Here is a 71,445-nt window from a genome sequence, read left to right on the forward strand (position 1 = left end):
TCCAATGGCCAGAAAGAAGAGTAATCAATCTGCATTTATTAAGCACCTACTGTGTGCAAGGCAGCTTGCTAGGGATGCAAATACAGAAAGGAAACAATCCCTCTGCCCTCAAGAAGTACCTGTTCTGTCTGAGGAGACAGCTTGTATTTTTAAGCTTCACCATCCAGGTGTGTTGGGGAGGGAGGGCGCCTCCAGGACTGGCAGGGGTGAGCAAAGGCTGCTTGTGGAAGATTCTGTGCGTCCTCGTTCTCAGAGATCTGCGACCACAGCAGGGCGACGCTGCGTGTGGAGCTGAATTAAACGGGACACTGTAAGGAGCGCGGGTAGGGATGGTGTGCCCTCCAGGGAACGGCCAGAGCAAAGGCCCAGAGGTGGGAGATGGAGTGGCGGGTGTGAGAAACAGCAAGAAAACCAGTCTGGCTGGGCTGGAGAGAGCAGCAAGAGGAATAATGCAGAGCCGAGCAGAAAGGTTGGTTGGAGGCAATTCCCAATCAATGGGGCTCGAATTGGGGCCAGACCTGTACCTGAGAAGGTGGCTCTGGCAGCAGGGATGGAGGATGGACTAGAGAAGGGAGAAGTCAGGAACTGGAACGGGGTGCCCATGGGAGCAGAGAGGTGGGGCCCTCCTTTTTCAGAAGGGGAAACTGAGTCAGTAGGAGGGAAGTGACTCGGGAATGGTACATTTAGCCCTATTGGTGCTTAATACAGTGTGTGGCCCATAGAAGCATTAACCAAGTACCTGCAGACCATTGACAGGTAGGGGCAGGGGCTTCTCCCTCTGTGCCCCCCCTTTCCTTTCCCCGTCTCTCTCCCCACCTTCTCCTCCGGGCCTCCGCCTCTCGGGGAGCTCGAGTCACCTGGGGTTGTGGGGCAGCTGCGCATGCTGGCGGGGGTTCCCGTACATCACCGACCCAGCTTCCTGGAGACCAAAACCACACGTCAGAGAGTGAGCGGCACGAGAAAGAGACTGAGGCAGGAGGGGAGAGCCCAGAGAGAAAAAGAGGAAGAGAGGGGCCGGGAGCGGGAGGCAGAGGAAGGAGGGAGCCCGGGGAGGGGAAGGAAAGAGCTCGTTCTTCTTCAGAATGGTTCTTCGCCTTTCCGGCGGCGGGGATGACTGAACGGGGACCAGACATGCCGCTTCTCGTCGCCGTCCTCGGGTGCCTGCTGGCCTCCGTCTCAGGTACCGACTCTCGGGGCTTTCCCTTCCCTTTGCGCCCGGCGCCTCTGGGTCCTCTCCCTCTCCAGAGCTGGGCGGGCCCTTGCTCTCAGGGCACAAGAGCAGGGGGGGGTCTGTTTGCCCACTCGCCAACGTGTCCGGCGTCCACCTTAGCGAGCCACCGTGCTCTGTCTGCTTGTCTGGGGGACCAGGCCGGAGGGAGGCTTCCAGGCTCCTCTGTGGCCCCTTCTGTACTTTTCCTGGAAGGGACACATTCTGCGCCAGGGGAAGGAAGGGGGGCGAAATTTCCTTAGCAGAGTCCTAACGGGAGCTGAGCTGATGGGGGGGGGGGTCCAAGCTCAGTCGTGGGCGGCAGATTCCTTGTCCCACTGCTGCACCAGGGTCCGGCCTGCTCACGGACCCCTCCCGTGTAAGTCTGAGGCCCAAGAGGGCCTTGCTCAGGAGAGGAGACAGAAAAAAGCGACTTTCTCTGACCCTGGCCTTCAGGACGGATTCTAGCAACCCAGAAGGGACCGATAATCCATTCTGATGGTCTGGGGAAAAAAAAATATCCCTTTGCCTTCTCCGGGACGGCGGCCATCGCTTGCTCTGTTTTCTTGGGGGTCAGATCAGTCGTCCTAATAAAGAATCCAGACAAGATGAGGTTTCCAGGATGGGATCCGACCCATCCCGAGCAGGGAGACAGGGCACCTGCCCTGTTGTCCCTGAGACCTTTTAATCCCTTCCCCTGACCTGCCCATTCTCCACTGGAGGGTATTGAGAAGGAGGCAATGAAAAACGCCTGAAAGACGGGAGAGAGAAAGGAAATTACAGGGGGCCAAGAGCATCCATCGCCCGGCCCGTGCGGGGAGGGCTGCAGGAGCGGTGTGGCTCAGAACGGGGAGGGCGCCTAAAAGAGCAGTAACAAGAACAGCCATCGTAAAAATGAAGGTTTACAAAATTCTTTGCGCCTCATTTGAGAATATTTATATTATCTTTTTTAAACATTTGATCTTTTTATCTTTATTCTCCATATATATAGTGATATAGGTGCTGTTGTTTTCTATGTTAAATAAAAGCTTCTCGAGGGCGGGGACTTTTACTTTTGTCTTTGCATCCCTGGCCCACAGTAGGTGATTAATAAATACTTGGTGATTGATTGACTGATGGATTGAACTTAGTGGTCATCTCTAGGATAAAAGACTCCACCTTTTTTCATGTGGGAGGATCCCTTTTTAATTTCACAAACCATCACGAGCCCCCATTACTAGGCGTACTTTTAGTGTCTGCCGATAGAGAAAATAGGAAAGGGGAAGCGTCCATCTGATTATGGATAGGCTGCAGACTATGGCTAGCCATGGGTGGACCACTGAAAGGGGCCCTGATCCACGCTAAATCTAATTTTCAGGGACTGTTAATGAGGTTCGGGAGAGCTTGAGCTCACAGGGCCTAAATCGAAAGGATGGGAGCTAAATTCTCTGCCTGTACGAGCCCGGGTTCTCTTTGCTGCTTCTTGCCAGAGGGATGATGGAGGGCCTAAGGGAGAGACAGCATGGCACCGGGGACTCAGGCTTGAGTCGGGCTCCCAGTGCCGCCACTTTTTGGGGTGTGACCTTAGGCGAACTCATCCATTTCTGAGCCCCAATTTCTTCCTCTATAAAATGGAGTCTGACTTGTTTTTCAGAAGGTGAGGGGACTTGCCCTGCCTGAGCCCCGGGATCCCAGGCCACCACGGGGCACATTTTCTCAGAGCCAGGAGCCAGCAGGAAAAGCTCGGGCTCTCGCTCCGCTGCCTGGCCCCTCTGTTAGCTGCTTTCCCCACAATACAGCACAAATGTCTCGGAGACGCCCGGAGACGGTCCCATGGGCCCCTGCTTTCCGCCGTAGTCTGACCCTGCTAATGGATGTGGTGACCCCTGAGGGCAGCGGGAAGGTTTTTCCCTTTGCAGGGACGGGCCTTCGCAGCAGGATGTTGCCATTCGAGGCAGAGGGGTTGGTTTTTGCCGAATATGTGCCTTCCCTTTGGCTGAGTAGGGATGGAGGACTCTGGGAGAGGAGCCAGTTGTGTGTGAGTGTGTGCATCCTGGGCTTAGAGCACTCTCCCGCTTCCCCCAAGTGTCCTGGGATCTCCCCCTCCATTCAAGCTTCTGCCCTTGTCCCAGGAAACCTTTTGATCCTTCCCCTCCTCCTGTTGCTCCGTCCCCTCTGGACTGAAATGACTTTCTATTTCCACGATATTTAGTTTGTATTTATTTATTATCTGTTTATATGCTGCTTCCCCATCCCCTACCTGTCCAGTGGACTAGAAACCCTGATTCTTCTGCGTCTGTTTTTGTGCTCCCAGAGCCTAGCACATAGTAGGTATTCAGTAAAAGCTTACCAAACGGAGTTGGGAAGTACCAGTTTCAACCCTCTCCTCGGCTCCCCAACCTCGGTCTTAGCTATCCTTCGAGAGCCAATTCCTCCCCAGCTTTTCAGTCAGCAAGCCTTGGCCCCCAGGAGACATTTCTCTTTCCCACCTGACCTTATATAGTCTTCATTTTGAATGTGGATTTTCTTACCCCTGAGGATGGAGCTTTTTTATGCGCCTCAGGATCTCGGGTACCACCCATCTCCTATCCTTGTTTAATAGACACTCAAAATGAGCCGATTGAATTGTAATTTTCACATGGGGGTGAGGGGAGAGGGGACCACAATTGAGTGATGAGGAAACTGAGGCACCCTTTGGGGGAAAGGGGGGATCCCTTAGAGTGGGCTCTAGGACCCCCTAGCACTAACTTGGCTGCTTAGCTATTGACATGCCATGAGCTAAATCAGTGAGGTTTCCCCCAGATTTTCTAAGTCCCCTGATTGAATGCTGAGCCCAGAAAGCTGGGAGGCCTTAGCCTGGTGGACTAAGGGGTCATTCCCCCTACCGAGCCTGTCTCCTTACTGGCAAAATCAGAGAGGAGGTGAGAATATTTGTCCTCGCTGCCTTATAAGGAAGTCATAAGGAGAGTGTTTTGTAAGCCTCAAACTAACACAGAAAGGGATGCTGTTACCATTGTGGTACCTCAGTTTCCCTGACAACTGGGGAGAAAATGTAGCTTCTTCCAGGCCAGAGCCGAGCTAGGGCTAATGCTGGCAGGCGTTGGACCAAAGGAGGACGACGGAGGACTCCCCAGATGTTACTATAATATATACATATATAACATATATAATTATAGCTATATATCACTATAATACTAAAAATACCATCATAGCAAAGAAACCTTAAGTGACGAATGGCAAAAATAATCACTAATGGGGCAGCTAGATGGATAGAGTACGGTCTCTGAAGTCAGAGGACTTGAGTTCAAACCTTAAGTACTTACTATTTCCTAGACTGGAAAGTCACCCCGGCAAGCCACTTAACCCAATTAATTATCTCGGCAAAAATAATCATCATCATCATTAATGAGGACGGTGATTGGGGAATTTTTTATGTCGTTCGTCTGATTTTATTAATTGAATGTGAGTTACACAACACAGATTTTTATGTTTAATTTCTATTCTGTTTAGCGACGGGTAATTGTTGGCTTAGGAAGGTGTTGATTTTGTGACACAGTGTTTCCTTTAGAGTCCTTCCAAGCTGCTCCTGTGGAGGATTACCATCCTTTCCCCAATCTTACACGTGAAGACACTGAGACTCAGAATGTTTAGAGGTGAGCCTGAGCTCACCTGGCTAGTTTAGGGTGGAGGCTTTGGCCCATTGTGTGCCGCCGGCCCCAGTGAGGTTTCCCCCAGATTTGCTGAGTCCCCTGATTGAAAGCTGAACCCAAGAAAGCTGGGAGGCCTTAGCCTGGTGGTCTAAAGGGTCTTCCTGCATCTAGTGGGTATGTGAGGTGATGGGGAGAGAGCAGCAGGGACTTCATCACCTCTGAAACCAGAGGACCAGACACCCCCAGATCTTGAGGGGCCCCAGGACCTTATGTGAACTTATACTTAGAGCTAGATTTAATTGTGGAGAGGGAGGGAAGGAAAGAGAATCCATCTCCATATTTGACACAAGGACAGACATCAAGAAATATCCAATTAACGGAATTAAAGTCATTTTATTCCCATTCCATGGGATTCTGGGCTTTCCATGACGATACAAATATTACAAGGCAAATGGACAATGTCAGAAATTACATTTTCTAGCAAGAGCTCCCTAAGTAAGAGTCCATGAAGTGGCTGGCTAGAGAGGGCGGATTCTCAATTCTGAGAATCTTATCCCTCCTTCCCCAGAGCAAGATGAGAGAATTGCAGGAAATGGGTCCTTTTAGCCTAACTTTGGAGTGGTGTTTCTTTTCCTCCCGTACTTTTCACTGACTGGAGTAAGGATGGGCAGCTAGATGTGGCATCTAGGCTGAGGTTCTGGAGTATAGAACGTCCAAGACGGAGCAGACCTCAGTGTAGAGAATACCGAATATTGATTTCATTTGTTCAATGGCAGGTGCAAGTTCATTTTCTTTCTCTCCTACTTCTCTGCATTGAAAGAAAAAGGAAAGAAAAACCCTTGTAAATTTAAACCGTTTCCTACATTAGTCACGGCCAGAAACGTATGTCTCATTCGGCATCCTGAGTGCATCCACCCTTCTGTTTCGTAATTGATCCAATACAGAATGTTAGAACTGGAGGGGACCTTGGAACGTGGAATGTCAAATCTTAGAACAGGGAGAGACCCTAGAATTAGACCAGAGAAAGACTAGAACAGAGAATGTCGGAGCTGGAGAACCTGGAGAGTGTCGGGGCTGGGAAGGACCTTAGAAAATGGCGGCCAGTGCCTTCATTTTGCTTTGGGAAACAGAAGCCTGAGATGAGGGTGCCTCCCTCAGAATCAGCCCAGCACGTTCATCGTGGCCGGAGGAAGCCTGGGCTCTTTCCCCCATCAGTCAGGCTGTACGGGGCTGGCTCTGGGATGGGACAGGTTTGTCTGGACCTTTTCTTCCCAAGAGAGCAATCCTCTGAGAAACGAGCGGCCATTCCATCCCACTCATCCCACGGGCAGTGACTGTCCCGCCCCTCCACTATGTCTCATCGCCTCCTTTGGAGCTGGCTCCCATGAGCCATCACCAGTCAGGCTGGTACCCACGACAACTGGCTGGCTGTCCCCCAGACCTGGATGCATTTTAACTTGAGGCCCCAAGAAAGCCCCCAAAGAGAGGCCAGGGCCGAGGACTGAGGGGGTGGAGAGACCACCCTCAGGGCTGATGAAGAGGGCAGAATTAGCTGAAGGAGAAAAAAGAGGAGGAGAAATTTTATCTCTCTATATATATTTTTAAGTAGCCAAATTTCCCAACCTCCATTTTGGAGGCTCCTATTACCTCCTCTTCCTTTGTTTGAAAATGGAAGGCACCAACGCTGTTGTCTGCACATTTTGTAGAAAGGTTTGGGTTTATGGAGAGAAAGCTCTGGGAATATCAATAAGGAAAATCTGGAATAAATCAGAATAATATTTAATCATCACTTAGAAATGGATCTTTACTTTTGTAAATGGGCGTTTTGGAGATGGGCGTTCTCTAAGGTCCTCCTCCAGTTCTAAATCCACAATCCTACAAAGCTTGTTCTTCCCATTACACAGATAAGGAAACTGAGGCACAAACATGCTTAGCAAGATGTTGGGTGTTAGCACAAGGAGCAAAGGACAGAGGAGAACTCCTGGACTGTGAGTTTCCAGTTGCCCCACTTGGCTTGGCCGCGAAGCTAAGCTGAGCCCTCTCCGAGGACAGCCATTGGGGTAGACTGCCAGAGGAAGGGGAGACAAACTGGGTCACTCTTGATTTGAGTGGGTGGCTCGGCTCACAGGATAGTGTGGGAGTTGGGGAAAATGCCCAGGATAATACTCAGGCAATGTGGGCAATTTAGTCGGGACTGTGGTGAGAGGCCCTGTGAGCAATTATTCTTTTTTTAAAAAAAGTGTTAATTTTTTTTCAATTGTCAAGTCTTCATTTTTTTAGGTAATAGACTTTTCACAGGTATTTAAGGATTTCTTTGAAGTTCTCAAAGGAAAGAAATTGTAAATCCTTCTATCTTGGGGGAAGAGAGTTAAATAATTGAATTAAATCCAGTTCAGCAAAAAATGAATTAAGCTCTGCTAGCAAAGGCAGAATTTGGAGCTGAAAAGATTTGGATTCGAGTCATATTCTGGCTGGTTACAGAACAGACTTCACTTCCCAGGGCCCTAGGGATCTCTCCAAAACTAGATTAGAGAAGAAGTGTCCACATGCATCAGTGGAGAGAGCTTCCAGCCTCCTAGGATATTTAAAGGAGGTATCATCCTTGACAGAGGGAAGCAGAAGCTGGGGATTGCTTAAGATCAGGAGTTCTGAGCGGGGGGGTGGATGGTGCTCACTGCATTTCCTTACTACCCAGCACCAAGATGGTGAGGCTCCAGGAGCAGACGGCCACCAGGCTGCCAGAGGGGACATGAGGAAGAAGGGGAGCTGGTTAAACTCTGTAGCAATCAGCATTGAGGTCAGGCCCATGAATGACCACTAGACTTTCAATCCAAGTAAGATGGGGAAAGAGAAGGGAGGAAGGAAGAGAGTGAAAAGAAAAAGGAAGAGAGAGAAAGAGAAAGAGGAAGGAAAAAGAAGGATGGAGGGAGAAAGGAAGGAAGAGAAAAGGAAAGAAAGAAAAAAGAAAGAAACAAAGAAACAAACAAACAAACAAACAATCAAAGAAGAAAGGAAGGAAGGAAGGAAGGAAGGAAGGAAGGAAGGAAGGAAGGAAGGAAGGAAGGAAGAAAGAAAGAAAGAAAGAAAGAAAGAAAGAAAGAAAGAAACAAACAAACAAACAAACAAACAAACAATCAAAGAAGAAAGGAAGGAAGGAAGGAAGGAAGGAAGGAAGGAAGGAAGGAAGGAAGGAAGGAAGGAAGGAAGGAAGGAAGGAAGGAAGGAAGGAAGGAAGGAAGGAAGGAAGGAAGGAAGAAAAGAATTTCCATAGTGAATGTCCTCTACCCTTGGTCTGAGCCCTAGATTTTACAGCACCTTATCCTCAGTACTGGGCGTCAGATACATAAGATACTGTTGCATTATGGATCTTATCATCAAGTCTGTAAAATAACCACAAATAATTCGTACAGGCTAAAATTCTACTTCCCTACTGAACTCCCCTTCAAAAAGATCGTTTCTGGATGGAGGTTTCAAGGAAGCCTTGGGCTTGGAAGCAGTAAGTAGAGATGGGTCTGGGTGGGGAGCAGAGAGCAGCCCATCCCAGACCTCAAGAATGGGGCACAAAAGGGCTGGATGATGAGAGAAGGCCTAGGACATCCCCGAGGATCAGTGAGTTGGCTGGGATCGTGACCATTGGACTTCTCAGGAAGATCTCAGTGTCAATCGTTTTTAGACATTTAACTAGCTATGTGACTCTGGACTTAGTCTCTCTCTGCCTCAGTTTCCTCAATTGTAAAATGAATAATAACAGCACCCACCTCACAGGGTTGTTTTGAGGATCCAAAGATATTTGTGAAGTGTTTGTCACAGTACCTGACGTATAGTAGGTACTTGAAAAATGCTTGTTCCTTTCAGCTTCCCTTACAAGGAAAGAAATTGAGACCCAGAGAGAGGTGAGGCTACATGAGAGAGAAAAGAGACAAAAGAGAGAGAGACAGACAGAGATGGGGGGGGAAGGAGGGAGGAAGAAGAGAGAATGAGAGAGACAGAAACAGAGGGGGGAAGGGAGAGAGAAGGATGTAGGGAAGGAGGAAGAGAGCAGAGAGACAGAGAGAGAAGAAGGGAGGGAGGAAAAAGAGAGAGTGGGAGAGACAGAAACAGAGGGGGGAAGGGAGAGAGAAGGATGTAGGGAAGGAGGAAGAGAGCAGAGAGACAGAGAGACAGAGAGACAGAGACAGAGAGAGAGAAGAGAGCTATTTGGCAGAGCCAGGCTCCTGACTTTTACCCAGTGCCTCTGCTCCCCAAAGTCAGACTCATTGGTCCATTGCTCATGGGAACAGCCCATGATCTGCAGCCAGGCTCCTCATAACCATTCAATGTTCCTTTACATGTGTGCGAGACACTGCTTCTGACTCAGTCCCCGGCGTGCTCACGCCCGCCTCCCTGGGATCTTCGAGGAGGGGGCGTGCAGCCCGTCAGCTGCTTCAGCGCCCTGTCTCTCCATCTGCTTCGGGAGCCCTGCCAGTTGCTTCCTTGTCTGAGCAGCTTTCTAATCTTCTCTCTTATTTTAGCCTTCTGGACTACAAGGTGGGGCTAGGCTGGGCCCAGGAGATCTTGCTTTGAATCCATCTGGGCAGATCTGCACAGGTCACTTAAGTTCTCATGGCCTCAGTTTCCCCATTTTAAACATACTCGCCCTACCCATCTCACGGGGTGGCTGTGTGAAAAGTGCTCTGTAAAAGGGGTTTAAGATGAGTTATTATTATTATTATTATTATTAGATTGTCAGCTCGTCAGGATAGAGGCTACAAAAATAAGACATTTAAACTTCACATCTCTCTTAGTGCCCAGGAGAGTTCTCCGCACACAGGAAACACTTCATAAAGTTATTTCAATGGAAATTAATTGATTTCTCTGCGAGTTTCAGTTTTCTCATCTATAAAATCAAGAAGTTCAACTAAATTGGGATCTATGTTTGTTTAACACTTTGCTCATTGTCCAACTTGCGTGTTTTTGGAGTATATGTAGAAGTACGTGTATAAAAACGTAGTTGTGTAGTACATGTAGTATTACATATATAAACACATCGTTTTGTCACACGTGTGGCACTACATGTATAAGACACACATAGTTTGTAGTATGTGTAGAACATACACAAAACATAGTTTGTAGTACATGTAGTATCACATATATAAACATGCGGTCTTGTCATACATGTAGTACATGTATAAGACATGTTGTTTTGTAATATGTGTAGAAATACATGTATAAAACAGTTTTGTGGTATGTGTAGAAGTACGTGTATAAAACACGTAGTTTTGTCATGCATGTAGTATATGTTTTGTAGTACAGGTCTACGTATTTAAAAACATAATTCTGAGAAGGGCTTTCAGAATGCTGAAGGGCTCCAGGGCTCAAAAAAGGTGAAGAATCTTAGACTGGAGTATTCCATGGCTTCCTTCATGCTTCAGTTAAAATCCCACCATCCTGTACAAGAAGCCATTCCCAGTGTCCTAGACATCAGTGCCTTTTCTGTGAGTCTGCCTGCAATGTACTGAACAGGGCGTTTGGGGCCTTCCTTTGTAAGCTCGCACTTAGTACAAAGCCTGATGCTAATAAATCAGGTCTCTTCCAGTTCCAAGACACTTTTACTGGTTGGAACCCAAGAGTCCAGCGTTGGGGAGAAACATGCTGATAGATTTGCCTCCTGGCTCTCCTGTAGTTCTCAGTAGATATGAGAGGTGTGGACTGCGAATTCTGAATCCCAAGTACTTGTGTTTCAGACACAGGCTGGGGCATTGGGGACACTAATTCGAAAATGAACCGGACTCTGCTTTAAGGAGCTTTTTAGGGGAAGACATGTTGGAGTAGGAGCTTCCAGATGATCTTGTCCACGCCTCTCATTTCCCAGGTAGGAGATGGAAGGCCTAAAATGGCCTGGTCACATTGGAAGAAAAGCAGGAAGAAGGGAACACTTAGAATTGGCTTGTTCTGCCAAAAGAAGGTGGGAAATAATGGCCCTACGGGCATGTTTTTAAAATATCAGTGGGATACACGCTGTCCATGAGTCAAGATTTAAGTTCAAATTCTCCCCATGACTTACTCGCTTTGTGACCGTGCACAGGAATGTGGGAGCAAGAATTCTTGTATCATCCAGCTTGCAGAGCTCTTGGTGCAGGAAACTTTACAGACGCGAAGCTCAAAATTCCCATGTTTTCTTAGCAAGGTCTGCTAAGGTACAATGTAGAATAGGGAAGAGAACGCTGACTCTGGAGTCAGAGGAACTAGATTCAAATGGTAGGACCAGCCTGAGACCTTCAATCACTTAATTACTGCACACTCTCAGCTTCCTTAGTAAAATGGCGGACTGGACATCACCCACTCCAAGCATGCTGCCAGCTTCAATCTACAGCTCTGATTCTTTTGATTTTTCTTTTTCTTTTATTATTTCATTCATTCATTCATTCATTCATTCATTCATTCATTTATTCATTTATTCATTCATTAATCTATTTATTCATTTATTTATTTATTTATCTATTTATTTATTTAATTTATTTATTTGTTGTTTTGGGGATTTCTTTGTGTTTTCACTACACAAGAAGAAATAAAACTTTTCCAGTAAGAAAAGAGAGATCACAAAGGACTTTGTAATTAGGGTTCAAAAGACTTGAGAATTTTGCGTTTGAATTTAAATTTCACAGACGTACAATATTAATGATTTATTGTAGAAAAAGAAGACATCAGAATTCAAAAACACCCATTCCATAGAAAGTAATCCGTGAATTTTTTAAAAATGTTGCTAATTGCAAGGCTTTTAAAAGTTTTTCCACTCATGAGCCCCCCCCTTTTTTTTGTTTGAGAAATTTTTACATGGCCCCGACTATATAGGTACATAAAACAGGTATACAAATCAAACATTTACTGATGATAAATCATAACTTGGCCATCTCCACCTTCAGAGACAAGACCCCAAATGGGGTCATGACCTAGAATTTAAGAAGCATCGGTTTAAGGAACAAGAAAACGTTGTTTAATTCTATCCAATAAACAAAGTAGAAGAAACGGTCCCTGCCCTCAGAGAGGTGATATTCTACTGGGGAACACAACAGAGACCAGTAATTCAATGTAGTCTTCTCTAGAAAGAGCATGCTGATACTTGGAGGAATTGGGAAGGCTTCAGGTAGGAGATGGTACCTGAGCTGGCCTTGAAGGAAAAGTAATAGGGGATGCACAAGGCAGAGAGGAGGAAGGAACGTATTCTGGGTTCCTCTTAGGCAAAGACAGCGTGAGGTGGTACGGAGCGAGTGAGTCTCTGCCGGACTGAACCGAGTGGGTGAGGGGAGTGCTGCAGACCCAAGCGAGAAAGGGCATTTTCTGTCGGACAGAGGAGTTTGCAGGTCAGCTTCAGATTCTCTTCTTCTCGCAGAAAGGCAGGAGGCAGGATGTGTGGACTGGTCTATACTGGCCTTTGTGAAGGTTCTTGGAAACTCTTCTACTTTCCGGCGTTCTCAGATGTGTTCCTCGGCTGGCTTATGGCTGGAATTCTAGATTATCTCTGGGGGAAGGGGAAGCAGGATCGTGACCCCTGGGGGCTGTTGAGAGGATCTGCTGGTTTTCATGGGCCCGCCCTGCACTGCCGCCACGTCCTGTGTGAAAGGGGTGCGACAGTTTGAACAGAATCATGAAATGATACGGCCGTGTCTCCTTCACACGTACGGCATAGAACTTTGCTTCCTCTCAGTTCCTCCTCTCTCTGGGTCTCAGTTTCCTCCGCTGTAAAACTGAATGGCCTCAGAGCCCTCCCAGCTCTACTGGTCCTATAACCTGGAATTGGATTCCACCAGAGCTTATTTGGTCTCTTTCTTCCTCTGCACTTAGTTTCCTCCTCTACAAAGTAAAATGATGGGACGAGAAGTCCCTTCAGCTCTGTAGCCGTGACTGATTGGACATAGCATAGATAACACAATCCATGGACGATGGGCTCTTTGACTCAGGGACTGTTATTCCCTTTATTCAGAGCTTAACACAGTGCCAGGTACACAGTAAGCCCTCAGTAAATGCACGTTGGCTTAACTTTGCTTGACTCACAGGAGAAATGTAAGAAATATTGTTGGCTTGCTTTGGAGTATAATAGATGCTTAATAAATGGCTAGAGATGAGAGTATAGCTGAGCACTTACTGTTTGACAAAATGGAGGAAATGTGTCTTTCCTGTACCTCGCTAAGTCCTGGCTCTTCCCAGGGGATTAACAGAGATGCCCCATGGTGTTTTTTTCCTCTTCTGCCTCCATGACATCTGGGATGTCACAATTTCTATTCTTGAACTATTTACCATAGTAGAAGGACGAGTCCCCGGCCTGGGGGCAGAGGATTCAATAGCTATGTGATGTTGGGCAAGTTCTGAGCCCCACTTTCCTCATGCATATAATGAGGATAACTAAAATTGCCCAGCTCTCTCCCACCGTCACCACCCTCTCCCATTGCAGCGAGCCTCAGATCTGGTTGACTCAGTGAATCTGAAAGCACTAAGTATAGACTTCATCGCCCAACTGGCTGTGACGCTAGCCTTGGAGCATCCTGTGGGACATATTGAGATGGGGGAAGAGGCTGGGGTCTTGGAAGTGAAGGGTCTAGTGGCAGGAAAGGGTCTCTGCTAGAGTAACAAAATGGAAACCCAAGAATTGGAGGCGGGGAGGAAGCGCAGGCCAGGCAAGGGAAGTTTCCTGGAGATGGCACCCAGGAAATTACAAGCATACTTGTTTACCCAAAGGAGGGGAAATGAAACTTCTGTTATTAGACTTGTAGAGTGGGAGAACTATGAAGTCAAGGACCCTGTTTTACTGAAACTTTCACCCTCCCCCAGGACCCGGGACAGGATCTGCTCCGTGTAGTGTACTCAGTGGCTAAGGTGTAGTTATTGAAGGATGATGATTGAATCAGTGAAGCAATGTATGAATGAATGGATGGATGGACAAATGGCTGGCTGGATGAATGGATAGATGAATAAATGGTTGGATGGACAAATGGTCGGATGGATGAATGGATAGATGAATGATGAATGGATAAATAAATGGATGGATGGACAAATGGCTGGATGGATGAATGGATAGAGGAATGGATGAATGGATAAGTGAATGGATGGATAAATGAGTGAATGGATGGATGGACAAATGGTCGGATGGATGAATGGATAGATGAATAAATGGTTGGATGGACAAATGGATGGATGGATGAATGGATAGATGAATGATGAATGGATAAATAAATGGATGGATAGACAAATGGCTGGATGGATGAATGGATAGAGGAATGGATGAATGGATAAGTGAATGGATGGATAAATGAGTGAATGGATGGATGGACAAATGGATGGATGGATGGTTAGTTGGAGAAAACATATATTTTGTGAACTTTGTCATTCTGAAAGTCACTCTAACACTGTTCATCATTCCTTAGATCACAGGTGGTTACAGAGTAGTTAAGAAGAAAAAATATGTATCCCATACCAGCTTGGGCTGTGGGATGTGCTCTAGATTTGGAGTCAGATGTTCTGGTTTGGAGGCTAGACCACTATATTCTTTTGCTTTTGTTGCCCTTGGGCAAACCAATTGAATTTGAGTTCTTTGATGGCAGACACTGAATTTTTGCCTTTCTCTGGATTTATGGCACTTGGCACAGTCCCTAAAACAATTAGCTGACAATACTTAGTACATGGTAGGTGCTAAATTAATACTTTTTGATCGAATTCTTTTCATATCCTTGTATAAATGAGATTATACATATACAATATGTAAATAACATACTATAATGTGTACCTGTGAAAAATGAATGGATACCAAAATCCTATGGGTTTTTCTATGACTCTATGTGTCTCAGAGGTTTTATTTTTCAAAACCAGGGTAGGAAGCCTGAGATGGGGATGACTGCTTCAGTAAGGGGTCAAGAAAATGACATCCCTCCTTTCGAGGGAGATTCTTGCTGTCCAATTTTTCCATCCCTGTTCAGCTCCCTAGAAGTGCCTGTCCTTCTCTGGAATTCACAAAACACCTCGAGTTGTGTGGCACAGTGAAAAGAAATAGGCTTCTGAGTACCTAAGTTCAAGACCTATTCCTTTTACTTTGCAAGCTATTTACTTTCTTTGGGCCTCAGTTTCCCCATCTGTAAAGTGACTAGTTGATCTCTGAGGTCTCTGCTGTGAGTGACATGTCAGTGGAGAGAGGAGGAGGAACTTCAAACCAAGATACTGGGACCTAGAGTGCAAGAGAGCTGGTAAAAGTCTTCCCCAAAGGAGGATAGGGCATCCTTCACAAGAGCAATAGGACAAATCTCCATGACCTTGAGCCTCCAACGCAACTTCTCTTTATAGATTTAGAGCTGGAAGAGACTCAGTAGTTATTTAGTTCTCTAACTCCTTATCTTGAGGAATAAAGAGGCCAGGAAGGATGTACCTTGTCCTCCTGACCATGAGTGGAAGAGCTGGGTTTTTGACCTCCGGTCCTCAGCCTCCACATCCTGCTCTTTTTCCACGGGCCCACGCCAGCCAAGATCTCTGGACACACTAAATCTTCCTTTGTTTTTCTCCTGGAGAAAAATAAAATAAGACTTGGCTTGATCAGATATCCAGTGGAGAGATGCCTGCCTGACTTTCTGGATGCAGCTTCTCTCTCTCTCTCTCTCTCTCTCTCTCTCTCTCTCTCTCTCTCTCTCTCTCTCTCTCTCTCTCTCTGTCTCTCTCTCTGTCTCTCTCTGTCTCTGTCTCTCTCTCTCTGTCTCTCTCTCAATCTCTCTTTCTCTCTCTCTCTCTCTGTCTCTCTCTCTCTCTCTCTCTCTGTCTCTCTCTCTCTGTCTCTCTCTCTCTCTCTCTCTCTCTCTCTGTCTCTCTCTCTGTCTCTCTCTCTCTCTGTCTCTCTCTCTCTCTGTCTCTGTCTCTCTCTCTCTCTGTCTCTCTCTGTCTCTGTCTCTCTCTCTCTCTGTCTCTCTCTCTGTCTCTCTCTCTCTCTCTCTCTCTCTGTCTCTCTCTCAATCTCTCTTTCTCTCTCTCTCTCTGTCTCTCTGTCTCTCTCTCTCTCTCTCTGTCTCTCTCTCTCTCTCTGTCTCTCTCTCTGTCTCTCTCTCTCTCTCTCTGTCTCTCTCTGTCTCTCTCTCTCTGTCTCTGTCTCTCTCTGTCTCTGTCTCTCTCTCTCTGTCTCTCTCTGTCTCTGTCTCTCTCTCTCTCTGTCTCTCTCTCTCTCTGTCTCTCTCTGTCTCTCTCTGTCTCTCTCTCAATCTCTCTCTCTCTCTCTCTGTCTCTCTCTCTCTCTGTCTCTCTCTCTCTCTCTCTCTCTCTCTCTCTCTCTCTCTCTCTCTCTCTCTCTCTCTCTCTCTCTCTCTCTCTCTCTCTCTCTCTCTATCAATGGTCCACAAGCTGAGGGAGCAAGGGTTGACCTCATGGCTTGTGTCTGGGACATAGGTAACAGGAGAGAACAAGATATGATGAGGGACACGAGGAACTCCAAAATGGCGCAATTAGACCAGAGACTGGGTGTTCTTCAGAGAAAGCTACTGAAGAACACGTCGAGAGCGGGACATATGTCAGAGCGGGCAAAGACCTTCAGGACGCAGAACATCAAAACCAGAAGGGACTTTAAAATCCAAAGCCTTCATTTTATAGAAAAGGAAACTGAGTCTCCAAAGGGAGCATTGGTCAAGCTGACTCCCCTGCCTATTACTAAGGCTGATCCCCTCTCTCTTACTGTCTCACCTGCACCTCAGTTTACTCATCTATAAAATAAACAGGTTGGATGGACTAGCTTAGATATTATGATCTTAAAACCCAAGTATTCTTCTCAAATATTTAACTGGGCTGCCCTTGGGCCCCAAGAAACTCCCTGTCATGATCCTATGAATACAAAGAATAATCATCCTATGAATTAGTCCCCATTCCCACCGGAAAAGATGACTAGAAGTGATGAATCATGGGGAGAAGCAAGGAGCAGCAAATGATCAGAAAAAGCTGACTCTTCCCAGAGCATATGGAGAGAACCCTGAGCTTGGAGTCAGGAAGATCCCAGTTCAACCAGTCTCAGACTCTCCCTAGTTGTATAACCTAGACAAGTCGCTCCGTCTCTGTCTGCCTCAGTTTCTTCATCATTACAGCCCCTGGCACCCAGAATTGTTGTGAGGATCATTGAGGTAACATATAAAGTGCTTAGAGCTCTGTGTCAGTGTTGGAACATATATGTGTGTGTGTGTATAAATATGGATATGTATACATATACAATATAGAAATAACACTATAATGTGTACATAATATAATATGCAGTATATAGAACACAATAATATAATATCTAAATGGCCAGTCTTCAAGTGTTCCTCCTCCAGGTAAAGCATCACTTATTCCTGCCAGACTATCACAGGACTTTGCCAAGTGTGGAGGGCATCTCAACCCTGAGGGAAGGCAATGGATGAACATGACGCTGGGGAGGGGGAGGGGGAGCTTGGCCCGCACAGGGGGCTGCTCAAATTGACTCAGAGGGTGTGGGTGGGGAGCAAGTTGTTAGAGCGTGGAGAGGAGATGTGCCCCAGTGAGCACTGAGCACAGGGCAGGAGTCACGCTCCCAGGTAGGGGCACCTTGTGGGTATGGGTGTGGCCAGGCTAGGGAGATCATGGAGGGAGCTCAGGGAATTCAGCTGGTGCCTTTCTTTCTTCTTCACCTGAACTACCTGAAACCTTGGATCCAGGGAGGAGGGAGTCGGTGCTTATAGGGAACTTGCAGAGCATCTTATTTCTGGTATCAGGCCACCTCCACCAGAAGTGTTGGCACCCCAGGGGGATTTCCGATTTAGGACTTATGGGAACCACTGCCTAAGGGCAACTGGAGGGCCTGGGCCCCATCTCAGCCTGTCACCCCCACCCACCACCCAGGCACGAGCCAGGATGTTTTTGTGTGTGGGTGGACCTAGGAGGGGCAGAATTACAAAATGGTGCCTGGCCATGCGGGTCAGCTTCCTGCCCGGCGTTGGGGCGATTTCCAGTACGCTCCTCTCGGGAATTTTATCCTGGAGTTTCACAAGATCCAGCCTCAGTTCCTAGAAGATGGAGATGTCTTTGAAAGGGTGAGGGGGGAATGGGGTTAGGAAGTCAAGAAGTAGAGGAGAAGGGAGAGAGAAAAAGAGGGAAGGAGAGATGGAGAGACGGACAGATAGACAAGGAAACAGACCCAGAGAGGGAGAAAAGGAAAGAAGACAGAGACAAAGTTAGAGACAGAGATGGAGAGACAGACAGAAGGAACGACAAAGAGACAGAGCCCACATATGGATGCCCCATAGTCTCAGCCAGTTTGAGCTGGAAGGGACCTTAGAAGACTTACCTCAGGGCTCAGTTGCTCTCACTTGACAGATGAAAAAAGGCACACAGAATTTATGCCAGAAGAGCAGCTGAGACCAGTGTCCATTTTACAGATGGAGAAATAGAGGCTCAACAAGGCTGGAGTAGCCCCTGGCAGTGAGTGACGGAGCAGGAATCAAAGGCGGCTCCGACTCTGAACCTTGTCATCTTCCCAAGGCCCCACTACCCCTTAAATGACCATTGCCATTGTTCACATTTATTGTCAAGTTTTATTTTTGTTATGAAATAGAGCTACAAATTAAGAGATACAAACATTTCATTACACAAAAGGCAGAACACGATTGTGTATGCACTTGTTACATACTGCATGAATTTTAACTTTAACAAAAATAGTAACAAAATTGCTCTGTTTCTATACATCCCTTTCTGACATGATTTTTGTTTTCTTCTTCATATTGTTTTTTATTTTCTTTGTCTTCCTTCCCTGCCTCTTTTCCTTCCTTCTTTTCTTTTCTTTTCTTCCTTCCTTCTTTCTTTTTTTCTTTCACTTCCTTCCTTCTTCCCTCCCTCCTCCTTCCTTTCTTCCTTCCTTTTCTTTTCTTTCTTCCTTTCTTCCTCCCTGTCTCCCTCCCTCCCTCCTTCCTTTCTTCCTTCCTTTTCTTTTCTTTCTTCCTTTCTTCCTCCCTGTCTCCCTCCCTTCCTCCTTTCTTTCTTTCTTTCTTTCTTTCTTTCTTTCTTTCTTTCTTTCTTTCTTTCTTTCTTTCTTTCTTTCTTTCTTTCTTTCTTTCTTTCTTTCTTTCTTTCTTTCTTTCTTTCTTTCTTTCTTTCTTTCTTTCTTTCTTTCTTTCCTTTCTTCCTTTTATCTTTTTTCTTTCTTTCTCCCTCCCTCCTTTCCTTCCTTCCTTCCCTTTTTCTTCTCTCTTAACATTCATTAATTTGATCCCTTCTTATGAAAAAATAATTATAAGCAAGTAAAACAAATCAACACATTGGTCATGCCCAGAAATAGAATATCTCATGCTTTACCTGCCAAGAAGCAGGAGATATGATTCAGCATTGGTCCTCTCGCTCTCCTTCTCTCTCGTCAGATTTTTCTTTTTCTTTTTCTTTTTTTTTTTTAATTCTGAACTTAAAAAAACACAAAATAACATATTTAAAATAACATTTAAATATACATAGCAGAACACAGAGGGTTGTATGGGGGCCTCGGATCTCCATTTTGTAACGCTTGCTTTTTCAAGAAGGTCTATTTTAAATTTAATGTGTGGATTTCATAAATGTCCTGCGTGTTTATTCTTTTTTTTTTTTTCTTCTGAATTTCCTTCTGTTCTCTTCTCTGCCTTAAAAAATATTTCAGGAACCTCCATTGTCCCCTTAGTCATCTGAGAGTATAATAATATTTCATTTCATTTGCTAACTTTTCTTCGATTTTCCTTTAAAAAGCCACGTTACTTTTGTGGAGGGGGGGGTGAGTTGGAGGGTGGGGGAGAAGCTCACTGTGCACACTTTCCCCCTGAATATATGCCCTTGGCTCCAAGGGGGCCCATGACCACACTGTCTGGCTGCCAGAAATACCATCTGGGAATTAAAGGCAGTCCCCCACCCCCACCCCAGTCCAGTCCCTCACCCCAGTCCAGTCCGGCTCCCTCCTGGGCCTCCGGCTGAGACTCATCACCTCTCTGGAATGGGAGCCTGCTGTTCTCATCAGCAACATTCCTGGAACTTCTCGGAATAACATCTTGGGCCATATCATGTTCAAGCCAGCCGAGTCGGGGCCCTCAGCTCAGCTCCTTAAGCATTTAAATCAAAGCTTATTTTTTAAAATTATTTTATTTTTATTATTTATTTTAAAATATTTTATTATTATATTTAAATCATAGCTTGCTTTTCTAGCCATTGAATTCTCTTTTGTCTCCCTCCCGTCCTCTTCCCACAGTTAATCCTCACAATAAAGGGATTTTTAACTAAAATATAATGAGCAAATGATCAACTGACTCATCAGGAAAAAAATCTAACTATATTCAGTTAAGAAGCGTCTCTCATATCTTGTTTGGGGGCCAAGCTTTCAACAAGCAATTATTAAGTGCCTACTGTGTTCCAGGCTCTGGGGGTTGGAAAGGCAAAAGTGAAAACAGTCACTGGGCTCCCTTAGGGAGATAAAAAACTATGAGTGTGTGCACACAGTAACAGCTCCGGAGTCAGGAGCCCCAGCAGGCAGAAAGCTCAAGAAAGGCCCCCGACCTAGGGGTTCTAGGAGGCCCTGGTGAGGAGATGGAGCATCCAGGAGTAGAGACAGCAAAGGGGGGACCCAGAATGTTTTATCCAGAGGCCAGGTAGCACAGTGGGCAGAGCAGTAGGCCTGCAATCAAGAAGACTCGGATTCAAATTTAATCTCAGAAACTTACAGGTGTGTGACCTCTGCCTCAGTTTCCCCAAGTGTACAATAGGGATAATGGCACATATCCTTGTGAGAATCAAATGAGGTAGTATTTTTAAAGTGCTTAGCACAGTACCTAGCATGGAGACGTGCTTATTTTCTTCTTTTTCCTTTGGGAAACTGAAGGGAGAATTGTGAAAGGGAGTTCTATGAAATAAGACTGGAAAAGTAGATGGGAGCCAGTGGGGTAGGGAGGAAATTTTAGATACCAAGCCAATGATCTGTTGTTTACCATGTTCGTATGACCTTGAGACTCTACGAGTTTGTTTTCCTGTCCATCTCATCAGCTCTAAATCTGATAGTAACATAGTCTATTTAGAAGGACACAACACATAGACCTATAACTATGATGAACAATTTCTGTATGGGAAGGAGCCAGACAAAGAGCTGGGAAGAATCCAGGAAAGGAAGAGCTCATTGTCTCTCTCTTTTTCTTTTCTTTTCTTTTTTTTTTTTTTTTGCTGAAGCAATTGGGGCTAAGTGACTTGCCCAAGACCACACAGCTAGGAAGTGTTAAGTGTCTGAGACCAGATTTGAACTCAGGTCCTCCTGACTTTAGGGCTGGTGCTCCATCCTGCTCCAAACTCATTGTCTTTTGTGGAAGATGGAGACTCAGGAAGGGCTACATTGAGGAAGTCAGGTAGACCTTGAAGAGAACTATGGGATCATGAGCTTTGGAGGCCACCAGCTCCAAGTCCTTCATTTTATAGAGGAGGAAACAGAGAGAAAGTGGGTGGCTCACCCAACTCACCTGGCTGCTGCGTCTCTGAGGCAGAATTGGAACTCAGGTTTAACCTGCTCCAAGACCAATCTCTACCCCTTGGGCAGGTAATGGGCCAGGGAGCAGGGACATGGAAGACCACATGAGAAAATTCACTCTGGAAGAAGGGAGATTCTCAGAGAAAGGCTGGGTGCTGTCATTCTGAGACGTAAGCACGGTCCTTTCTAGGGTCTGGGAACAGGCAAGACAACTGGCAAGGTCCTACCTTCTTCCTACTAGATTTTGCTCCAGTTATAGAGTTGAAATAAGGGGGAGACAATCTGGGGAATAATGCCAACAATAATAATAACAGAGGCTGTTTCAGTACTTTTCTGATTGCTTTCCGACCCTCTTTCTTCCTCTTGGTTATGAGGTCCCCTGTGATCGCTTGGGAAATGAAGGTGAGATGAAAACAAATCACAAAAATAAGAAATCATCCAAAGGTAGCATAAACTCCTGATCCTGACATTCGAAGCCTTGCTGATTGGAGCGCCAGCGTCTTTTATAGCCTCCGTGTGCACTCCCCGTCCTTCCTGTGCCCTTCATGCCGGACCACTTCGCTCCCCATCCTGTTCCCTTCCCATCCTGCCCTCTCCCATCACTACATCTTTGTTCCATTGTCCCTAGTGAAGGGAAATGACTTCCCCATCATCATGAGTTAACACTTCCCAAGTGCTATGTATTCCAAGATGAAGTTGAGGAAGCACAGGGCCATCATAGAATACTGGAGACTTTGGCTCAAACCCACAGCTCACACTTACTAGACTTTGAACTTGACCTTTTACTTCTCTCAGAACTAATTTCTCCATCTACAAAATGGAGCTAGTCATGTCCAGAATTCCCATCCTCCGGAGGTCTGGGAGCATTTCAAATGAGATGTAAAATTAGTTGCACATCTTAAAGCCCTCTAGAAATGTTAGCTCTTATTATCATAGCATTTTTCAACACAATCTTTTAAAATGTCAATGAATTCCATGTCTACCTGACTGGTTTATGCAATCGGAAGAAATGGTGGAGATTGTTCTGCTTTATCAAAAATCAGTGGCCCTGGAAGAAATGGTGGAGATTGTTCTGGTTTGTCAGAAATCAGTGGCCCTGGAAGAAATGGTGGAGATTGTTCTGGTTTGTCAGAAATCAGTGGCCCTGGAAGAAATGGTGGAGATTGTTCTGGTTTGTCAGAAATCAGTGGCCCTGGAAGAAACGGTGGAGATTGTTCTGGTTTGTCAGAAATCAGTGGCCCTGGAAGAAACGGTGGAGATTGTTCTGGTTTGTCAGAAATCAGTGGCCCTGGAAGAAACGGTGGAGATTGTTCTGGTTTGTCAGAAATCAGTGGCCCTGGAAGAAACGGTGGAGATTGTTCTGGTTTGTCAGAAATCAGTGGCCCTGGAAGAAATGGTGGAGATTGTTCTGGTTTGTCAGTAATCAGTGGCCCTGGTTTATCTCTGGATTAGCAAACTGAGCATCAGAACCCAGCGGTCTCCTTTGGGTTCCCCATGTGTCAGAGGTGGGAGAAATAAGCAACTTATTAGCAACTTTTCTTACCCCCACCCCCACTTTGAGAGTCTAATTATTTTTCTTCCTTTCTGCTTCTAAAAATATTTTGAGCTTGAGAAGCATGGGGATTTTCTGACACTAAGGGATTAAAATTGGAATCAGAGGGAGTTATTTGGCCACTTGTGGTACAGGCACCTGCTTGGAGGAGCCTTGAGCTGTCTGCTGGACCATATTCTGGAGCCATCTGGCTCTTTGGGTCCAGACTGGGGAAATCAGGCATGTGACTGCCCCTCGGGGCTCCACCCAAACCTCAGGAAGCATGGGTATTGTTAGGAACTGCCCTCATCCCCATCAATGCAGGCAGCAGGGAGGACGGAGACAGCCCTGCCTTCGTGAGCCAAGATTCACATTGAAGCAGGTGGAGAGGCAGGACATCTCAGAGCTGAGGAGAGAGGAGGAAGGGAGGAGAGGGGAGGTAAGGACCAGAATGTGGCCTGCTGAAGCCCAAGGAGAAGGGATCCTAAGAACACAGAACAGAGAATGCCAGAGCTGGCAGAGAAGCATAAAACAGGTACACTGGTTAGAGCACCAGCCCTGAAGTCAGGAGGACCTGAGTTCAAATCTGGCCTCAGACACTCAACACTTCCTAGCTATGTGACCCTGGGCAAGTCACTTAACCCCAATGGCCTCGGGGCGGGGGGGGGGGGAGAATGAAGCTTACAACATAGAACATGGAATAGAAAGAAGCTTAGAACAAAAAATGTGAGTTTGTGGGGAACCTTAAAACATAGAAGGCTGTAGCTAGGAAACACCTTAAAAGAGAAAATTGCAGAGCTGGTAATGAACTTAGAACAAAGAACATAGAATAGAAAGAAGCTTAGAGCAAAAATGGGAGATTTGGAGGAACATTAAAACCTAGAAGGCTGGAACTAGGAAACCCCTTAGAACAGAGAATATCAGAGCTAGAAAGGAGCTTAGAACACAGAATTTAATATGCTAGAATGGGGGAGGATTTAGAACATGAATATCAGAGGTAGGAGAACCTTAGAACAGAGAGTGAGCCCTGGGAAAGACACTGGAACATAGAAATTCAGAGCTGAAAGGACTCTTAAAACCTGTGTTAGAACCAGAGGATGGAACTTTGGGCATAGAATGAGAGGGACTTTCAAATATAGAACGTGAAATCTGGGAGGGATCTTAGAACATGGAATACCTGAACAAGAAAGGGCTTAGAACCAAAATACAGAGCTCAAAGGGGTCTTAGAAATTGGAACACAGAATATCATAAGCTAATAGGGAGCCTCAAATGCAGCTGTGCAGTACATCCCAAACACTTATTAAGAACCTCCCATGAGGAAGAGATGCACAGAGAAACATCTTTGCTTTCTGCAAATGTGTGTAGCAGTCTGAATCAAATGACATGTACCACATCCTTCTTTAACCAAATAGATTTTTTTTTTCAGAAAACCACACATGCAAATTTACCGTGTGACCTTGAAAGAGTCCCTTTCCCTCTCAGCCTCAATTTCCTCCTTTTTAAAATTAGGACTTTGCACCTTAGGGCAGTATGGTACAATGAGTAGACCTCAGGTTTTTATTTTTGTTTTAAATTTTAAAATTTATTTTAAACAAATAAAAAAGAAAAAAATTTCCATGCACGTGACAAAATGGGAGAGAATTCACTATAGAGAAATAAATTTCCATTTCAAGAAAACCTATATGATAAATACTATACATTATGTTCAGTGTTATCCGGCTTTTCTTTCCTTCCGTATAGGTTTTATTTTTTCTCTGCTGTGTACTTTTTACTTTGTATCTTTTCTTCCTCTCCTGCTTCCTGCCAAAGAAGGCTATAATTAAGTTTGGGTATACACACACATCTATAAAATATATACATATATATATATACATAATATATGTAAGATTACTCTCTGCTTATTTCTGCTTGTCATCTGTTTCCTTGAAGGTGGAGAGCATCTTCCTTCATAATTCCAATTTTCTCCCATGTTTTTCTAAATCAACCAACTCATCATTTTCTACAGCACATCAAGATTCCAACCCAATCACATCCTATCTGAGAGATTGCCTATAATTTTTTTTTATGTGTCCTAAATTCCTTCTATTCTTGACTGTATAGATTTTTTATTTACATTAGAAAATTTTAATTTGAAATAATCAACAAAACAATCAAAATTATCCACTTTCCACCTTAAAATAGACCTTAGATATTCAATTAGAAGAAACGAGTTCAAATCCTCATTCTGCTACTTACTCACTATATTTTATCAAATAATTTACCTTTATCAAATAAGAGGTTTGGATGAATGATCTTGAAGTTTCCTCTACTCATCTTTGGGTCTAAACTTTAGGATCTTTCAGCCAGCCAGCCCTGCCCATCTCCAATTCCACGAATGTACATTCTGCACAGTATTAGGCACATACTGGGGAGACCAATATGTCCAATTCAGTGACTATGGACTGTCGAGTGTAGACCCTTCATTTACAGAACAGGAAACTAAAGTACAGACAAGGGAAGGAACTTGTCCACAATGATAACTTCTCAGCCAGAAAGGATCTCAAAGCTCATGTACTCCATGTCCCATTTTATATAGAAGGAAGCCGGGGACCCAGAAGTCATAACAAACAGCAGAACCAGGATTCTGACCCAAAAGCTCTGCGCCCCCAATCCTATATTTCTTCCCTCCTACCATAGTGTCTCATTCTGGGTATGACGTTCATCTGGAGGAGTTATCCAAGGTACTAGGAAAGCATTACTTAAGTGATTGTTATAGATTGGATTTAGGGATTTCCTTGGGAGATCTCTTTTCTCCCTGGATTATCGAGGCAGGAAGAGAACCTGGGAGCTCTGAGCTCCCATCCACTGTGCCGTCTGTTTGGGTGGACAGCTATTACTAGCAAAAGAACCTGGCTAGGATGCTTTCCTCCTATTCACAGATCTCATATCCTCCAGGCACAAGTGAGTCACCAAAATTTCCCCTATTTTCTGTCAAAAACAAAAGGTAACACTGTGGGAAGACAGGGGCTCAATCACAGTATCTTCCTCCTGGAAGCTGCTCTGAATGGAATCCATGATCACATCAGCTATTATTGACTGCCATGTCACACTATTGAGTCATTGATCTGGCGGCCTCCCGAAACCCCCAGGAACTATTTTCTAACTAGACCTTCCCCCATCTGGTACTTGCAAATTTGATTTTTTGGAACCCTGTCTATGACTTTAGATGTCTCCCTTTGAAATTTCACCCATTCGATTTAGCCCAACACGCCAGCCTGCCCAGACCATTTTGTATCCTGGTTCTCTCATGTGATAACCATGCCCTCTGGCCTTGTGTCAGCTACAAATTCAATAAGTGGGTCATTTGGGCCTTTACCCAAGTCACTGATAAAAATGATCAATGGAACAAGGTCACGCTTAGGTCCCTGCGGCATTCCAGCAGGGAAGCCCTTCCGTGGTGACATCAGACCATCAATGACTACACTTGGGGTTTAGTTACTCAAGCAATCAACGCACCCAACTGTAAAACAGATAAATCCACCTAATTGTCTAGACCACAATACTCCCCTGACAAATCAGTGCTTTATTGAAATTTCAGTAGCTACAGGATTGCCCTGAACTCCCATTCTAGTTACTCAGTCATAGCAGAATCATCACACTAACCTCTTAAGGGATCCCTGCCTCAAGTTTCTCCCATTCCACCCTTTCCTCTATTCAGCTGCCAAAGTGATTTTCTTCAAATAAAGATCTGACTATGTCACTTTTCCCTCCTCAATAAACTCAGTGGCTCCCTATTACTTCCAGAGTAAAATACAATGTAAAAAAAACACTGAAAGTTTTTTGTAACCCTTTCTACCTTGCTAAAATTTTTATACTGTACCCTCTGCATTTATTATCCACTTCAGTTACAGGTCTATGTATTGATCTTTTTTTTTTTTTTCCTTTTCTGAGGCTGGGGTTAAGTGACTTGCCCAGGGTCACACAGCTAGGAAGTGTTAAGTGTCTGAGACCAGATTTGAACTCAGGTCCTCCTGAATTCAAGGCTGGTGCTCTCTCCACTGCGCCACTTAGCTGTCCCTTGCATTGATCCTCACACAGGACATGCCCTTCAGGGAATCCTTGCCTTCCTTTCCTGGCTCTCCTCCATCCCTGGGACAATGCCCTTTTTTACACCTGCCTCAGTTCACACCCCACTGGCAGAGGTGACTTTTTGGGCTCCCCTGCCCACACCGACCCCTCCCCTCGGAGGCTGCCTCTGAATGTAACTTGTGTGTACATTGTCCCCTTCATTAGACTGTAAGTACCTTGAGAGCAGGGGCCAACACTTGGAACAGTGGCCGGTGCACGTTGTGGTGACCCAGTTGTTTGGATCGGATCTGACTCTTTGTGACCCCATTGAGTTTTGGGGGGGTTAAAAGATTTGGGGGTCAAAATTTTGGGTTAAATATTTTAAATTCATAAAAAACACACAGAATTATTAGCATTCAATAATTATAAAAACTTTTAAACACCCAAAGCACTTAATACATAGTTGTTGACTGGTTAAATTACTAACCCACACTTACCACAGACATTCACACATAATTTCATGCATGTACATCAGTACATATCCATCCAGATATTTACGTTCCTCCCCTGACACAAACACAGTACACACACACACACGCACACACACACACACACACACACACACACACACACACACCATTTATACATATTAGTACTCCCGGATACACATGCTAGACATGCACACGCACACAAACACCTTACATGCTACACACATGGACACACATGCTAACATACACAGAACACATTTACATGGGTCACCCCTCTACCACACCCAGACACACTGCAGGCAAGCATCCTGCTCTGGTTTCATGAGGACCAGAAGGCTGCAACGCCACGTTGGTGCAGTGGGGCCCGTTGCTGTGGGAACCGAGATTCTGAGGCTCAGAAAATAGAGCAATCAGAATTCTCCCTTGAATATCACATTAGCCCCAGAGAGCTCTGTGCTCCGAATGCTGAGTTTGTTTTGCCTCCAGGAGGCCAGCCGGCCGACCCAGGACTCTATCGGGCTGATGGTTAGCATTGCAATGGCTCTTTGGCAGGCTGATGGAGCAGTCCCCGGCCGTGTACAGGAGGGTGTGTGTGTGTGTGTGTGTGTGTGTGTGTGTGTGTGTGTGCATTAATGTGTGTTAAGTGCTGTTATGTCTTGAGGGGACATGTGAAGTCTGGGAGGACTGAGGGGGAGCGTGTTAATGTGAGTCAGTGGCTTGTGGAGGAAGAATCGTTAGGGGAGGGGTTGAGGCGAAGATGTGGCACACATGCTGCTGTAGGACGTGACTGATTTTAGTGGAAGGGGAGCGGGGAGAGGCTGAGGGGGAGCTAGAGCCGCCAGAGCTGGGCGACTCATTCCCCCTTCTTGCTTCCACAAGCCCAAGCACCCAGCCCGCCCAGCCCAGGACAAACCTCTCCCTGCTTCCCAGAGTATCCAGGGAACCAGGGTTTGGCTGCGCGCTCTTAGAATGGACGACATAGATTTAGAAAAGACCCCAAGGGATTAAAAAGTTATTACATAGCTACGTTCTGGGATGTCAAGGGCTCTGTTATTCTCAGGAATGGGGCAGCTGGGTGGCTCAGTGCATAGAGCATCAGCCCTGAAGTCAGGAGGATCTGAGTTCAAATCTCAGACATTTAACACTTCCCAGCTGTGTGACCCTGGGCGAGTCACTTAACCCCAATCGTCTCAGCCAAAAAAAAAAAAAAAAAAAAAAAGTAGTTTCTATGTTATTCTCAGTAGTACAACCATCCACACAAAGTCCTAAGGATTTATGATGGAAAATCCTATCCCTACTCAAAGAACAAAGTGATTGAGTCTGAATATAAATTGAAACATTTTCTACTTTAAAAAAAGTTATTATAGATGAGGAAACTGAGTCAGACAATGGAGAGACAGCTAACTCTCCTGTTTTCCCAGAGTCCTCTTTTCTCCAGACTACACATTCCCAGTTTCTCCAACAGATGCTGAGGGCAGGATTTCAAGGTCCTTCACTATCCTAGTTTCCCTCTCAGATGTTCTTCAGCTTCCACTTGTTTGGCATATAGTAGGTGCTAAATAAATGCTCTTCCTAAAATATGACACCCAGAAATCAACCCAATACACCAAATGTTTCATTGAAGAGAAGACAGCTGAACTGTCACCTCCCCAGGTCAGGGCTCTCTGAAGGCAAAGAATCATTAGCTTCATTTATGGATCTTTTTATTTTTTGGCTGCAGTATCATGATGCTAACTCATGTTGAGTGTGCAGTCCACTAAGATTCCCAGATCTTTTTCACTGGCAGGGCTGCCTTGCCACAGTTTTCCCATCTTGTACTTAAACTCTAATCTTGTTTGAACTCATGTAAGACTTTCCATTATCCCTACTCAGTTTGATCTTATTTGATTTAATTTCATCTAGACAACCAGACCTTCTGGGAGCTTGGCTGTTATCTGTAGCATTAGCTAAGACTCAGCTTTATGAAATCTGCAGATTCTGTAAGTTTGCCAGAGACGCCTTCATCCAAGTCATAGACAAAAAAGTCATAGAACACGGCCAAGAGAAGAACTCTGAAATATTCCGCTGGAGGCTCCTCCCGGGCTGGCCACCTCTTGGTTCCGGCCACATGGGCTACTTTGGAAAGAACCCCTTCCCAGGGCAGAGGCTCAGAGTTCCAATCTCACCTTAGATCTCTACTAGCGGCGATCTTAGAAAGGTCATTTAAGCATTCCGCACTTGTTTCCTCCTCTGAGAAATGAAAGGGTCAGACCTTCCAGTGCTAAGTCTGCGCTTGTAATATATTCTTTGCTTTTTCTGGGCCTCTGTTTACTTTTCTGTAACATGAGAAGATTGACCTAGACAGAACTCAAGTTCTCTTTCAATTCTGGAGTTAAGGTTCTGTGAACTAGCTCTGACGCTCCCAAACTGTGATGTACCTAGTCCACATCCTTCCATTACATGCCCAAGAACAGCAAGAATGGCTTCATCAAATGGCTCCACCCCTATCTCACCACTTATTCACTTTCTCTCTCTCTCTGTCTCCTCCCTTTCTCTGTCTCTGTCTGTCTCTCTTTTTTGTGTCTCTCTGTCTCTGTCTCTCTCTCTTTCTCTCTCTCTCTCTCTCTCTCTCTCTCTCTCTCTCTCTCTCTCTGTCTCTTTGTCTCTCTGTCTCTCTCTCTCTCTCTCTGTCTCTTTCTCTCTCTCTCTCCCTCTCTCTCTCTCTCTCTCTCTCTCTCTCTCTCTCTCTCTCTCTCTCTCTCTCTCTGTCTCTTTGTCTCTCTGTCTCTCTCTCTCTTTCTATCTCTGTCTCTCTCTGTCTCTCTCTCTCTCTCTCTCTGTCTGTCTCTTTGTCTCTCTGTCTCTGTCTCTGTCTCTCTCTGTCTCTTTCTCTCTCTCTCTCTCTCTGTCTCCTCTCTCCCTCTCTCTCCTTCTGTCTCTCTCTCTCTTTGTCTTTCTCTCTCTCTCTCTCTCTCTCTCTCTCTCTCTCTCTCTCTCTCTCTCTCTCTCTCTCTCTCTCTCCATGCTTCCTTTCACACACCTAAGGTTCTTTATTTTCCTTGGACTTCTTGTGAGTCAGGGGCTTATGTAAGAGTCCGGTCTGCATTTCCTCTGCCTTTGGCCAGGATAAAGCTAATGGATGGAGATTTCAGTATTTCTTTTTGAGTTTTCTGCATCCCTTTATAGAACTCTATGAAGCTTCCTCTGAAACTCTTCCCTTTGTCATTTCTGATGGCACAATAACATTCTATTTTCTCCACTTACCTTTCTCGGCGTCTGTGTTTGTTTACAGGCCAGATCTCCTTGACCTCTCCGACCTCGTCTGAAAAGCTGGACAATGGCCACAGCAGGGGAAACTCGACATTGGACATCGGTGAGAGCCCGGCCAGTGGGGTGGGAGGGAGGACCAGGGGGCGGATGATTTGAGGAGCACCAAGAAGGCTCCTTCGGGTTCGCTCTACCAATCTGTCTCAGGGCCTGGGGAGCCAGTGAATGCTTGGAGTCGGAGCTTCTATCAGAGAGCTTTCTATATAAGAGCAGACTGGGCTCAGGAAGGGGCTGAAAGGTAGGTTATAGGGCGCTAAAGACCAGCTTTGACTACTTCACTAATCCTGGGTAATGGAGGGATCAGAGTGTGTGGAAAGCCACTTCTTAGCCAGAAAACAAAGAAAGGGACGTAAGGAGACCCAGGCCTGGCAGGTGATCATCGTCTCGGATGGCTTCGTATCCTGCTCTCACCAGAGACTGGCTTCTTGAAACAGACTTCTCCCCATCCCCACCATTCATGCTTCATTTGATAACTGCTGGAGGAGCAGAAGGGCCATCTCTGTGACATTTTCGTTCAGGAGGCAGGAAATCATGCGGGTGGGAGGTAGATCTTTTTCATCCATTCCTTCAGGAGTGAATTGAGGGCCAAGGATAACTCCTCACCTGCTCATTTTGGGGAGGGGCTCATACATGTGATCTAGGGGGCACCCCAAGCACCATTCCATGAGGCCGGCTTTGAAAAGGACGACTTTGGTCCCGTCCCTTCATGTTCCAGGCCCAGACCCACCACTACTTTCCATTTTCCACTCCTGCCTCATTCCTAGCTCAATGTCTCCCACTTCATGCCCACCTCCCTACATGTTGGCTGCTTTTGAATTTCTATAAAGTCACAAAATGTCAAAACTGGAAAGGATTATAAAGGCATGGGACCAAGCCATCTGTTTTACAGATGGAGAAATTGAGTGACTGGCCCAAGATTACACAACTAGTCCCCAAATCCCAGAATCTCCAAACTTGGCCAGCTAGTTTAGCCTGCACCTGAACAGAGATCCTCTCTCTGGCGTCCCTGACACATGATTTTCCAGCCTTTCCTCAAAGAAATCCCATTGACTGAGAACCCATCACCCACTGGGGCATGGACAGCATGATCCACTTTGGATTATTCTAATTGTTGGGAAAGATTTTCTTATGTGGGACCAAGATCTGTCCCTGTGTCCCTGTCCACCCGTTCTCCAAAAGTCAAGGAAGAATTATTAAGTGCAAAGCACTGGGAGTATAAATGGGAATAAGAAAGATCTTTGCTGATAGGGAACTTACAATCTAATGAAGAAATCACCACACCAAAAATACCCATTCTCCTGGCTCTGCCCTCAGAGGCTGAGGACAAGTTAGATCCTTCCACATCTCACATCTTTCCAAAAACTTCAAAAAAGTGATCACATTCCCCTAAGTCTTCCTTGTCTAGGCTAATCCTCCAATGGCCTGATGTCAAGGCTCCCCATCATTTTGGACTCCATCATTTGTCAATAGCCTTCCCAAAATGTGGTATCTGGAACGAAAGACCAGATTTAGTCTGAGGAGGGGAGGAATCCAGCGGCCCTGTCACATCAGGCTGTCTGGAGATGTCACTCTCCTAAGGCAGCCCTGGCTTTTTTTGGCTGCCATGTTTATTTTGAACTTGTAATCTACTTAAATACTCACATCTTTTTCAGTAACTTTTTAAATTGAAATTTCATTTGTTTGTTTGTTTGTTTTGATGAACCAAAATCTGTTTTTTCCCTTCCTTCACTGATAAAAAAAAGGAAAGAAAAACAAAACTCTAGGAACAAATATGCCAAATAAATCCCCTCATTGGCCATGTCTCAAAAGCCTAAGAGTCATGTTGCACCCAGAATCCTCCTGTCCCTGCCAGGAGGAGGACAGCATGATTACCCTCGGTCCTGGGCCTGCTGAGAAGAATTTACATGACCCGATGTCAACTCCCCTGGATTTATACAGTTCAGCAGATCACAGAACCTGAGATTTAGATCTGGAAACGACCTTCGGGGTTATCAAAATCATCTACATCGGTTTACAAATGAGAAAGATGAGGTTACGACAGGGGGAGTTCCAAGTCACAGAGGGAGTGAGTGACGGGGCTGGAAACTGAATTCGGGTGCTTGGATTTCCAAGCCAACATGCCGGGCACTCTGCAGACCAGTGCCTCGACTGGACGCCACGCTGCATTTAGAAGGAGCCTGGACCCTCTCCCCATGAGCCCCCAGCACTGGCCCTCAGGAGTCTGTTCTTAGGCCAGTCACTGAGCTCAGGTAACTCCCACTCTGCTCCTTCTAGGAAAGAAGCCCGTCCGGCTGGTGAATAGGACTGATCCCTGCAGTGGGACGGTGCAGGTCAAGGTCGCAGGGTCCTGGCAGCCTGCCTGTGAGGACTTCTGGGACAAGCGAGCCAGCCTGGCTGTCTGCAGGGAGCTGGGCTGTGTGGGGACGGGGCCAATGGCCTCCGCCAGTCCTCCGGGTCCAGGGAGATCAGAGCACCTCCCATCCAAGAACAGGACTGTGGCCCTCAATGACACGTGGCAGTCCCCTCTGCCTGTGCTCTGTGACCAGGGAAACTGGGGGACCTGCCAGCTACAGACCTCTGCCTGCCGCAGTGGGAGGTCTGCCAGGGTCAGCTGTGAAGGTAAGGAAAGTCCCCAATCCTGACTGGGCACATCCCCCTGGAGACGGAGGAGCCTCTGGGGCTCCCAAACCATGACAGGCTCCCTGTGTACCAGACCTTGGGAATCAGGGCCCTCCTCAGGAGGGGCTCAAAAAGGGATGGGAAGGGAAGGGAGGAGGGGAGATAGAAGGGGAGGAAGGAAGATAGGTCATCTCTCTCTTTTCTATCTTCTCCTCCTCCTCTCTTTCTTTCTTTTCTTTTCCTTTCTTCCTTCCACCCTTCATTCCTTCCTCCCCTTATCCCTTTACTTCCCTTCCCTTCACTCCTTCTTTCCCTTCCTCTTTCCTCCCTTTTCCCTTCCTTTCTTCCTTCCCTCCTTCATTCCCTCTTTCATTCCTTCCCTGAACCTCTCCTTCCTTTGTCTTCCCTCCTTCCTTCCCTCCCTCTTTCCCTCTCTCCCTCCCTTTCTCCTTCATTCCTTCTTTCCTTCCTTCCTCTATGCTTTCCTTTCCATCCTCTCTCCCTGCCTTGGTTTCCCTTGCAGAAGTCCTTGCTGTGCGGCTGGTAGGTGGAGGTGATCGTTGCGCCGGTCAGGTAGAGCTAAAGGACGAAGGCTCCTGGGGCACCGTGTGTGATGATGACTGGGACCTGCGGGACGCCAATGTTGTGTGCAAGCAGCTGGAGTGCGGCTGGGCTATCCAGGCCCTGCAGGGCTCATACTTCCAGAAGGGCAAAGAGCACATCCACCTGGATGAGGTGAACTGCTCAGGGAGTGAGTTGTCCCTGTGGGAGTGCCCTGCCCAGAGAAGCCACGACTGCGGGCACAAGGAGGACGCCGGTGTGGTTTGTTCAGGTCTGTCTTTTTGCCCATCTCTCCGCTGTGCCCTCAGGTTCCTGTGACGCCATACTCTTCCTCCATAGGGTGCATTCAAATCCACTTTCACTCAACAAATTGGGGCTACTAAGCACCAGACATTGTGCTAAGCTTTGGGGGTGCAAAGAGAGAAGGGAGACAATGGCTGCCCTCAAGAAGCCTGCGTTCTGCAAGGACAGTCAGCATGTGCCCACAGAAGTCCATCCAAAATAAGTCCAGAGGGACTCGGTGGGCATCAGGAACATCAGCTGGGACCTTTGGGCGAGGGCATTGTGGGCACAAGAGCAGCGTTTCAGGCCCTTGGTTCCTTGGCCAGAGTCCTCCCTCTGCCCATGCAGACAGGAGGCCTTCAGTGACCTGTTAATGGCCTGGGGGGGTCACTGGGATGGGAAATTCATTCCTCTGCCCTTCACCTGCCAGGAGCCCCTCTGTACTCTGGCTGGCCCTCAGGGGATGGGATGGCCTGGGTTTGTGTCCTTCTCATGGAATACCCAGCATCCTCTAGGTCACCCCTCCCAGTGCCAAAGGCACCAACGACAGGTGGAACATCGGCCACGGAACCACCATTGCAGCTCAGCAGTCCCTTATAGCAGTGGGCCTGGGCAGGAAGGGAGGGGACAAGGCAGTACCCCTTCTGTGGGACTGGCTCCCAGACCACACCGGCCCTCATCCCCTCTGCAACACACCCAGGGCCTCGGCCATATTTCCCAGCCCTCCTCCAAGGACCCGTTTGGTAATCGGAATGCTTTTCTTTGCCCTCTCTTCCAGAGTCTCCCATTTCCAACAGCTCGCTGATTCCCAAGACCTCCTCAAGACCTCCGGCACCCACAACGGGTGAGTCTCCCAAGGAGGGAACCCCGATTTCCTGGGGCTGGCCGGGGATACGGGGCGTGCTTCCCACTCGGAGCTCCTCCTGGGTACGCTGTGACTGGCCGGGGGTACCCCAGCTCAGTGTCTTCTCCTGGAATCCTCACTTATTCGTCTCCACAAGGGGATCCCATGTGAGCTCTTAAAATGTGACTAACACGGGTCTGGGGTCCTGCATGCTCTTCCCACTCACTGGGGGCCTCTTGCTCCTAGCAGCCTTTGTGCCGCTCGAGGCGCAGAAGCAGGAGCTTCGAGAGCGGGCCCTCCTCATCCTCTGCATCATCCTGGGACTCCTCCTCTTGGGGTCACTCATCGCTCTGGTTTTCGTCTATAAAAAGGCCAAAGGAACATATGGTAAGCGTCCACAGCACCCTGATCTTAGGCGTGAAAAGGAGAAGCGGTCCCCAGGGGAAAGCTCTCCTGGGAGGGGAGAGATCGAGAGCTTGGGCAAACTAACACCCCAGAGGCAAAAGTGTCTTGCCAAAGTCCGCTGGGAGGGATGGAGCCAGGAGCAGAGGCCAGGCCTTCGGCCTCCTAACCCCCAACTCTTTCCACTGCTTCTGTGCCTCCCGGCCACCAGCCCTCCCAGTCATGGAAAATCACAACCACCGGACATCCACCGCCACCCTCGGAGGAAACAACAGCTACCATGAGGTCTCTGTCACCGTCCCCAAAGAAGAAGGTACAAGCGTCCCGCCTTGGCGTCGAGGTGTGGGCGGCCGGTGGGCTGGAGCTCGGGGAGGGGGAGGCAGGATGAGGAAGGGGCAGCAGTTCCCCAGACAGCAGCCCCTCCTGCAGCCAGGGAGGACCAGAAATCAGTGCAGCATTAATCTCATGGCCTGAAAGGGCAGTCTCCAGAGCAAATAACCCCTGTGCTGCTCAGCTAGTGCGCTTGTGACATTTCCACCACTCAGAATAGACCAGCCAATCAGCTCCCCTTCCCAACAGCTCCCAATCCTCCCACTTTCCACTCCCTACTCCCTTCTCCTTCACGGTACAATGGAAAGAGCTGGATTCCAATCCTGCCTCTGGCTCCAAGGTGTCTGTTCTCTCCAAGCCCCAGTTCTCTCATGTATAAGAGGAGGCTCAGTTCTTCCGAGGACCCTCCCAGCTCTGGGCCGTGATTCCCTGCCCCCTCCAACCTTTCCGCCTTCCCACTCTCCCTGTGGGATTCCCTCCCTCTTTTTATGCTCGGGGAAGCCATGGCACACACGGGTTAGCCCACAGAGAGGAGGGAAGGGAGCTGGATTTGAACCTTTGTCCTTTGAGTTCCAATCCTACCCCTCCCTACCATGTCACCAGTGGCGTGCCGCCTTCTCGGGGCTTCCCTTTCTCTTTCTTGTCTGGCCCCCCCCAGTGACCAGCGCAGCGCCAGGCTCACAGCACGCCATTGAATCAGACACCGGTTCTGAGGCAGGTGTCCACGTCCCTCCCCGATTTTCCTTTTCTGATTGTTGTTTTCTTCCTAGCACCCAAGCTCTCCCTGCAGGCGGGACCCCCACCCTCGAGGGACTCTGACTCCGACTCTGACTACGAGCACTATGACTTCCACAGCCAGCCCCCAATGCCCCTCTCCACCTTCTATAGTGAGTATCTCCTGCCTGGTTCCAGAAAGGGCACCGGGTCAGGAAATGGGACTTTAGATACTCTGCCTCATTGATCCCCTCTGTGAAATGGGAGAAATCTTTTTTGCTTTTGATCGGAGAGGAGTAGGTGCATGGGTGCTAAATGCTCTAAGGTCCTGGGACAAATTTGGAGAGGTCCTCAGCAAGGGCATCTCCCCCTCCCCCCGGACTGCCCCTGCTTCCACATCTCCACCCCAGTATTCCTTTCCCCGTCGCCCCAACCTTAAGACTCTCAGCTTACTTTAGCCTCCATTTAAATACACATCTATACTATGATTGGGGTAGGGGCTTTAGCCAGCTGTGAAGGGGAGGGGCTGTGTCAGGGGTGATCAGGGCACAGATCCTAGTTTCCAGGAAAGGAGAAGTGACCTGGGGACAGCTAGGTGGCGCAGTGGATAGGAGCACCAGCCTTGAATTCAGGAGGACCCAAGTTCAAATCTGGTCTCAGACACTTAACACTTCCTAGCTGTGTGACCCTGGGCAAGTCACTTAACCCCAGCCTCAAAAAAAAAAAAAAAAGAAAAAGAAAAAGAAAAACAGAAAAAAAAAAATAAAAGAAAAGGAGAAGTGACTTGCCTAGACTGGTAGAGGAAGGGAGGATTCAAACTCTGTCCCCGACTCCAAGTGTGTTCTGCGGCATCTCTGGGGCTCTTCCCATCCCAACATCACTAGATGTTGGGGTCATGGCCCCCCACGCCCTGAGATCTCTGTACCCCCGGCCCTTCCCCTCTTCCTCCCCATCACGGATTCTGCTTGCAGACTCCCAGAAGTACCGCGTGACTGAGGACATGGCCCAGCAGAGCAAGTTTAAGATGCCCCCGCTGCAGGAGGGTGAGAGAGGAACCTTTCTATGGGGACACACAGATAGGGGTGGGGGGACTCGGGGGCCTCCCAGCTTCCCTCCCCAGCCCGTTTCACAAGCCCCGCGAGCAGAGGCCGGCTAAAGGAGTGGAAAGAGCTTTGGGTTGGGTCCCAAAAGGCCTTGGTTTGCCCCTTATAATCCGTGTGACTCTAAACACGCCCACGAGTGCTAAGAAAAAGCCATACAAGAACACTCTCCAAGTCCCCCTGGAGAACTGAGGATAATTGGGAGACGCTGGGGGCCCCCAGCGTGTGCCCTCGTCAGAGAAGGGGCCGGGCTCCATGAGCCAAGCAGGGCCCAGTGAGCCCAAAGGAGCCACGAAATGGGCAAAATTAGAGAAGCCCCGACGCTCATTGGGTCCCCCCTGTGTCCTGGCCCACACTGATCTGATCAGCGTCAGACCCGCTCTAACTCAAACTCTAGCGTGGTGATGTCAGACTGGTCTCCTTGGAGAATGAAGGATGGCAACCAACCAGCTAAGCAAGCGACTTTAAGCAAATTGCTTTGCTTCTCTGGGCGGTAGGAACCCGTGGCTTGCCTTTCTGTAAGCCTTAAAGCATTATAAAGACGTATTGATCTATCAAATTGATAAATTAAACATATATCAATGTTATTATTGATTTTCTCTCTGGGCCTCAGTTTCCCAAATGTTAAGTGGGAGGAGAGTTGATCTTTAAGTTCCCTTCTAGCATCAAATCCTAGAAATCTATTTATTTATTTTAGATTAAACTGAAATCTTGTTAAAATGCTTATTGATCTGAGCGACTACTTTTTTTTTTTTTTTTTTTTGCTTTTCTCAGAAAAGTTCTCCTTCCTCTCTAGTCTAACCCCCAAATCTTGCCCTTGTGTTGCAGATGCCCCTGCCCCAGCTCCTCAGAGTTTCCTGAGGCAGAACAGCGACTCTAGTACATCTTCTGGGGAAGGTTACTGCAATAGTCCCACCAGCAGGCTGCCTCGGTTCAGTTTTCCTGGGTTTTCTTCGGAGAGGAACCACCTTCTGGAGCAGCCTCCCAACCTGGAGCTGGCTGGGACCCGGGCCACTCTGTCTAGTAAGCTAATCCGGGGGAGACCCCTTTATTCCAACCAAAAGAAAAAGAAAAAAAGAAGACGTGTGAGTTATTAGCTATTTTTCTGCTCTTTGCTTTCCCTTCTGTAAAATGGACTGGGAGAGTAAATTAGATAATCTTCAAGGTTTTTTCCACCTCCAGATTCTAGGAGTTGCAGAAAGGAAGTTCTTCTCAGGGTCTCACTGAAGGCTTCCTGCTATTTCTTCTCTGGTCTAATCCTCCCCCTTGGATTGTAGATGCCCCTGTCCCGGCTCCTCAGAATTACCTGAGACACAACAGCGACTCTAGTACATCTTCTGGGGAAGACTACTGCAATAGTCCCATCAGCAAGCTGCCTCCAGCAAACTTCCCAGACTTTTCTTCAGAGAGCAATACTTCTGGAGCAGTATCCCAAACTTCTTGGTGAGCTTATCCTGGGGTGGAGGGAGCAGTGGTGGGGTGCGGGGGTCTATGGATACAGAATGGTGCATATCTAAAAATACTTGGTAATCCTATGAGTTAGTTTTGCTTGACTTTTTTTTCCAGGGGGGTGGGGGTGTTTATTACAAGAGAAGGTTCACAGGGGGAATAGGAAGAAGAAACAGTTCTCATGGGAAAGATAAGATGTGACTTTGATTTTTAAAAAGAGAGAGATATGAATAAAGTTTTAATTTTTAAAAAGTGTCTGCTTTGACTACAGTTCCAAAGGCTTCATGATGAAAACATGCTTATCCACCTCCAAATAGAGCTGACGGCTTCAGAGGGCAGATTAAAACAAACTTTTTCTTTTCTTTCTTCCTTCTTTCCTCCCTGTCTCCCTCCTCCTCCCTCCTTTCTTTCTCTCCTTCCTTCCTTCCTTCCTCCTTCCTTCCTTCCTTCCTTCCTTCCTTCCTTCCTTCCTTCTTCCTTCCTTCCTTCCTTCTCTTCTTTCTTTTCTTTCTTTCTTTCTTTCTTTCTTTTCTTTCTTTCTTTTCTTTCTTCTTTCTTTCCTTTCTTTCTTTCTTTCTTTCTTTCTTTCTTTCTTTCTTCTTTCTTTCTTCTTTCTTTCTTTCTTTCTTTCTTCTCTTTCTTTTTCTTTCTTTCTTTCTTTCTTCTTTCTTCCTTTCTTTCTTTTCTTTCTTCCTTCTTTCTTTCTTTCTTTTCTTCCTTCCTCCTTCCTTCCTTCCTTCCTCCTCCCTCCCTCCTTCCCTCCCTTTCTTTCTTTCTTCTTTCTTCTTTCTTTCTTTCTTTCTTTCTTTCTTTCTTTCTTTCTTTCTTTCTTTCTTTCTTTCTTTCTTTCTTTCTTCCTTCCTTCCTTCCTTCCTTCCTTCCTTTCTTTCTTTCTTTCTTTCTTTCTTTCTTTCTTTCTTTCTTTCTTTCTTTCTTTCTTTCTTTCTTTCTTTCTTTCTTTCTTTCTTTCTTTCTTTTCTTTCTTTCTCTTTTTCTTCTTCCTTCCTACCTTTCTTTCTTCTTTCTTTTGGACATAACCAAGTGATTTATTTTATTTGATTATACATATTTATAATGCCTTTTTTGCCTTCTCAATAAGTAGGAAAGGAGAAGAGGAGAGAGAATTTTGAACTGAAAGTAAATTAAAATGAAATAAAAACTAAATAAAAGTATTCTTACTTATGCTTAAAACAATCTGATTGAGAGGAAGCCTGAACCTGTCCTGAGAATCACAAATCTCTAAATGTGTAGAGCTAAAAGGTTCCTGTGACTGCAGCAAGTCCAGCTTCTACCTGAATCAAGGGGCAGGAGGCTTGCCAACCCCTGACAGTCTGTGGGAGCTAGGCAATGTCCGTTTTCCACAGGGGATGCCAGTTTCTTTCTTAGACTTTCCCTCTAGCACAACCAGCCAGATTTGTGTCCCTGTAACAATGAGGAGAGTAGCCAGAACATCGTGACATCTAACAATAATACACACATTTATATAATGTTGTAAGATTTGCAAAGAACTTTATCACTATGATCTCATTCGATACTGAGATACCCTGGCAGGAAGTTTCTAACAGTTAACCCTGTTTTGCAGATGAGAAAATTGAAGCAGACAGAGCTGCTTGGGTAGAAAGTGTCTGAGACTTGGATCTCCCACAGCACTCTGGGCATTATACCCCTTGTTAGTGAAAAACTTAGGGAGTGGGGTACTAATCTGGAGAATCAAGGTCTCAGAGGCAGGACAGGGCAGCGTTTTCACAAAAGGCAGTGGTTACAGTGGTTAAAGCAGTGGCCCTCGTGTCGGGAGGATCTGAATTCAAATCCCGACTCTTCTACTTAAGATCTGTGAGACCTGGCCAAGTCATTTCACTTCCTCTGAACATCAGTTTCCTCATCTGGAAGATGTAACAGTTAAACCAGATGACATGTAGGGACCCTTCCAGCTTTGATTTTGTGAGTTAATGCATCTCTCTGAGACTCAGTTTCTCCATCTGGAAAATGAGGAGGTTGGACCACCTGGCCTCTGAGGTCTGTTCCAGATCTAAAACCATGATTCTGTGGTCCAAAGTATTTAAAAACCTGTCACATGAAAGAGGAATTAGGCTGATTCTCCTTGGCCCCAAAGGGAAAACCTCGAAATGGTCATTTCCAAGTTGCAGGGATGTGATTTATGTTTAATATAAGGAAAGACTTCCTAATAGTGACCCAAAACAGAATCAGGGGGCTGCTTTGTGAGGAGGTAAGTTCCCCATCCCTTGAGGTCTTCAGTTAAAGCACCACTTTCTTTTTTTTTTTTTTATTATATATATATATATATATATATATTTTATAATATTATCCCTTGTATTCATTTTTCCAAATTATCCCCCCTCCCTCTATTCCCTCCCCCCGACGACAGGCAATACCATACATTTTACATGTGTTACAATATAGTCTAGGTACAATACATGTGTGTGAATATCATTTTCTTGTTGCACAATAAACATTAGAATCCGAAGGTACATGCAACCTGGGCAGACAGATATTAGTGCTAACAATTTACATTCCCCTCCCAGTGTTTCTTCTCTGGGTGTAGCTACCTCTGTCCATCATTGATCAACTGGAAGTGAGTTGGATCTTCTTTATGTTGAAGATTTCCACTTCCATCAGAATACATTAAAGCACCACTTTCAAAGGTTCTTGATAAGGCACAAGTTGGACAAAATGGTCTCTGGGATCCCTTCCAATTTGACTTCGGGGATTGCCATAACGAGAGGAAATGATTTCCTCTACTGAACCTGAACCTGCCTCTTCCCCTCCCCCAATGATTCTAACTTTCTCTCGCCCTCTCCCCTTTCCCTCTCCCCCTCCTCCACCCCAAGCCAAGCAGGACCAGATGCCCTAGGACCAAGTCCCAGGCTGAGAGAGATTTTCTCTTGTTTCTGGTTCTCCAGCAGGAAGCCACTCTGGAGTTGTTTCTGCAGGACCAGCAGCTGAGGACAGCTCCAGCACGTCCTCTGGGGAGTGCTATGAGAATTCTGAGGCACCCCAGAAGCCTCCCGGGGAATCCTCTGGGTGTCCAGGTAATAGGGGGAGACCGAGAAAGTGAAATATGCATAAGCAAATGGGGACCAGGGTTTGGACGGATGAACCCAAGGTAGAGAAAGATATGTACACGTACATGCATGTGTATGTACATATATGTGTGCATACAAGTATATTTTGTACATATATTTATGCGTGTGTTAATAAGCATGTGTATGTATACACATGTGTGTATGTATATAAATCCACCTTTTTTCTCCTTCCTCTAGTTGAATCTTAATAATAATAACAAGAATACTATTTATATAGTTTTTAAAGGTGTGCAAGGTGCACCTGTTGCTTATTTACCTGCATGACTGTTGCTAAGTAACATAACTTATTTAAGTCTCATTTTCCTTATCAGTAACATGAGGGGATTGGATTAGATAGTCTCTAAGGACACTTCTCCTCCGGGGAGCTTAATTTCCATCTCTATCAAATGAGGGAGTTGGAGCTCCCCAGTTCCAAATCTGTGATCCTGTTCTGGGTTCGGGGTACAAAGTCAGACCTTCCCAATGTCCGTGTCAGTGACGGTTTTCCTGAGGGGTGGAAGGGCTTGAGTTATCCCTGAGGTCTGGAATTCATAATAGTCATCATATCAGAGAGATAATTCTCCCAGAATTCCCTAGGGAAGGAGGAAGATGTACTGAGCAAAAAGTGGTTAGGGACTGGAGATAAGAACTCCTGGAGTTGTATCCTCTGGGTCTTATCTAATATACTGGAGGATGCCGTGGTCTCAAAGTGTAAAGTGTGTTTACCATTTGTGTATTCTGGGTTGAACAGAACCACCTACCTCAGCAGTCAAAGGGGACAGTTGTGCAGAAGATTCACCTAGTGAAGATTACGATGACATCGGAGCTTCATAGAGCAAGACCCAGAGAGAGGATGACTGTTGATTCCTTCTCTACCAGCCTCCCATTGCTGCCTCCCTGTTGTCCCCTCTAGATCCCCCAGGGCCACAAAACTATACAGATTCAGATCTGGGGATCCATCGATTTGGAGCAAAAAATCCCAATCCCTACCCTCACCTTGGCCATCTCCGCCCTGAAGTTCCTGAGCCTTAGAGCAATTAGCACCAGTGGGTACATCTTGACCCCTGTCCACCATGAATCCACAAACCTCAGGCAGCCTGTGCCTCAGCAGATGGTGGGAGGAAAATCCCAGAGCTGGAAGGAACCTCAGCTGCCAGGTAATCTGACACAGACTTAACCCAGAACCCTTCCTAAGACACTGCCAACGAATGATCATCCAGCCTCCACTTGAAAATCTCCATTGAGGCAAGGACTGCTGGTTCCTGAGATAACTCATTCCACTTTTGGACAGCTCAGCTTTCCATGAAGTTTCTCCAGATATCCAGCCTAATTTTTATACATCACCAACAAAATGCAACAGCAAGAGATACAAAGAGAAATTCCATTCCAAACAAATGTTGAGAGTATAAAGTATTTGGGAATCCATCTACCAAAGAAAAGTCAGGAATTATATGGGAAAAATCACCAAACACTTGCCACAAAAATAGTCAGATTTAAATAATTGGAAAGACATTCAGTGCTCTTGGAAAGGCCCAGAGAATATAATAAAGATGACAATACTCCCCAAACTAATCTATTTATTTAGTGCTATACCAATCAGACTCCCAAGAAACTATTTTAATGATCTAGAAAAAATAACAACTAAATTCATATGGAAGAACAAAAGGTCGAGAATTTCAAGGGAACAAATATCAAGCCTAAATCTGGTACTCTGAACCCTACTCCAATCCCCCCACTACCCTTGCTCCTCATTCCATACTCTGAAGTCAACGGAAAAAAAAACTTCTACCATATGACATAGAAGAGAGGTTTTCATGTCCTCTGTCTTCTCAAAGTTAAATATCCCAAGTTCCTTCAGTTGGCCCTCAGAGAGGCGTGTTGCCCTTCTCCTCATTCTAAACCTCTCCTCATTCTGGTGTAGTGCCAGCGTCCCCCTCCTTGCCTAGAGAGGTCCTTATTCTCCAGTTGTTTATGCTCAAGTTGTCCCCAAAGTATCATAGAAAGCAGTCTCGATTTCCAATCAAAGGATCTGGGACTGGATCCTGGTTCTATTATTTGATAGACAAGTTCCTTCTCTCTGAGAAAGAGGATTGAACTAGATGAGCTCGAATCTGAGCTTGAAATCCTTTAATTTATCGTCTCTCAGACTGTTGCCTTCTTCAAAAGTCTTTCCCAAATCTCCCTATAATATTGCTGTTATAAAGAGGCCACAGCAGGAGCCCGATTCATGGGCATTTCCTCAAGGCACCGTCCCTGGGATTCTAGTAGGTACCAATGGCTTCCAATGGAGACTTTGGCTGGTCCCTAGGGAGAGACCCTGTGAGTTCTCCAGAAGTAAGGCCATGGCCCTGGACCAGAGGATGTAGTAAAATGAATGTCAATGGAGGAAGACTGAGACAGAAACTCAACAATTTCTTCCCATCCTTCCAGATGAGGAGATTTGCAGAGAGCAGTTTTATTCTCCAGTTAAAAAAAAAAAAAAAAGAATGTAGCTTACAGAGAAATGACCTTGTACATATTTTCCTTCAGTCCCTGGAGTGAATCCCAAGGAAGCCAGAGAAGAGGCTTTGGGTCACTCATTCCTGACTACACTGAGAATAAATGGGCTTTTTAACAACAACCCAAAAAAATGGAGTGTCAAGTCAATGGGATGGTTTAAGATCAAGAAACTTTGCAATTGGAGCGAGTCAGACCCTGGACAGGGCTCAGGTGGGACCACGAATGGCTTTCTCAAATAAGAGAGATACTGATCGGTTGATCAATTGGTCATCCCTTAAAAAGTGCCTACTATGTGCAAGAGGCTCTATGCTAAGCAATGGGGATAAAAACAAAAGTGAACCTTTGCTTCCCCTCAGGGAGCTTACATTCTATCACAATAGGTGTATGTATGTGCTTATACATACATACAGATGTATACAAATAGACACACACGTGTGTGTACATATACATTATGGATACACACACACACACACATATGTAAAACCACTCATTTGAGAGGGAGGCTGATAGCAATTGCCAGGGATAGAGAAAAGCTTCCCATAGAACCTGTCATCTTGTCATTGATATTAAGTCTGGAAGTAAACAAGGGCTTTAAGTGAGTCACTCCTCAAGCATTTATTAAATGCTTAATGTATGCAAAGCACCAGAATGCAAAGAAAGTAAAAAAAAAATCATAACCCACTCCTACATACAGGGGCTTATATTCTAATGGGGGGGGGGGGAATGACAGTATAGAAATACCTGGTTCCATACAAAGTTGACACAGAGTATATAAGGGTAAGCTAAGAAGGGCTGAGGGCCGGGCAGGAAAAGCCTCCTGCAGACAGAAGGATTTAAGATGAGTCTTAAAGGGAATCTAAAAAGTAGAGATGAAGAGGAGGGTATACCAGGCAGGGGAGACTGGCAAAGCCAAGCCACAGAGATTGGAAGTCATAGTCTTATATTCCAGGAATAGCCTGGACCAGAGTAGGTGAAGGGAACCAATGGAGAAACTGCTCATGTTTCCCCTGATGTTGCCCAAAAAATATGTGGAGATTTCAACAAGTGAATTAAATAAAGGTTCTATATGCCAAGCACTGTGCCAGTCTGGGCTTCATTTGGGGAAAAGCTGATTTCTAGAGCTCCGTCCAAGGACCAATTGTGGGAAGGTCAGAATATCGGGGGGACACAATGAAAGCTTTTCTCGTTGCTGCTGAGAGTTTGCAGGCCAGGAAACACTGATTAAGCACGCTCTGTGTGTCGGATCTCCCTTGGAGTTTAGGTCATTACATGGAGAAGACCGGGGCTCTCAGGGGATGAGCCACGCGAACGTGAGCTCCAGCCGGCCCTGCCAGCCTGGCAGAGTTCTGACTCCAAGGAGAGCTGTTATCATAGGCTCAGTTCGGAAAGACTAATTACCAGGTTTGCTGGGGATGGAGTGAGGAGGGAAGGGTTAAGGTACCGCAGCTCCCGAGGGCTCTCTTCCTAGGAAAAAAGGAGCAGAACTCAGAGACGGCGAAGAGTAACCACGGCAGCAGAATATAAAGTACTGTAGCTATCTCCAAGGCAAAAATTATTTTATTAAAAAACAAACAAGCAACATACAAACCCATCTTCCCTTTGGGAGATGAGTCTCCAGCTTGCACCTGGGCAGAAGTCCTTGGATGTGCTCTAAGCTCCCACCCCATGCTCTGCCAAGGTGAACACGAAGACCTGGTTTTCCTCTCCCCCTTCCTCGGGAAGCGGATCTTTGTAGAGAGCAGGGTCTGGGGGAGAGAAAGCTCTTCTTCTGGGCCCACGGCTACTCCTAGAGAAGCATCCATTCAAGAGTCCCCAGCAGCAGCAGCCCAAGGAGACCCAAAGCAGAGAGCTTTTGTTAAGTGACTACATGTCAGGCATGTGCCAGGCTCAGGTAGTAGCAGCCCAAAATGTTAGCAAAGAACTTGTGTTCCACTGGCAGAGACTAAAACACAAATAAATAAGTGTATACAGAAGCAATTTCCAGAGGGAGAGCGGGAGCACGTGAGAGGGTCAGGAGAGGGCTCCTGTGGTCCAAAATGGCCTTTAGTGAGGCAATAGAGCCAGCAGGAAGTAAAAACCAAGGGCTGTACACAGGACCCGGACTTCCCAGAGCTCATAGCCCAATAGCTTGAGCTACACGGTCCCGTGTCACCCACTGCCTTTTGGCCTTCTGGACCCGGACAAAAACTACATCTCAAACTCAACATGACCAGGACAGAACACATTATCCCCTGCCCACTCCAACCAACATTTCCCTCTTTAGAACTTGCTCTATCTCTCCTCTCCTTCTTTTTCTTCTTCTTCTTCCTCCTCCTCCTCTCTCCCTCCCTTTTTCCTTCTCTCTCCTCTTTCTGTCTCTCTCTGTCTCTCTGTCTCTCTCTCTTTCTCTCTCTCTCTCTCTCTCTTTCTGCCTCTGTCTCTCTCTTTCTCCCCTTCCCTCCTTTTTTCTCCCTTTCTTTCCACCCTTTTTTCTTGTTGTTGTTATTGTTCTCCTCCTCCTCTCTCTGTGTTTCTATCTCTCTGTGTGTTTCTCTCTCTCTCTGCCTCCCTCTCTCTTCCTTCCTCCCCTTCCCTTTTCCTCTCTTCTTCTTTTGCCTCCTCCTTCTCCTTCTCTCTCTCCCTCCCCTGCCTCCCCTCACTTGTCCCCCTTAGATTTCCTGACTTCCTTCAAGACTCAGCTCAAATCCTACCTTTTGCAAGAGGCCCTCCCCCGTCCCTGCCAACAGCTCCGAGTGCCTTTTCTCCGAGCGGGCAGCTACTGTCTACACCACTTGTCTACCCCCAATTTTAACCTGCTGTTTTCCCTCCTATAATGCAAGCCCTGGGAGAGCAGGGACTACCTGGGCCCTTCTTTACCTCTCCCGCAGCTGTGTCTGGCACGAGCTCTCTATAAGCGTCCTATAAGCTAACCTCCTGTGGTCTACATTCTATATCCAAAGGTAATTCCAGCCCTGACTTTCTATGTTCTAAAACCCCTTCCACCTCAACGTTCTCGTCTGTGTTCTGAAGTCTCTCCCGACTCTGATTCTGTACTCTGTCTGCATTCCCTCCCCGCCCTTCTAAAGCCTTTCCAGTGTTGATATTTTCTGCTCTCTCTCTAAGATCCCTTCAAGCTCTGACATTCTCTGTTCCCTGACCAATATTCTTTGTCCTCTGCTCTCAGGTCCTTCCTGGCTCCGACATTCTGTGTTCTCTGGTTCCAAATTTTCCCTAGGCCAGACCTACCAGGAATGAACATAGAATAAGACTGAATATTCCTATCGTCACCTTGCTTGAATTAGGAGTAGAAGAGAATGATCCGATTGTTTTCTTGGGATTCTCTCTCCTCTCTTTACTCTACGGGAGTGGTTGGAGGCTGCAGTGATGGGCCTGGCCATAGGATGGCCCTGGGGACCCCGTGTGGGGCAGGAGGGGGTCAGTGCTGCGTTTCACTCTCCCCTGTCCCCAGAAGCAGCGAGCAGTCTCCACAAAAGTGTCCCAGGATGTGCTTACTCCCTCACTCCTCCCAACACCATCCTCAGGGCTCTCTGAACCCCTTCCCACAGGTGGGGGCTGGGGGCTTCTGAAAAGAGGGAGAGGGAAGGAAAGAGCAGCCGTGCTCAGATACAAGACTGCAACTGGACTGAGGCAGGGGTGAGGGGGAGCTGAGTTAGAGCTCTTTCCGAGCCTCCCAGCATCTGCAGGGACGGGTGTCTGGGGAGCCCGTGGCCAGCGTAGTCTACAAATCCACGAGAAGGGAGCGTGATTAAAGAATCTCTTTGTCCAAAGCAATCCCTGCAGACTTTGGACAGAAAACGCCATCTGCATCCAGAAAAAGAACGGAGGAGACTGAATGTAAAGCAACACATGCTCTGTTCCCATTCTTTTTTCTATTTTTTTAAAATCTCTCCCATGGATTTTCTTTTTTGCTCTGATTTTTCCCAACATGACACATAAAGCAATATGTATTAAAAATAAAAGATTTTTTAAAAAAACTATTTCATTGGAGAAATGTAATGCTTGATTAATAGATGATTTATCCAGTTTCTGGTAGAAGAGTTGGAGGTGGGGCCTGGGGACAGGGGGGAGTCTGGGGTTCAAGGACACCTATGTCCAATCCAGCTAAGATTGATCACACACACACGCACACACACACACACACATACACACACACTCACACACACTCACTCACACACACACACACTCACACACACACACACACACACACTCACTCACACACACACTCACACACACACTCACACACTTACACACACACATACAGACACACACACACACACACACACACTCACACACACACACACACACACACACACACACACACACATCCCACCTGCTGAATCTGAAACGTGAGCAAGAGGCCACTGTGACTGCCACCTAGTGGCCGCCCGGATCCAGCCTGGTGGCACCCATTCCCTCCTTCCACGCCCACCTGGTTTCTCTCCGTTTCATGCAGGGAATTGGGGGGAGAAGGGACAGACACCCGGAGAAGGTCCTGAGTGAGCAGAAGCTCCCAGGCTGGCTCTAACCTGGACACAGTGACTGCAGAAGAAGATCTTCCAAAGGGAGTCGAAGGGCACAGTCTGGGATCCCAGAGATTTAATGCTACTAAGAGTTAAAAATCTCTCTCCCATCGTCCCCTTCCTGAAGTGACCACCATAGCATCTGTTTTTTAGATTTTAATAAGGAAGCAAATGCATCTGACCTGGGTTAAAACATCGGGTTTTCTGAACATTCAATAAGCAATTTTCATTCTATTTTCTATATTCTTCCCCCTCTTGTTTTTTTGATTCATGTGTAAATCGGACTGAGACCGAGCTGCACAAAGTCACTGGGCTCCATTCTCTCTCCCGAGTCACCCCTGCCCAAAGGCAGGACAAGGCGAGATGCTGGGGTGTCTGAGATGCAGTGGGTGAGCCTGGGGGTCTTCAATGTCTGGTCAAGCCCCCAGAGCTCCACAGCCTCTGCTTTAGCCGCCTTCAGGGCCACTGGAACAACTGTTCTCATCTGCCCATCCCATGCCCAGCCCACCAGGGAAGTCTTCACAGGCTCGGGGTGACAGCAGGACCCCCAGACCTTCGGTTATCCTCCACCGGGAGTAGCCCATCTGCCAAAAGGGTTCACTGCGGGGTAGTTCTTGCACACTGGGGCTTCTTGGAGCCACAGGGGAGAGTTAGGGGAAGCAGGTGGACAGCAGAGGTGGAAAGCGGCCCTGAAAGGGCGTGGCAGCCTTCCCACCCCAGAGAAGCACACCCTGCACCCCACGGCTCCTCGGGGGCTAATGAATAGTCTGTGTTCTAAGATCCCTTCAAGTTCCAACATCCTCTGTTCTAAGTGCTTCCCAGCTCAGGTAGTGTGTTCCAAGATCCCTTTCAGTTCCAATAGTTCTAAATACTCTGTGTTCCAGTGTCCCTTCTAGTTCTGAAATTGTCTTCTGTATCCCAAGGCTCCTCTCAGCTCTGCCATTGAATGTTCCCAGGCTCCTCTCTGCTCTGACATTCTAGGCTCCCAGCTTCCTTTGCTCTAACATTCTCTACAATCCAGCACAAGTCTCCAGCACACTGTTTTGTGAAATAAGTCGTTATTGATACCTTTTGTCTTTAATATCATCTGCATGGCCTCTGAGGGTCTTTCCCCTCCCCATTCTCCCTCTTCTAGAAGGAAGGAAGGAAGAAAAAAGAAGGAAGGAAGGAAGAAAAAAGAAGGAAGGAAGAAAAAAGAAGGAAGGAAGGAAGGAAGGAAGGAAGGAAGGAAGGAAGGAAGGAAGGAAGGAAGGAAGGAAGGAAGGAAGGAAGAAAAAAGAAGGAAGGAAGGAAGAAAAAAGAAGGAAGGAAGGAAGAAAAAAGAAGGAAGGAAGGAAGGAAGGAAGGAAGGAAGGAAGGAAGGAAGGAAGGAAGGAAGGAAGGAAGGAAGGAAGGAAGGAGGGAAGGAGGGAAGGAGGGAAGGAGGGAAGGAGGGAAGAAAGGAAGGAAGGAAGGAAGGAAGGAAGGAAGGAAGGAAGGAAGGAAGGAAGGAAGGAAGGAAGGAAGGAAGGAAGGAAGGAAGGAAGGAAGGAAGGAAGGAAGGACTTATAGCAAGGACTAGAGTATTATCACCAGCCCTTTAAAAGCCATTATTCCTTACAGAGGATTGACTCTAGGGAATCATTCTGGCTTCTTCAGATAGCAAGACACTGGGGGCAATCACTCATTCAAGTAATCGATCGACCAGTCAGTGAATCATTATGATTTACTTATTATGTCAGTTAACAAGCATTTATTAATGTTCATAATAGACCAAGCCCAATACTAATCCTGGGGATCCAGATGAGTTCCCATTCTAATGGGAGAGTGGATACATATAAGATAGAGACCTCAGAGGGGCTTCGCCAGCATTGGGGGAGGGGGGCTGCAGGAGTCCGACTTATCTCGCAGGAAGCTGGAGAAGGTGAAAGAAGAAGGGGGGATTCAGAAGTGAGGAAGGAGACACGTCCAACTCCAAGGGAACGCCTCACTTTGGGGAATACAAGAGGAGACACAGTCACTGCCTCCAGAGAGCTGCAAGTTTTGCAAGACAAGGAAGAATCTTTAGGGATCCACTATGGGAAGGTGGGACCCCTTCTATAACCACTGAGGACTCCAAGAAGGAGGAGAGAGGCTGTATAGGTGGGGCTGGCTCAAGGCTATCCTCAGCTTAGCGACTCACACCAAAAGCCCAGTGACAGGGCAGCTGAAAATGTCCCAGAATCCTTGAGTGGAGCTGAGAGGCAGAGGCCAAGTGTAGGTTATGTCAGCGCCAGGGGCTCCGCAGGTCCAAGACAGAGGCAGACAGACCTGGGGATCCTCCGGCTCACCAAAGGAATAGAACTGGTGATTCCCATCTCATCCAAGCTGTACAAGCAATCGGGAACTTCAATGGATCCTGAAGGTTCCTGGCAGGAAAGGAAGGGCATGAAAGAAGAAGACAAAAGGCAAAGGTGTCCAGTGGCAGGTCTTCCTGCCATCCGGCCTTTCTGGATAAATTCTGGAACCGCAGAGAAGGGAAAAGGGCAGAAGGGTGTTCCCTTACCAACCCAAGTTGTCTACTTGAGACTTAGATCCCCTCCCCTCCATCTCCTCTGAGAGTCTGCTTTTCCATCACTTCCTTAACCTCCTTCACCATCCCCCTCTGTTTATCTTTTCCATCAGCTCTCCTTGTGTCTGGAGAAACTCTTCACCTTCTATTTACCCATTAGACCATTGCCCATTACCGACAAACACTCCCATATCTACTCCTTCCTTAAAAAGCATTTACTTGTTATTATCCTCCATCTCAGGATCATTGGATCAGAGATCGGAGATTTATAGCTTCATGGGATGAACTAACTGGTACAACTCCTTCCTGTCACAGTTGAAGAAACTGAGGCACAGAGAGGTTAGATAGTTAGCCTAAGGTCACAGGGGCCAAAAACGAGGAGCAAAGTAAAAAATAAAACCTGGTTCTCAGACTCCAGATAAAGTGTTTTTTCCACCATACCATACTGCTACCTATCCTTCCCAGTCCAAGCCCCAGGAACCAATAATAATCATAATAATAGTTAACATTCATCAGCCCTTACTGTGTGCCAGACGCTGTGCTAAGTGCTTTACATTATTAGCTCATTTGATCCTATTTATATTCACTGCCTGTTTTCTCAACCCCTTGGTTTGTAATCTGCTCCTCAACACTTGATTGAAGCAGCCACTCTCCAAGGTCTCTAGCTCTCTGTTTTATGAAATAAGTTGTTATTGATACCTTTTGTCTTTAATATCACCTGTATGGCCCCTGAGGATTTTCCCTTGCCCCGTCTTTTTTCTATGCTAGGAGAAAAGAAGGGGGAAGGAAGGAAGGAAGGAGGGAGGGAAGGAGGGAGGGAAGGAAGGAAGGAAGGAAGGAAGGAAGGAAGGAAGGAAGGAAGGAAGGAAGGAAGGAAGGAAGGAAGGAAGGAAGGAAGGAAGGAAGGAAGGAAGGAAGGAAGGAAGGAAGGAAGGAAGGAAGGAGGGAGGGAAGGAGGGAAGGAGGGGAGAGAAGGAGGGAAGGAAGGAAGGAAGGGAGGGAGGGAAGGAGAGAGAGAGGAAGGGAGGGAGGGAGGAAGGAAGGAAAGAAGGGAGGGAGGGAGGAAGGAAGGAAGGAAGGGAGGAAGGGAGGAAGGAAGGGAGGAAGGGAGGAAGGAAGGAAGGGAGGGAGGAAGGGAGGAAGGAAGGGAGGAAGGAAGGGAGGAAGGGAGGAAGGGAGGAAGGAAGGAAGGGAGGGAGGAAGGGAGGAAGGAAGGGAGGAAGGAAGGGAGGAAGGGAGGAAGGAGGGAGGGAAGGAAGGAAGGGGAGGGAGGAAAAGAAAAGAAGAGAAGAAGGAGGGAGGAGAGAAAAGAAAAAAAAAAGGGAGGGAGGGAGGGAGAGGGGGAAGTCAAGACCTGTGTACAAATCCTGCCTTCAACACTACTTGTTTGACCCCAGACAAGTTACTTAACTGCTATCTGCCTCAGTTTCCTCCCCTGTAAAATCAGAATAATAAGATTGTTGTTGTGCAGATCAAATAAGATGTTTGTAAAGTGTTTGGTGTCATACCTGGCACATAGTAGGCACTCTGCAGGAAGCTTCTTCTCCCTTTCCTCAGTAGGTTTCCTCTCATTTGGGGTCTTTAAGCAGAAGCTGGATGAGACTCACCTGGCGTTTTACAACCGACATTCTTCTACATCGCATCTTAGGTTCAGAGCTGGGACCTTCAAGGCCATCTAGTCTAAATTAATCCAACATTTACAGGAAACTAAGGCCCAGGGGCATTAAGTGACCTACAGATTGAATCCGATGCCCCCCAACTCCCTTCCAGCCCTCACAGTCTGTGGTTATCTGGGATGAGCCTCTCAATAAGATAGTTCCAGTATTTTATCCTCATTTTACAGATGAGGAAACTGAGGCTCAGAGTGTGACCTGCCCAGGGTCACCAGCATTGAGGGGGCAGCTTTGAACCCAATTTTTCCTTACCTCAGGGTCAGCCCTCCATTGATTCGGTTGAGTTACTTCTCATTATGAGCAACATCCATTGATCAGTTGTCCAAAGGGACCCAATCCATTACCATTCTTATTGAAGATTTGCAACCAACGGCCTTTATCTATGAACGTCAGCTTCACATACCCATCTGATTGGCATTGGGTAAGGCAACCTTGACAGCAGGAAGCTGCAATCGATATTCTTTACATTCAACTGTATCCACAATACTGCTCATCAGAGTCAAGTGATAAATCTATTTGACTTGGAAAAAGAAAATTTGTGAACATGTATTGCTGATGAAGCACCGAGCTTTCTAGAGGCAGGAGAATGGATTGGATGACCTCTTGCCCTTACACTAATGTAATCGCTCCATTTAACAGCCTTTAAAAAAAAAAAAAAAAAAAAAAAAAAAAGGAAATCTGCTCAGCTGAAACCAAGGATTACAAAATCTAGAATTAAAGGAGCCCCAATCCAATCCTTTTATTTTACAAATGAAGACATAAAGCCCTAAAGAGAGGAAAAGTAAACCTTCCAACCAGGTGGCCTAAGGCCAGGTAAACCAGAAGAGAGAGCCTGAATTAAGGTCAGAAATTCAATTTTCTAATCCTCCTCCAACCCCCAAGCTCCTTAATTTCACTTTCCCTTTGTTTTGTGTAGATAAGTCATTGTTTTGGTCAAGGCATCTTTCACTTTCTAGTCAAGTGTAGGTTGTGAAGACTTTCTATTTGTCTTCTATAGCCTGGGAGAGGGGAGGAGGGGAGGAGGGGCAAACCAAAAGGAGAGTTAGGGGTGAAGATGATAGCAGGGGGAAACTTCAGGACTTACAGCCACAAGTCTTGAATCTGATTCTCTCAATCAGTTAAGTCAGTAAACCAGCATTTATTAAGCACTTACTGTATGCCAAGTATTGTGCTAGTTCTGGAATGGCACGGTGTGTGATGCTCTGATTTTGTATCCTTTGGCAGGACACCAGTTCTCTAAGCCTCCCTTTTCCCATCAACAAAATGGAGGAAATAATCTTTGTATCCCCCTGCCTCAGTCAGATATTATGAGGAAAATATCATTTGAGCTCAAAGCTCAAATAGATTCAAATAGAGTCATAGATATTTTCAGTGATTATTATGGTTTCAATATGGAAAGAAGAATTTCCCCTTAAAATCCTACATTTTGGAATGGACCAACATGATAGCCATTTTCTTTCTTTTTAAATTTCTTTGGCCTTTTTTTTATTTTTGAAATTTATTTTAACATACATTGCTTTATGAATCATGCTGGGAGAGAAAAACTACATCAAAAGAGAAAAACCATAGGAGAGATTTTGTTTAAAAAAATGAACAGAGCATGTGTTGATTTCCATTCAGTTTCCTTAGTTGTTTTTCTGGGTGCAGATGGCGTTTGTGTCCAGAGTCTGTAGGGATTGCTTTGGACCCTGGAACCACTGATAAGAACTGAGTCTTTCATAGTTGATGTGATAGCCATTTTCAACCCCATTGGAGCCTCAGATTGTGACCATGGCTTGTATCAGCAGGTAGATGGCCTGTGAACCATCCAGCCAATGGCCATCTCCCCCAAGATTCTGCTCTCTTGGTCTGGGTAGATAGCATCCCAGCCCCTGGTCCCTCCCGAGGATATGACGGCATGCTCCCCGCCACAAGTGAGGTGACCTTTTCCACTGGAAGCCTCAGCCCTGATGTCTATCTTGGCAGCCCATCACTCAGTTGCCCTATCACCTCCATCTGTGGCTTTCCATTTCCGGCCCTTGTGAGGGCCTTCCCCAGATTCCTGGCGAGGGGCAGGAGCCGGGCTGCGGCTCCCAGCGTGGCAACCCTGCCCAGGCCGACTCAGCCCCGGCCTCTGGCCTCCTGGGAAAGTGGGATCCGTCAAGAGGACCAGGGCTCGGCGGGATGAGGGGGGACCCGGCAGGGACGGGACCAGTTCAAACCAGCCTCAATGGAAAATTCCTCCCCTACCACATCCTTCAGCTGTTTACCAGTTCGAAGTGATTCTGGTATCCTGAGATGAAAAGAGGCTTCACCCTCTCACCACCAGTCTAAAGGAAACACTGAAATAGAAACAAAGCGTTGAGAGACAAAGAAAAGAAAGAAAGAACCAGAACTGAGAGAAGAAGAACAATGGGCAGGGTGGGGGTGGAAAGGGAAAGGGAGAGGATAATAATAGCTCAGCCTTGTTCTATGACCCTTCATAGTACTCTCAGCAGGCCCTGGGTGCAAATTTTGGCCAACCTCGTAGAAGCTTTGGAAAGGACCCAAGAGACCATGGAGGGCAACCTCTTCGTTTTACAGAAGGGGAAACTGAGGCCACAAGAGAGAAATCTCAGCGCTCTGTGGAAGAGGAACTCAGAATTTATCATCCCAAGTTCATCACTTCAAATCCAGCTCTTTCCATTGAAGCACACTGCCTCAAAGCAAAAGCAAAAACAAAACACCTCATTAAGAACATAACAACATAGATCCAGAACTGGAAGAAACCTCAGAGGCTCTGAGGACACTGAATTCCAGAGAAGGCATGATGTTTTTGGTAAGTGGTAAAGACAGGATTTGAATCCAGGTCCTCTGACCCCAAAGCCAGCATCCTTTTTACTGTATTCCACTGCCTGCTCTCCCATGATTGCTCCCTGTGTGTCCTTGGACAACTCACAACTTTCCTGGGCTTCAGTTTCCTGTAAGATGAAGGAATTAGACTCAATGGTCTCCAAGGTGCCTTCCAGATCCCTCTTTCTTGCCATCCTCCTTTGTTATATTTCCACCATGCATTTCTGCTTTCTCTTTGCTTAGCCCAGCTAAAGTGCTCAATTCATTATATTAAGTGTTGATTCAACCCAACCATGTGCAGTGTTCTCTGTCCTAGATGCTAGGGGAGATGCAAAGTTTGGACAGGATGACCTCGTTGCCCTCAAGGAGTTTGCCATCTAGCAGAGACCACATGCACACCCTTACAGAAGATAACAAGATGCACACAAGGTAGTTTGGGGAGGAGAAATACATGTGGTAGGAAAACCAGGAAAGGCTAGAGGTAGGAGTTCAGGCTTGAAGGAAGCCAAGGATTCCAAGAGGCAGAAGCAAGGAGGGCTACATGGAGATAGAGATGGAGCAGCTTGTGTGAGAAATAAAGAAAAGTTCAGTATGATTGATTGGAAATGGTCTTCAGGACAATCACATATAAGGAGACTAGAAAGGTGAGGTCCAAGTTTGAAGAGTTCATGTGCCAGACGGAAGAGCTTCCATTTGTCATAGAATCAATATGGAGGAATTGGAGTTTACTGAGAAGAGGGATCACATAGTCAGGAAAATCACTTTGACAACAAAGTAGAAGATAGGCTGGAATGGAGAGACAACCAAAGTAGGGAGCCTTCTAGAAATGATAGAGTCCAAACTGCATATTTGACAGAGAAGGAAATTGAGGCCCAGAAAAATTAAATGACTTGCCTAGGATCTGGCACTTAAACTTCTGATTCCAAATCTAGGGAATTTATGCCACAAGCCACCATGAGACCCAGAGAGTGCCACATGGCTCTGCTACTAGCTACACAACTTTGAGCAAGTCATTTAATCTCCCCGAGATTGTTTTCCCATTTTACAGACGGCAATCTGGGGATGACAAGATGGTCCATGGCTCAGAACTGAAGCTCCGGGATATTCCCCAATGACTAAGTTATCAAAGGATGGGAATAAACAAAAGAAGAACTATGTATAAAATAGTTCTAAAAGAGTTCTCCAAACTGCTATCACTAAGAGAAATACGCATCAGAACAATCCCCAGGTACATCTTCAAATAGGACGTATTGGCAAAGAAGGTGGGAAAAGTCAACACTGGAAGGCTCCTAGAAAGACGGCAAAGGAATATGTTATTGATGAAGCTGGGAACTGATCCAAGAATTCCCAACAAAATTTGATCAAACCAAAATTAGGGATTTTGTTTATAGAAGGGACTAAAATCTTCACATACTTTGACCCAGAGGCCCCATTTCGACATCAAAAAAAAAAATCTTATAAACAACAAAATAGTCATAGGTAGTGATGGGGGCGATGTCATAAGTGGAGCAAAGGCTAAAAATGCTAGGCCTGGGGTCTGGAAATCCAAATTTCAAACTGAGTTTGAAATGAATTCAAACCCTCCCTCAAATACTTACTGGCTATGGGACCTGGAAAAGTCTGCTTCAATTTTCTTACTTGTAAAATGGAGGTAATAATACTGTCAACTTCCCAGTGTTTTTGTGAGGATAAAATGAGATAAAATTTATAAAGAGCTTTGTAAACATTAAACAGGGCAGCTAAGTGGAGCAGTTGATAATATGCCTGGCTTGGAGCCAGGAAGACTCATGTTCCTGAGTTTAAATATGGCTGCAGATAGTCAACTACCTTTGTGATCCTAGGCAATTCACTTAATTCTGTTTACCTCAGTTTCCTCATCTGTAAAATAAGTTGGAGAAGGAAATGGCAAAACACTCCAATATCTTTGCCAAGAAAACTCCAAAATCGAGTCACAAAGAGTCAGGACTGAAAAACAACTAAATAGTAACCGAATCTGAAAATATTATATAGACACTATTATTATATGATTACAATTATTATAATTATATATTATTATATAATAAATAATATCATTATTATTTACAGTGCTTTGCCAACCTTAAGGTGACTATTATCTTTATGGCAGTTCTTTTTGGGAAGATTTGGAAACAAAGTGGGTGCTCCTTGATTGAGGATTGGCAAAAATTGTAGCAGAAATGTAAGAAAATATGACTGGATCATAAAATGATGAATATGAAGAATTCAGAGAATTGTAGAAAGATAGTGGACATGGTGCTAAATGAAAGAGGCAGCGCCAGGAAAGCAATATGCAGAGTGTCTCCATCAACATAAATGGAAAAAAGCAGCAATGAACCTGGATTCTGTATCATTATAATGATCAAGCTCAGCACTGGGAAAGACCAGAATAAATGTCTCTCCTTCCCCTTCTTTGCGGGTTCTTTTCTCTTTAATGAGGATCTTTATATGTTGGTTGGTTTTATTGCTTTTCCCTCTTTTTTTTTTTTTCCTAATTACAGGATGACTGAAGAAGAGAAAGGGATACATATATAATCTATTTACATACATACACATTCAATTTTCTTTCTTGTAAAATGAAGCTAATAATACTGTCTACTTCCAAACATTTTTGTGAGGATTAAATGAGATAAAATGTATAAAGTACTTTGTAAACATTACACATTATACATATGTGTGAGTGTATATGTAGAGAGATTGTATTTGTACAGAAATGAAGATGATGAAATATTTTTAAATGGTTTGAAAATAATGAAGATGTCAACTCAAATTGCCTCAGCAAAATAAAAAATAAACAAATAGATATATAAATAAATAAAAATAAAAAATAATGAAGATATTTTTAAAAAGATAATGAAATGTTTTTAAATGATCTGAAGCTCTAGGTTTCCATGGACTAGATTTGATTGTGAGGTAGAGGGGTGCTTTTTGAACACTCTTTGGCTCATCCCCCTATAGTTGGGAAAATCAGCATTCAGCTCATGTCTTCCAACAAAAGGAAGAGAGTCCTCGGTCATGTCCCAGCATTCAGACTAACAAAATATCAAATATAACTCTGAACCACATACAAGCACTCAGGCTAACAAAACGTCAGATAAAGGACAGATTTATTTAACCCCACAAGGAAAAGCCAACAATTGGCATCCAAGTCTACAAAGAGATTCTACGAATAGTTAAGCTTTCCATGATCTCTTTGGTAAGCCTCATCTTCTCTAAGCACCTGGACAGTTCCCTAACTTTAGCTAGAGGGTCTATCCTTTTCCTTGGATCTTCAGCTTCCACATGACCCAGTGTACCAATTAAATTCAAAGTCTAGGTTTGTCCCTCTGTCTCTCACTGCTTCTCAGTTCCATTTTCTGCTTGATTCAGAAACTTCTCACTGACTTGCCATTGGCACGCCACTGCCCTAGGCTCACATTCTGACATGACAGCTTTTTTCTTTGTCATTCCCCTACTACCTGGATGAACCTTGTAGGTGTCTACATGTCCTGCGCTATACCACATCAGGGAACTGAGTTCCAATCCCAGGGCAGCCCCTCAGCTCTGTCCTTTTCAGCTCTGGCGTTCTCTTTCATGGCCCTGGGTTTCTTTCTGTCCTTTTTAAAGCTGACTTTAAGAGTATGATCCAGGTATGTGAAGTTGCTAGGAATTAATAAAGCCTTCTTGACAGGGAATCAAAGTGGCAAGGGGAATACTCAGGGCCAGACATATTTTATCAGAGCTGATCTTGTCAATTGGAATTTATTGAGTCTGGGTGAAGAAGGAGTGACATTATAAGACCCACATTTTAGTAATATCATTATAGTAGCTATGAAATCTGGAGAAAGAAATGGCAAATCACTTCAGTATCTTTGCCAAGAAAACTCCATGGACAGTATTAAAATGCTTTAAAAAAAAAAAAAAAAAAAAAAAAAAAGACCTGACATCAGAAGATGAGCCTCTCAGATAGGAAGGGACTGGGACTGATATGCTGTAATTTATGGAATTAGAAAGAATTGGACATGACCAAATGACTAAACAACAAGCTATGGAATATCTCCTTACAGAGATTATATATCAGTGTCAGAACTAAGCTCTCCTTGGGGAGGCAATGAGGAGCTTGGTTATTTGGATATTTGGGTGAGTTAGATAAAGCCCCTCCTATCTTTGCTGTTTCATTAGCCTGAGGGCTGGCATGGAAGCTGAATAGCTTTTTTCTTTTTGCTGTGGAGATCTAGACACAAGCCAAATTCTGATTTTGGGGGGGGGGGGGATTTTTTGGTAGGGGAAGGGAAAAAGGCCTGAGTTGGGCCATGATCCAAAGAGATACTAAGTCCATACAATTTAATTGAGTTCTAGGTCACAGTGTTTCTTGCTTTCCCTATATTCCAAAATTACTGTGAGCCTCAAGTAGGACAATATATGGAAATTGTTCGGGAGCCATGGAACACCCTAGAATTGTGTCTGCTGGAATTAATGTTCCTATCAGTATTCCATTTTCACCGATAGTTTTTGTGGCATAGAAACAATCCCAGGAGAACGCCTGCTCTTGCACTATCCTGCCTCTGTTACATCACCCAATCTCAGAGTTAATTCCTTATTAGACTGAATCCAGTATGGTCAGGGAGACCCATGTGTTGGAGAAAAACAAAGGATCCCAAACCCAAATAGAAATGGTTGGGAAGCAGCTGTTGCTTCAGCTCTGAGGGGCTGCCTGATCCACCCTTCCCTCTGTAGTAATTAGCCTCCATGAGTTGGGTGGAGGTAAGAGAGAAGAGGGCCTGATTTTGTTCTACAATAGTTCAGGGACATCAAAGTTTCCTTTGAAAGGTGGTTTTGCCCAAACGCCCACAAGAAAACCGGAAAACATTGCAGCCTGTTAGGTTGCATCTTTATCAGCTTCATCTCAACAGCCACCACCCCTAGAGAGGAGCTGGCGAAAAAAAGTGGAGGGCTTGGGCTGGAGAGGGGGAGGTCGAGTGGGGAATCTCTAAGCTTTTGTCTGGGAGGCTTCCTCCAGTGGGAGCCGTGGCCAGGGGGCTGGAGAGCCAGGAGGGCGTGGAGAACAAACCTCAAAATAAATCAGGGCCAGGAGAGCCCGAAGTCTGAATGGGGCAAGGTAGTCCTGGACTCCCAATCACTCAGATCTCCTAGGAAGCATTTATGAAGTGTCAGGCAGTGGGCTCAGCTCCAGGGAGACAAAGAGAGGCAAAGGACAATCCTTGCCCTCAAAGGGCTTCCAGTTGAATATTGCCCATTATGGGCAAGGCCATGAGGCATCATAAGAGCCCATATTCAGAGCCAAAAGGAACCTAGTCCATACTGCTTATTTTAGAGATAATATCCTTTAATTATTTCTCTTCAATGCTCTGCTGAGTCCATTGTATTGACAAGGTGACGGATGCCCATTGTGACTCAAGAAATTATTAAATAATAGCAATAATAAATAGCTAGTATTCACATGGTCCTTTAAGGATTTGAAGGCACTTTATAAATATTATCTCATTTGAACCTCACAATAACCCTGGGAAGAAAGTACTATTCTTACCCCCATTTAATAGATGAAACAATTGAGGTACCGATAGAGTCCATGATTGGCCCACAGCTAATGAGTGTCTGAAGTATGATTCAGATTCAAGTCTTCCTGACTCCAAGTCCAGAGCTCTAGCCCCTGGATACTTAGCTTCCTGTTTATTGAGAAGGTGCAAAGTCCCGGGCAGCTACAAGAAGGGATACAAAATGTTTACATGGTCTTTGCTCTCACAGTCTAGTAGGGGAGAGTTGGGTTGGAATCTAGTAATAAGATGACCTATAAGATGTTTTCAAGCTCAAAATCCTAAAGTGCTATAATCATATCCAGATATTAGGATAATACAGGATCACAGTGGAAATCCAAGCCCCTCATTTTACAGATAGGGAAACTGAGTCATGCTCAGTGTCACACAGCTAGTAAATAATTGTGTAAGATTTGAACTCTGACCTTCCTGACTTCAATTCCAGCACCTGATTCCTTACTCCACACTGCTTCAAATGTGGTATGGCAGTGTGGTGAGGTGATTAAGAGCACTGGACAAAGTCAGGAGAGACCAGGGTTCAAGTCCCCTCTCCAAATATTAGTAATTGTGTAACATCACTTAATCCCCGTGAGACTCAGTTTTCCTCTCTGTGAAAGGGGGTTAATATCATACTTTCTTACTCCCTGCTTCATAAGGATCATATGAGAAAAGTTCCTTGTAAATCTTGAAATGGGACAGAAATAGGAACTCAGAGTAAGCTAGACTCAAGTCTGGAAAGGAGCTAGGAAGGATTGTATGGAAGGGTCACGTGGAATAGATATGGACAGAGGGATGGACATATGGTCTGGAAGAAGTGGATCTACAACTTAGCTTAGACACTAGCTACGGCCCCCAGGCAATGTCTAAGTGTCCCTTAACCTCTACATGCCTCAGTTTCCTCATCTGTAAAATGGGAATAATGATACCTAGTGGAGCAGCTAGGCGGTGCAGTCCTGAAGTGAGGAGGACCTGAGTTCAAATCTGGACTCAGAAACTTAAGACTTTCTGGCTGTGTGACCTTGGGCAAGTCATTTAACCTCAATCACCTCGGCAAAAGGAAAAAAATTATATCTGTAGTACTCACCTGAACCTATTATGTTTCCCCTGAAAGCCTCTCTTCTGAACTTCTCTGTAACTGTTGATTGAAAACACTAACATCTCCTCAGAGATTTAAGCCTCTGGACGCTCACATGGAGGAGAGAGTAGATGTCTCCCATTTGGCCTTAAAGGACAGAACCAGGAAATTATAAAGGGGCAGATTGAGGTTTCATGTTTGGGAAAACTTGCTAATGATCAGAGATGGGCTTCAGGAGGGAAGAAACCCACACTAAAGCTCTGGAGTGCTTAGGAGCAGGAGGGCTTGGTTCCAATCTCAACATATAACTGACTTCCCATAAGACTTAAAAGTCCCCATCCCGGGGAGATTTTTTGACATCACCTTCCTCAGTTGTACAACGAGGAGCAGCAGGACCAGGTGAAGATTGGCTGCCATCTCTAGGTCCTAGTGATTCTCCGAGGTCCGTAGGGCATCCACTGCCTTCCCTTGCCCATTTATCATTGACACTGAAAATTCCATCCTTAGAGAATCATTTCTTTGTCTCAGTAGCATGAGTTCTCCAAGTGCCCTCTTCAAAATAGCTAATGCCTTTGGGAAAAGTGACACAACAAAAGGCAGTGTGTGTGTGTGTGTGTGTGTGTGTGTGTGAGAGTGTGTGTGTGTGTGTGTGTGTGTGTGTGTGTGTGTGTGTGTGTGTGAGTGTGTGTGTGTGTGAGAGAGAGAGAGAGAGAGAGAGAGAGAGAGAGTGTGCTGGTTGTGGGTACAGCTGACCAAGATCTCAGTGCCTGATTGTTGGGCTAGGTCCATCCCAAGGAGAATCAATGAAGGATTCCCTCCTTGACCCCTATTTGGCCAGGGTGGGGGTCAAAAGACTTTTTTCTCAACTATTTTGTGGAAAAGGGAATCCTAAAAGTTTACTTCACTTACCATCTTCCCTCCAGACAGGAACATATTTCATAGGAGGCTAAAATTTAGAGCTGACACGGGTCTTAGTCAAGTGAAGAAGCATTTATTAAGTACCTTACGGTGTACTCGGCACCGTGTGAAGCGCTGGAGTTGTTTCTTGATTTTTTAGAGGGAAAGACTGAGGGTTTCAGCCACTTCAGACAGAAGAGACCCCCTTTCTCCTGCCTCCCCCAACATTCAGGGCCACATCCCATGTCATCTAAAATGGCGATCTCTTCTTTCTACCTGACAGAACTCTCTCAGGCTGCCGTTCGCTTGCCACACCTCAGTGGGCTAAGGAAAGTGGCTGCGACAGCCCCACAAGCTCGCTCTGGGGGCGGTGGGCTGGCTAAGGCCTGCTTGCCACACAGCTTTATATGGTAATCAAATGACATGAGACTTCCCTTATTTTTATCGTCATGGCCGTGTAGAACGGGTTCTCAGAGGCCTTTGAAACCTAGAGCTTCTTAAGGGACATCATCAGGCAAGACAGGGATCAATCCATCCCCTGCAAGTGATTTCTTATCAATCTCTTTTTACAACCTCCAATTTTCCTTCGTTTCCAAGTTTGCCTTCAATGAAATAAATGCCTTAATCTAGAAAAAGAAGGTATAGAACCCTTTTTTTCTATAATGTCCCTTCCCCCTCAGCTTCCAGTGGCTTTCCTGCCAAAAGTACCTTGTATTTGTCTTACTCCTATTCAGGATACATTAATGTACCCACATCATATCTTCCTGACAGAATGAAAGTACTTTGAGTCCAGAGATTGCTTCATTGTTGTCTTTTTATCACCAGCACCCAGCACAGAGTAAGTGATTAATACTCATCTGTTGGAAAAGAAAACAGCAAGCCATTCTAGTATTTTTGCCAAGAAAACCCCAGATGGGATCACAGAGAGTTGGACACGACTGAGAAACGACTCAACAACACACATTTGTTGATTAATGGGGTGATGATTTTCTTCATCCTTCAGGTGAATAAGCATTGGATCCCCAAGCAAACTAAAGTCATTATCTTGTGGTGAAAAAACTTGTATTCTTACAGATTGGGAAGAGGATAAAAAAGGAAGGGAATCATGAATGGTCTGCCGAGGAAACCTGTGGGCCTTAGGATCCCTACTTGGGTGTGATGGGGAAAGCCACCTCTTAGCATCCATTCTCTGGGGACAAATGCTCTTAATGCCATCTCGGCCATTCAGTGCTGGGTCAAGGTTAAGAACGTCCTTGAGAGGCAGGTGAGCAGATGCCTTCTGAGTCTCTGGAGGACAGAGAGGGATTTGAAGCAAGGGTAACTGTTACTGTTCAGGGTAGCAGACTCTTTCTAAAATGTTACCTAGAGATTCTATAAACAAACATCCGGCAGCTCTCCAGAGTTACTTTTATTTCTACTCAAAGTAAGCATTTTTCTATATAGCTCTGGGGAATAAAACATGTTCAAGCTCACTTTCAGAAATCCCTTTCTTCTTAACCTTTATAACCACCTAAAGAAACAAACATTCAAACGAACAAATGACATAAAACGTGATCATATAGAAAACCATAAGCTCCAAATCATTAATGATTTTCAAAATCTCTTTTTTTCCTTCTTTTTTTTTTCTTTTTTTCTCTTCTTTCTCCATCTCGTTATTTCAGATTGTGACGCTATTAACGCCATCATCACCACATTTCTATTAACCATTAGCCAGTGGTGAGCAACCATATCCTAGGAACAAGCCATTCTTCAGTCTAAAGGTGAGCAGTGTGTTGTTAGCCAGCACCGATCCATCAGGGATTGAGATCAGAATCAGAAGTCCTGAGTCAAGTTCATTGGACAGAACTCTTCAAAGTCCTCCCCGTTCGTTGTTCCCTGACTTTTGACTTGTATTTTAAATGCACGTATTATGGTTTTAAGCCCATCTCCCTGTGGTTGCTATGTAGTGTGCTGGCTTCCTAATCAACGAGTCATCAGTTCTGAATCGTTCGCGATGCTTTTGTTCCTTTGAACAACCCCCTTTTTTTGTGTCTCTCTCATGACCTTATCGCATCTGGCTCTTCTGTCCCTGGAACCTATTTCTGCACACCTGTCCTGGCTCTCCTGGGGGAGAATGGCTCCAAAGAGCTCGTCCAATCTCTTAGATGCTTTTTAGCCCCAGCACGAGGACTCGGCCACAGCGTGTACAGACAGGAAAGGGTTTTTTCAGCTCATCCCTTATGCATATAGGACAAGGTGAACATCAGGGAGGAGATGAAGTAAGACAAGAGTGGAGGGCTGCTGTTCTGTGCAACATAAATGCAGCTCTCCCTTAATCAGGGCATCATAACCACAGAGCTAGATAGGGAAAACACCTTACTGAAGCTCAGCAAGAACTTGGGGCTCACTCACAGTAACAGTGGGGGCCACAGCGTGCAGGGTGAGAACCTTCCAAGGCCTTTTAACTAGAGAGCCAGTCTTCTGGCCAGAAAACACAAAATCTGGGCTCACAGCCATGACAACACACACATATTGAAACCATAACTGGAGATTTGAGTAATGGAAAAAGTAACGAGAGGCTGAAAAATTCTGCTGAATGAATGGCCCTTCCCCTTAGCCTCAGTGTTTGGAATGAAGACAGTGCCGATTAACGATGTCCTAAATCCTCCTTATATTTAGGCTGAATAACTTAGAGCCCACCAGAGTCATAGACATCACGTTACAGAAAAGAGATATTCAGATTTCAGGTTTATACACCTTGAGACGTTCTACTCTAAGTAAGTTTAAATATAAACTCACTCATTTTTAGACTCACTCAGGAACGTTGCTATTCTGAGCTGTTCCTTTTTTCTTTAGCAGCAGGTTTAGAAACCCAAGATTTGGTAGATAAGCCCACACTGCAATGCAAGAAATCTGAAGCAGTCAGAAGTAGAGCCAGATCCAACTTCAGTGCCATCCAAGAGAGTGTGGGAACTCTGAGTCCCGCTCTTCAAACCCATCACTCCCCCACCAGGACACTGTCCAGACTTTCCAGGACTGGGTCTCAATGCAATAGGTCAAGTCTAAGCAATCTTCACCAATTGCTTATTATTATTAGAAAAAATATTTTCCTCCCTACCACCAAAGCTTATGTTAAGAGTATAGGTTCACTGGGTCAAAATCACTCATGGAATAATAATAAAAATAATAATCACTGACCTCTATAGAATGCTCTATAATTTACAAAGTTCTAGCATACTCACGACAAGCCTATGAGATAATTGTGTGTGTAAAGTAAGTGAATGCTTAACCCTATGTTACAAGTGGGAAAACTGAGGTTCAGAGAAAGATAATTCTTCATAACTTTTTAAATCACAGAGCTATGACTTGAATCCTGTCTTTCTGACCCCAAATCCAGTGATTATTCTATCATACACATCTGTCTCTCTGCCTCTGATAGAAGGAAAGTCCTGAATTATCTCTCATGTACTAAGCTGAAGAGAACAATCAAAGCTCTCAAACTTTGTCTCCCCAGCTGATTTAGATTCCATAAAGAAAGCCCAGAAAATAGTAAGTGCTTAATAAATGTTCATAAATTTAATTTGGTTTATAACAAATTCTGCCTCCATCTTCCACAAAGTTCTCTCAATTGTAGTTCAATTGAATAACCCTATCTTTCCAATCATCTCCAATCTTTCTATAATATATAGTCGTGATATCTAAACCAGGTAGAGACAAAGCAAAGAAGAAAATTATAGATCATTATCCTTAATGATCATTGATGCAAAAATGCTAAATATTAGTAAGCCAGTTAAAACAACAGATTAGAAAGATTATATAATATAATATAGTATAATTACATAGTAATATGAGCTGAGCTTATACCTGGAATGTAAAGTTGATTCAACATAAAAAGACAATAAATATAACAAACCAAGTTAATAATATAAATAATAAAAATCATATGGTTATATCAAATAGATGCTGAAAAAGTTTTTTTTTTTATTTTCTATGCTTTTTTTTTTTTTTGGTATTTTTTACAGTAACTAGGGAAGTAAAACAATCAAACAAAAACATTTTCCCTTATATTGTCAGGTTAACTACTTACATCATATGATTTGTGTTAAGATATACTTATTATTCCAGAGGTAATGTCAAATGTTGGGAAGAAGAGGAATGACTAGGCCACATTTTTATGTTTTATTATTTTTTAAATAAGTATTTACTATGCTTACTGCCTTTTCCTGCTCCTATCTTTACCTTTAAGAAATCAAGTTTAAAGACTCTTGCAGACCTTTAGCATAGCCACTAGTCTGTTACTTTCAAAGCCCTGTATTTTATTTTATTTTTTTAAAATTTATTTTAATGATATATTACTTTTTCCAGTACAAATAAACATAGTTTCCAACATTTATTTTTGTAAGATTTTTGAGTTCCTTTTTTCCCTTCATCCCTTTCTTACCTGATCCGTTCCCAAAACATCAAGCAAATTGATATAGGTTATACATGCACAATAAATTTTTAATATATTTCCATATGAGTCATGTTGGGAAAGAAAAATCAGAACGAGAGGGAACAACAGGAAAAAAACAACAAAAAGGTGAAAATAGTATGCATGGAAAAGGTTTTTGAGAAAAACCCAACACTTAGCACTATTAAAAACTAAGTAGATCTTTCCTTATAATAAATATTACTGATCTAAGTCTGAAAGTAACCATTATGTGTAATGGAGAAAGTCAGAGGCCTTTCCAAAAATTTCAGCGATAAAATAATTTTTTTTATTATTGTCACACAATTTAACTTAAGTACTAGAAATGTTAGCTATAGCAATAGAAAAAAACAAAAAGCAAGCAACAACAACCCAGGAAATAAATATAGACAAAAAAGAAAACAAAATAACATTTAAAAAAAATAATGTAATAGCATATTTAGAGAACCCTGAAGAGTAAAAAAAAAAAATTAAAATAATAACTTCAGCATAATTGTAAGATATAAGATAAATCCACACAAATCATCAGCATTTTTAATATATAACCAACAAAAATCAGCAGGAAGAGTTAAAAACAGAAATTCTATTTAAAACAATTATAAAAATTTAGAACAAATTTTATAGTTAGATCCATATAGTCGCTAAATGAACCTAGAAGGAAGTATATCTTCTAAAGTTCACCTAGGAACTGTATGAATCTAACTATAAAACATTTTTTGCAGAAATAGATCTAAATAATGGAGAAACATTAATTGCTCATGTATAGGTGGAGCCACTACAGTAAGAAATGACAATACGGCATAAATTGATTTACTGATTCAGTTCTTTAGACATCAAACTCTTCAAAGAATATTCTATAGAACTAAAAATAAAATTCATATAGAGAAACAAAAGGTCAGGGATTTCAAGGATAATAATGGGGGGTAAGGATAAGAAGGAGTTATAGATTCAGATTTCAAACTTTACTATGAAGTAGCAATCATTAAAATGATTTAGTTTGCTATTTTTGTTTTCTTTCCTTTTTTTAGGAAAAAAATATATCAGTGGAACAGATTAGTTATAAAACACACAGATGCTAACAAGGTGACCCAATATTTGATAAACAAAGCACTCACTGTTGTAGCAAAGCTTCTGGGAAAACTAGACAGCAATCAGGAAGAAATTAGATTTTTTAAAAAAATTAATATCTCACACTTAATACTAAGATATGCTTTAAATAGATATAAATAAAGACATATAGGCTTAGATATAAAAAACCACATTACAAAAAAAGGAACAAAACCAAGGGAGAAAGGGGTAAATTATTGTTCATATCTAAAGGAAAGAATTTATCACTAAACAAGTGATAAGAGAGGGCCACACTAGATAAAACAGACCGTTTTGATTATAGGAAATTTCAAGAAAATTTTGCACAAAAAATAATCTAAAGTAGTAAAAATTAGAAGGAAAATAAGTAACTAGGAAAGTTTTTTTGCAACTATTTTCTCTGCTAAAGATCATATTTCCAAGATTTATAAAGAACTGATTCAAATTTGTAAGATTAAGAGACATTTTCCAATAAATAAATGATCAAAGCATATGAACAGGCAGAAACCAAAGAAAAAAATCTAAATTATTAACAATCATATGAAAAATTGCTCTAAATCAAAGCTTCTTAAACTGTGAGCTGCAACTCAGCATGGGGTCATGTACCTAAATGTGAAATTATGACTTATTATTGGTATATGATTTATATACCTATTTTATATATCTATATTCTTAGAGTCACGTAAAAATTTCTTGGACAAAAAGGGCTCGTGAGTGGAAAAATCATTTGGAGGAGCTGTGTGAAAATAGGTACACTAGTGTACTATTGGTGGAGCTGGGAATTGGTGTTGGCTGAACACCCAAAAGATTAACAAACTGTCTACATCCTTTGACCTATTTATTTATGTGACTACTAAGCCTATATCCCAGAGAAATCAATGAAAAATGAAAGAATCTATGTGTACCAAAATGTTTCTTTTTTATTAAAGCCTTTTATTTTCAAAACATATGCATGGATAATTTTTCAGCATTGAATGTTGTAAAACCTTGTGTTCCTCCCTTCCCCCCATCCATGGCAAGTAATTCAGTATATGTTAAACGTTTTAAATTTATATTAAATCTAATATATGTATATATATTTATACAATTCTCTTGCTAGATAAGGAAAATCAGATCAAAAAGGGAAAAAAATGAGAAAGAAAATAAAATGCAAGCAAACAACAACAAAAAGAGTGAAAACACTATGTTGTGATCCATGCTCAGTTCCCAGAGTTCTTTCTGTAGGTGTAGATGGCTCTCTTCATCACAAGATCATTGGAACTGGACTCAATCATCTCATTATTGAAAAGAACCATGTCCATCGGAATTGATCGTCATAGAATCTTGTTATTGCCTTTGTACCAAAATATTTCTAGCAGCCTTTTGTAGTAGACAAAAATTGTTAACTTAGAGGGCCATCCTCCCATTGGAGAGTAGTTTAACAAATTGTTGCAAATGAATGTAATGGACTCCATGAGAGACAATGGAACAGACAGCTTCTGCGGCAACTTGGAAAACATTTATAAAGCAAAGGGAACAGAACTTGGAGAACATTCTATGCAATCAGAGTGACATTATAGAGAAAAACAACCTTGAAAAACTGTAGAACTCTGATCAATACAATGATAAGCCAAGTCCAAAAGAATGAAGATGAAATACAGCACTCATCTCCTTAAAGAGAGGTGATGACCTTAAAATGCAGAAAGAGATACAGGTTTTCAGACATGTTTTATGTGGGAATTTGTTTTGCCCCAGACTATGAGAAATATACGTAGAATGATTTGTTTGAGGATTTTTTTTTTAAATTTGCTCAAAGGTTGAGGGAAGGTAGTGGGTGAGTAGGTTGGGGGAGGAGACAGGCTAATTTAAAAAGAAAGAAAGAAAGAAACCTGTTCGTTGAAAAACAAATGTTTGAAAATTTTTAATAATCCAATCAACATGTATTATGTCCCTTTGGGTTAGATCCATATAAATGCATCCTCGAGGAGCTACAGTCTTCTGGAAGAATGTAGCATGTTCATAAATTAGTGTTGTGCAAGGAAAATTGGAGAAGTCAGGGGGAAGCAAATCATGGGGAGAAAGGGGTGGTGATTGGTGAAGGTCTCTATTCTCTGCCGAATGTGGCCACGGTACATGGTTGTTCCCATCTCTGAACATTTACTGTTGCTTTTCCTCCCTCCTGGCTTGCTCTTCCTGCTCCCCTCCTTGAAGAATTCTCCTCACCCCAAAGACCTGCTGCTCCATGAAGCCCTCTCTGACCACTCAAGCTCTCCTGTGGCCTCTGACTCTGAGCTGGGATGGATAGGGAGCAATCACAGCGT

At 44.9% G+C, this 71,445-nt stretch overlaps 1 protein-coding gene across 3 annotated transcripts; it reads left to right on the forward strand.

Annotated features, from left to right (window-relative positions):
- Positions 1-789: 789 nt before the first annotated feature.
- On the forward strand, positions 790-45,625 carry CD6 (CD6 molecule). Of its 3 annotated transcripts, none has more exons than XM_074272886.1 (13): positions 790-1,180; positions 30,640-30,720; positions 32,949-33,293; positions 33,817-34,125; positions 34,915-34,980; positions 35,227-35,367; positions 35,594-35,695; positions 36,483-36,599; positions 37,398-37,469; positions 38,355-38,549; positions 38,804-38,969; positions 41,897-42,025; positions 42,810-45,625. In XM_074272886.1, exons 1-12 carry the CDS (start codon positions 1,111-1,113, stop codon positions 41,937-41,939), a joined length of 1,707 nt encoding a protein of 568 aa, XP_074128987.1. In that variant the 5' UTR covers positions 790-1,110; the 3' UTR covers positions 41,940-42,025; positions 42,810-45,625. The 3 variants fall into 3 exon arrangements, with proteins under 3 accessions (XP_074128987.1, XP_074128989.1, XP_074128988.1); XM_074272888.1 differs by having other exon boundaries at positions 41,900-42,025; XM_074272887.1 differs by having other exon boundaries at positions 791-1,180; positions 35,230-35,367.
- Positions 45,626-71,445: the final 25,820 nt, after the last annotated feature.

Source organism: Sminthopsis crassicaudata, chromosome 6, assembly GCF_048593235.1.
Source record: "Sminthopsis crassicaudata isolate SCR6 chromosome 6, ASM4859323v1, whole genome shotgun sequence".
Lineage (NCBI taxonomy): Eukaryota > Metazoa > Chordata > Mammalia > Dasyuromorphia > Dasyuridae > Sminthopsis > Sminthopsis crassicaudata.

Excerpts from the sequence above, each read along its gene's own strand:
- CD6 (XM_074272886.1), top strand. The coding sequence starts at position 1,111 with ATGACTGAACGGGGACCAGACATGCCGCTTCTCGTCGCCGTCCTCGGG. Across the intron at positions 35,368-35,593 it reads AAAGGCCAAAGGAACATATG|CCCTCCCAGTCATGGAAAAT; the intron begins GTAAGCGTCCAC and ends CCCGGCCACCAG. Across the intron at positions 36,600-37,397 it reads GCCCCTCTCCACCTTCTATA|ACTCCCAGAAGTACCGCGTG; the intron begins GTGAGTATCTCC and ends TTCTGCTTGCAG.